Source organism: Alosa alosa, chromosome 13 (assembly GCF_017589495.1).
Source record: "Alosa alosa isolate M-15738 ecotype Scorff River chromosome 13, AALO_Geno_1.1, whole genome shotgun sequence".
Taxonomy (NCBI): Eukaryota; Metazoa; Chordata; class Actinopteri; order Clupeiformes; family Clupeidae; genus Alosa; species Alosa alosa.
This window is the reverse complement of record NC_063201.1, coordinates 19,124,314-19,196,402: the sequence shown is the minus strand read 5'-3', so window position 1 is coordinate 19,196,402 and position 72,089 is coordinate 19,124,314. Positions and strand designations below refer to the sequence as shown.

The 72,089-nt window shown below is 42.8% G+C and overlaps 1 long non-coding RNA gene across 1 annotated transcript; it reads left to right on the top strand.

Moving 5' to 3' along the window:
* The first annotated feature begins 46,212 nt into the window (after positions 1–46,212).
* LOC125306559 lies at positions 46,213–55,563 on the top strand. The gene is made up of 3 exons (XR_007195572.1): positions 46,213–46,455; positions 54,834–54,959; positions 55,428–55,563. It is a non-coding gene; the product is annotated as an uncharacterized LOC125306559 (long non-coding RNA).
* Positions 55,564–72,089: the final 16,526 nt, after the last annotated feature.

Below are 72,089 nucleotides of genomic sequence, written 5' to 3'. Positions count from 1 at the left end.
ATGTGAAATCTATGAACTAATCATGTTTTGGTACTTGTTGTCTAGCAGATACCAGTGAGAATTGAGTGTGGATAATGCAATTTAATGAGACAGTTAGAATCATATAGGCCTTTCAGCGTGATTTATTTTTGTGGAAAAAATGTGCTGGACTGGGCGGCGGTCATATTTTGTACCGCTCTGCGGTACATCTAGTTTATCTTTATAACAGACACACACACACATAGGCACTAACAATACTGCTAGCCACAGACAAAGATGAACATGTCAGGTTTTCCAGGGATGTCTCTGATAATGATTAATTTAGGTGGAGGTGTCTCTCTGCTGACCTTGATAGCATCTTCCCTTTCTGCTGATGTCTACTTGGTTGGGAGCGGGGGATTTGAGGGCTCCCTGTGCAGATGACGATTACTTTTTTTTTTTAAACACACTTTGTAAAATATAAAAATTAACGGTTACACATTTGAAATATTATGTTTGCAAAATAGTTTTTGAAGCTCTTGACATAGATCACGGTGCTATTGTTTATAGAGCTTGATTTATTGATTACTGGGTTTTGGCTCACAATACATATTGCACTATATTGAGACCATATAGGAGACAGCCAGAGAACATATTAATGAAAGCAAAATGACCCAGTAACAAAATAGTAAATAGTAACAATGACAGTTGCTTCCCAAATTCTTTCATTGTCTAGTATTGAGTTTGGGGAGTCTGAATGCAGAGATCCTTGTTGCTTTTGAGCCTTTAGAACTGTCCTGGTCCAAAGAACCCTGGGAAATGTAGTTAAGATATTATCATGACACGTTCCATGGCACGTAGCTTCCATAAATCGTCTAGGGTACCTGCAGGGTAGGTTTTATGCTACTAAATCAGTGTAATCCTCTATGGATTTTAAATATTTAGATGCATCCCCAAAGGCTTTTAACTAATAAGGCTTTATTTACCGCGACAGCGCCAACACACCTCAGATTTTCATTCTAAAGTAGGACACGGAGCAAAGGGAGTGGTTTTAGTGAAGGTTAATCACGCCTCTCTTTAGCTGTTCTAATAGAGTTTAACATCTCCGAATACTTTTAAATTGGCCTCAAGGGCATGGCTGAGAAATGGGAAGAGAAGCATCAAAGAGAGCTACATGCCATTAATTTAAACGGCCTCCACAGACAGTCTTCTAGATGCACATTTAGGAAATTCTCTGCACCATCTATCCTCTGAAGGACCAATCATTTAAGGAACAATTGCATACTATGTTGTGAAGGAGACACTCCTCTACCTCTACTCCTCTACCTCTTTATGAACCCCCGAGCCGCCGAGCAGCGAAGCGGCAGTCATATAGGTTTAGTCAGATTTTTTTTTTTCTTTTTCGCATGTCCAAATTTCCGTCAAGGATTCCCGGGACACTGTAAGACCAGGGTACACGAAACTTGGTGGGCATGTAACCCCACGTAGATAGCATGGAACAATTGTTTTTCGTTTTGATCTGTAGCCCCCCCCGCTGGACTGGACCCCCGGAAGGAGGGTAGGGCAGACACAGTTTTCTGTGAATATCTTGAGAACCGTAGGGCCTAGGATGACCAATTTTTTGCGTATGTTTGCCTCTAGGGGTCATGTAAACCCATTCCATATGCACACATGTGCATTCACAGTAATCCTACGTATGACACATACTCACACAGTAGACATAAATACGCATGCATGCACATGCACACACACAGGCACATAAACATGCAAACACACAAGCACATGCACATGCACGCACACCCACCCACACACACATAAACATGTACACGCACACATGCACACAATTCAAGAATTTCTCAGAATCATGAACAGGCAAGGTGGGGGTGGGGTTGTATAAAATGTATTTTACATGTGAAATCTATGAACTAATCATGTTTTGGTACTTGTTGTCTAGCAGATACCAGTGAGAATTGAGTGTGCATAATGCAATTCAGTGAGACGGTTAGAATCATATATGCCTTTCAGCGTGACTTATTTTTGTGAAAAAACATGGGGGCGGTCATATTTTGTACCACTCTGCGGTACATCTAGGTATTTGAAGTGACAGTCATGTTTTCTCCCCTTGTTGTTTGTACCATGTTCGCTGAAGCATTCTATTTATAATACAGCACAATCGAGTGCTGGAGAGGCCTCTTAAAATCCTGAAGGATTAGAGAGGGAAGGACCGGCACCCAAGGCCAAGTTCACATGGTGACTCATGTACCAGAACCACAGCTAGAGCCAGGATTGAGAGGGAGTGAGTGTTGCCGTGCAGCGGAGAAGCGGCACTGTCAGATGCATATGCACGCATATACACACACACACACACACACACTTTTACAAACAGACACAGGCTTACACACACATACAAACACACTAATTTACTTACATGTACAAACGATATGCACACAGACACATTCAGTCATGCTTGTATACACTCATGCTCTCGTATAGACACAGGTCCACACATACAACACTCATTCACTCCCACAAACATGCACAGGTACACACTCCCCACACACACACTTCCAGACACCAAAACATACACCCATACATACAAAAAATGAATGCTGGTACATTTTATTGCATGCAAACGTTGTATTGGTATTCAATGAACAGTCTTTTTCTTTATAAGGAAAAGGTCACCATTTCGTAGTGGCCGATCAAAACAACACTCCTTTTAAGAGGATTATTTGGTTCAGGAGTTCTTATGTCACAAAGGGCACCTCCATCGTTAACTACCCACAGACAACAAGCACTGCCCTGGGAATGCTCAAACCCTTGACCTCCAGTGTTAATGAAGTACTTAAAGGTAAACTATGCAGTATTGGCAATTTCCTTACAGTTTTCTCGGTTTTTGCTTCTTTTTCGCTGGCTGTCATGACGAATGTCTGAGAAACACCATCGCTACCTTTTTCTAGCCGGTGCCTGGCGTGTATGTGTATTTGAATGCAGTAAAGCAATTCGTTACACTCGGTATACTTCCTAAAACTGAGGCCGTCGGCCCACAGTTGCAAGGGTGGTTTTTCCGCTCACAGGCGCTAGGGGGAAGCGACACGGCCACCATTCAACCCGAAAAAAGTCATATAACCATTCCAATGACTCTGAAGCTGTTAAAGGAATACACCACCCCTAGGTGAAATTGGGTCACTCCCCGCAGTCCCTAGAGTTAGATGAGTGAGCCAAAGCGTTTTATAGCCGACCCAGCCATTGTCCTAATCTAGAAACGGCCCGGTTAGCTTTAGCGTAGTCGTTGTAATCCGGTGATATCAGATAGCATGTCATTGCAAAAGTGAATCAAATAACTCAAGATTTTTTATAATTATTTCTCGTAACCTGTACATTCACATCGAGTACAAATATCAATGCAAATTAACACGAAGGGATTTACTAGACCAATTTAGATTTGGAACTATTTTCGGGCATAGCACCGACAAAGCACCACTGCCAGGCGCAAAGACATCATGCAGCATCTGTAAACCCTCAACTTCCGTGACTACCAAGTTCTCTGCTACTAGGCTGACACTGACAGGTGGGCTTTCTCTAAGAGTTCTAATGGAAGAATATGGAAGATTGATAGCGAAGATGATGACCGACTACCAAGATCCAAGACCCTACCTTTTCAAACCGGAGTTCACTGAAGAGGAGTTCGCGAGCTTTGGATCTGGGAAGAGGGCGTTGCGACTAGTCAAGGTGAGTCGGATGAGAGGCGAGCAAACACGAACTGGTGGTGTGTGTGTGGAGTGTAATGCCAACCCATGCCGACTGAAATGGAGTGTTTATGCTGTGCAGAGTGGGATAAAATACTGCCATCGATGGTGGGCAGCTCGCTCAGGGCGTGACTTTTAATGTCACTGCTACCGGCGACTTCTCAGCAATGATCCATCCTGCAGTCCTCAGTTTTTTTCCCACACTCCACACTCACACCACCAGTTCGTGTTTGCTCTCATTCAGTGTTGTGCATGAACGAGTTCAAAAGAACGCGTTCATTGAACACGCTCATTTTTTCGTGAACGTTGAACTGAACGCAACACATTTTTTAATAAAGAACTTGAACGTGAATTAGTTCACATTATGTGTCATGAATGGCAGACATCACTGTAACTGCTTGCGATTCGCCGCGTGCATATCCTCTTAATAAAATCAGTGTGTAGGTTGTCTTCCTGAGGGGTTGTTGTGCGGCCCGCCGGCCAATTTTCAAAACCCAATGTGGCCCTTGAGCCAAAAAGTTTGCCCACCCCTGAGTTAGGGGCATCATTTTTTATGATTCCTGAAACCCCATTCTTGGACTTGTAACCAGAGGGTTGCCGGTTCAAGCCCCGACCAGTGGGCCGCGGCTGAGGTGCCCTTGAGCAAGGCACCTAACCCCTCACTGCTCCCCGAGCGCCGCCGTTGTAGCAGGCACCTCACTGCGCCGGGATTATTGTGTGCTTCACCTCACTGTGTGTGTTCACTGTGTGCTGTTTGTGTTTCACTAATTCACCGATTGGGTTAAATGCAGAGACCAAATTTCCCTCATGGGATCAAAAAAGTATATATACTTACTATACTTATACTATACATTCAATCGTGCATAGGGATTTTTCTTAACATGCAAAAATGAACGCATACAAAACGACGGTAGCGTCTATCACACTCTTGATGAGTGATTCAGTTACGTTGTTTAAGTAGCCTAATTGTTTAAAACTATTTTTGTTGTTGATAGCAACATGTCTAGGCCATCATAGGCTACATTTGCTTGTCATCTAGGCCCTATCAAACCCTTACGGGTAAAAAAACTGCATTGTGTGACAAAACTGCAGGTTTTTCAATATTTTTGTGCCCAAAATATTGCATTGTGCAGTACAATGTAGGCCTGCGTTGTCAGTCAGGGTCAACTTTTGGTCTTTTGTTATTTGCACAGCTTTATCAGAGCAACTGTAGCCTATGCCTATTGTAGGCCTATGTTATTGTTTACACTTTTTTGCACAGCTGTGTTAGAGCAGTCTGAAATCATTATAATTAAAGCTGGTTGAGTGAATACGAAACACTTAGCTCTTTCTGTTTAAAATATCGATATATATATATATATCATATATCGCCAATCAGCTCCAAAATATATTGGGATATCAGTTTTGGTCCATATCGCCCAGCCCTACTCCTTGTGCAGTTAAATATTTACAACCAGGTATGTGCGGTGTAGCATACTTTTTTTCTTATTTGCACAGCTCTATCTGTATGCCAATTGGTTTATTATATTGGCTTTTAACGGTAGTCTATGTTTTGTGTTACCTTTATTGTAAAGCTGTAGGCCTGTGTTGCCAATCAGGGTCGACCGAATATTGTTATTTGCACAGCCCTCAGAGCAACTGTATGCCTATTGGTATATGTTATTGTTTACACCTTTTTGCACAGCTCTGTTAGAGCAGTCTGAAATGAATATAATTAAAACCGGCTGTGTTGTCATAATTGTTGTGTTGAGTGAATATATGAAGCACTTCACTTTTTCTGTTTGAAATATCAATATCGTATCGATATCGTATATTGCCAATCAGCCCCAAAATATTGGGATATCAGTTTTGGTCCATATCGCCCAGCCCTAGAGCGGGGTAGGCATAGCAACGCCGCGTAGCGTAAGTTTACACCTTTTGAGGCAACGACGACCGCTGTGTTGTCATAATTGTTGCGGAGGAGGGCTGGAGGATCGAGAGAGAGAGAGAGAGACAGACCAATGACGAGAGTGAGAAAAAGCGCTGCAATTTAAAAAAAAAATTAGCCTGGCGGGCCATCCTATATCATTGAAATGTATAGTTTGGAATCGAACCATTTACCTCGCTTAATCCAAGGGGCAGGCAGAGAATTGTCTTTCAAACTGCCCAGGCATGCAATAGGCCAGCGCTATGACCATATCTGTATCCGGTCGGCAAAACGGCAAATACATCCTTCTTCGAAAGGAATTACTTAAGTGCATTGTGTTGCTCAACTTTCAAAGAAAAGCACAAGTCCAACTCCTCCAAAGCTGACAACAACGCCGATTCAAACAACCGCTCTTCATTAGCCATAGCCACCTTCCTTGTTGTTCACCGTCACAGGACTGTCGTTATCCTGTTAAGCCCGCCTTAAGACTCTCTAACAAAATAGAGCGCTGTGAGTGGATGAAGTCCACGGCGTCAGCCAATAGAAATCCCTATGGTTTGATACTAGACGTACAGGCTGAGCAAATTAATTTGCCGCCGCTAGGGTGCGTCTAGATTTCTAGGCTAAAAAAAAATGGCTAGTGGAAATGATGGCACGGAGACTGGTCTACCTTGTCTGTACTGCTGCAAGTTTCATCACCTGGTAAGAAAACGACAATTGCAGTGTCATGAGCAAATGTCTACAATGAGCAGCTTCAAAGAACGTATAGTGATTTCTAGCTCGTAGTGTGAAAAAAGTATTTATTTGAATATCTCACGAAAAAAGTAAAATGAACTGAACTTTGAACTAGTTCAGAATTAAAATTGTGAACTTTGAACGTGAACTGTTCACTTTGAGCATGTATGAACTGAACTTGAACTAGTTCAGAAAAGCTGTGAACTGGCACAACACTGCTCTCGTTCTCTCATCCGACTCGCCTTGACTAGTCGCAACGTCCTCTCTTCCCAGATACAAAGCTCGCAACTCCTCTTCAGTGAACTCAGGTTCGAAAAGATAGGGTCTTGGATCTTGGTCATCATCTTCGTCTATCGTGTAATCTTCCATATTCATCGCCATTAGAACTCTTAGAGAAAGCCCACCTGTCAGTGTCAGCCTAGTAGCATAGAACTTGGTAGTGCGCTGGTGGATTGCGGAAGTTGAGGGTTTACAGATGCTGCATGATGTCTTTGCGCCTGGCAGCGGTGCTTTGCGGTGCTATGCCGAAAATAGTTCAAATCTAAATTGGTCTAGTAAATCCCTTTGTGTTAATTTGCATTGATATTTGTACTTTCGATGTAAATGTACAGGATTCTGAGAAATAATTATAAAAATCTTGAGTTATTTGATTCACTTTTGCAACGACATGCTAGCTGATATCGCCGGATTACAGCGACTAGGCTAAGCTAAAGCTAACCGGGCCGTTTCTAGATTAGGACAATAGCTGGGTCGGCTATAAAACGCTTTGGCTCACTCATCCAACTCTAGGGACTGCGGGTAGTGACCCAATTTCACCTAGGAGTGGCGTATTCCTTTAAATTGAAGGTAAATTAAGCTAAAAAACTTGCATATTACGCTAAAAAACCTGCATAGTGTGCCTTTAAATGAGGCTGATGGACGATGTAGTATACAAACACTGAACGTGACAGAACCTTTGCATGTTTACAGTAATAGAGAAACTATGTGTCTGCCTTTGTACCTCCTGTGATTGTGGTTAGCATAAGCACAGTCGGAGCAACATGTTCTCGTCATGACAGGCTGTGGATGTTTGTCGGCTCAGTCTCTGTTCTCTCCCTCCCTTCCTCTTGGCCGCACAGCCTCCTCTTTCTAGTCCATTCCTCAGCATCCTCCTTTCCCCTGCCTGTGCACGTGCTCGTGCTACTGTAAGGGGGGGGCGCTACATCGGCTAGCATCAGCTGCTGAAGACTCACCAGTTAATGAGGTCTCTGAGGGCTGCTGCCCTTCCAACCTCCACTCTCACCATGTGCGCACACAATGCACATAAACACAACCGCTTACACACAAATGCACAAATGTGCGCACAAACACACACACACACACACACAAATGTACTGTACATTTGGTTCCCAGATAATTTACATTCATTGCCGCTCCAGAGAAGGTCCACTCACACACACACACAGAAGCACAGACACACACAGAAGCACACACACACACACACACACACACAGAAGCCCACACACACACAGAAGCACACACACACAGTGGGATTGGAGGGGAGAGGTCATGTAATGAGCGGGGCTAGAGGATGGAGAGAGTGCACATAGCAACAGCAGCCTGGGGATAGCTTTAACTACTCTGCTTATCCATCTGCATTCAGCCATCACTCTACTACTCCTAACGCCTCCTCACCTTCGCATTCTCAGCCATCCTGCAGCACACCTGTTGCTCTTTATTCAGAGCACATATGCTAAAGTAAATAAATTAGGGGTGTAAAGATTAACCGTATATCGGTATCCGTTTTCGATGTAAGAACGGCTACATCGATACACGTGAAGCCCGTTCGGAAAAAAACTGAAATGAACCGGTCGTTATATCGATTTACTTGTTATGAATGGGTGCACCTTTTCTGCTCGCTCAGACTCATTTACGTTCCAAGCAAGCGTTCATCCCACTTCCGGTTTTGAAACTATATCCCGGAATTGTGGGTAATGCAGTTGTTTTTGGTTACATTCATTTGCCCAAAGTTGTCAAATGACCTCATTACCCATACATCTATTGCAACTTAACCATGTGACAACTTGCACTGGGTTGCTTTTGTTTTTGAAATCCAGTGCCAAATTAAGCACTGATAGCATTCCTAAACAGCAACGATAGTCTGTAGAGTAGCCTTACCTTTGATGAAGGGATTTCCTTAATGTTAAATAATAATTTGGCCCTTGCTGCTAAAACAATGCATAAATTATTAGCCAATGATTTTGTTCATATTCACTCAGACTTGTGGCATTTTAGGTTTCTGCATTAGGTCTGTTGGAACAAAATAAGCCCAGCCTAATTGACAACCTTGAGCAAATTATAAAAAATCTTTCAGAATGCTTTCCATTCTTGAACTGCATCGAATTGCATCGAATCGCATCGCATCGAATTGTACTGAATCGTTTTTTATAAACATGTATCTTTTCTTGTATCGAATCGTATCGTCTTTTACATGAGAGATTCACACCCCTAAAATAAATGACTGACACAGACCGCATGGACTGTGATTGGTTACTCGCCATGTGTGTTGATAGTCGGTAGCCTGACGTAGCCATACTGAATTCTAGCTGATCCTGTTTGTGTCTCAGTGTGTTTGTGTTCATCCTGTTTGTGTCTCAGTGCGATTGCCGTACTTGCCAACTACTGGCGTGATGACAGCGCAAATTCACTGAATCCTGCCTCACAGATAAAGCATCTCCAACTCTGACGAACAAGTCATCAACCGATAAGGTATTTTGAGATCCAGTCTCCATCTGCGTGATGGCGACTAACAACCACGCACCTAAACAGTGGTGCTTATCCAAACAAGAGACTCTGAATTCTTTTGAGAACTGGAAGCAAAACTTACTTTACACATTCTCTTTGGACTCTCTTTGGCTAAGAAGAGTAGAACTGCCGTTCTCAGAGGATTCCGGAACGATGGTTAGCCCAGTGTTGTGCCAGTTCACAGTTTTTCTGAACTAGTTCAAGTTCAGTTCATACATGCTCAAAGTGAACAGTTCACGTTCAAAGTTTACAATTTTAATTCTGAACTAGTTCAAAGTTCAGTTCAGTTCAGTTCATTTGACTTTTTTCGTGAGATATTCAAATAAATACTTTTTTCACACTACGAGCTAGAAATCACTATACGTTCTTTGAAGCTGCTCATTGTAGACATTTGCTCATGACACTGCAATTGTCGGTTTCTTACCAGGTGATAAAACTTGCAGCAGTACAGACAAGGTAGACCAGTGCCATCTGTCAGTATTTTAAATTCTCAGCTTTCTCTCATCATTGGTCTGTCTCTCTCTCTCTCTCGCTCCTCCAGCCCTCCGGCTCTCGTCGTTGCCTGCTCGCTGGCCCGGTGTTGCTATGCCTACCCCGGCTCTGCTGCAATTCATCACGGTAAGCGTTGTGCGGAAGCCAGTATGCTATTCAACTATTCTCAGCCGGACACTTCGTTGCCCGCAATGCATTGCGCACACAATGTCAAAACCATTTCTGTCTGGTGATACATGATTTAAGCGGCACCAGCGAGAATACAGGAGGGAGGAACTTTCTCTTGTTGCGTTCCAAAAGAGAAAACAGATGTCACTCAGTTTTCAATGGAAAACAAATTCCAACGTTCATTTACAGTGATGTCTGCCATTCATGACACATAATGTGAACTAATTCACGTTCAAGTTCTTTATTAAAAAATGTGTTGCAATCAGTTCAACGTTCACGAAAAAATGAGCGTGTTCAATGAACGCGTTCTTTTGAACTCGTTCACGCACAACACTGGGTTAGCCAATTCCTGAAGCTCGCAGGTGAACTGCCCAACAGAAAGTGAGCCATTTAGAACTGATGCTAGGCCAGATTGTTAAATTTTGCCCTGTGATTTCACGTTAACACCATCGTCCGAAATTCCACATCGATAGATAGTATCTGGCAAGCCATTCGACTACATTATGGTTTTCAGACAACTGGCGCTCAGCTCATTGATTTTGTGGACATTCACTTAGAAACTGATGAGCGACCTGAAGATTTATATCAGTGCCTTATGGCATTTACAGAGAATAGCCTCCTCAAAGCTTGTGTATTGACGCACCATGGCGAAACTCTAGCTGAGGATGAAGAGCTGTCCCCATCCCTTGAGAACTTTATAGTTATGACATGGCTACGCTTATTCATATTGACTTACCCAAACTCATCAAACAACGCTATGGCACTGAATTACGCACACGTACATTGGCATCTATCAAACCGGAGATTTCCCAAGCTCTTGACTCTCTCCTTAGTGAAATTCGCACGGCTGACGATGCCAAAATCATGTGTGCGGCTGCCTCTAACCGTACATACAGTAGCTCATTGCCACGCAAGCCCCCATTCGGTGCGTCTCCTAGAGTGCCGATGAGAACGACCCCTCATGAGAAATCGTGCCTCTCTGCAAACAAGCAGGCCGCCAGAGCAACACACACTTCCTCAGCACGTGGAAGTACTTGCCCGAACAGGACCGTAAATTCATGTTGAAGGCAAGACAGATTGTCTCTGTGCTTGACGAAGATCCTGACGACACAGCCGCGTACCATGAGTACCCTGATAAGCCACTTCCTCAGGAGTGCCCTGAGCCGACACAGCCCCACACTGCTCGCGCTGTACAAGTTCGGCAATCTCCATACATCAACCCCTTTTACAAACACCACCATGCACGCATTATTCTTGACACTGGTGCTACGTGCAACATGATAAGACTGTCAGTGGCTCGCCGCCTTGATGTTCCCGAGCTCCCAGTCAGCTCACCAGGCCGACGGTTCCTCTCCCATGAAGGTGGTAGGAGAGACCCGCCTCACATTCTGTCGTGACACAAATAAATTTCACTTTGATGGCCTCGTGGTTGAAAACTTAGATGTGGATATACTAGCAGGCACCCCCTTTATGTCCTCAAATGACATTTCTGTGCGTCCTGCTAAAAGACTGGTCACCTTACATTCCCCTACGGCTCTGCTGACACCCAACTCACCAGGAACGCTGTCCGCCGCACCATACTGTTGCGTGCCCCTCCCACATCAACCACCATTTGAATTCGTAGAGATATGCCTCCCACCTGATGCTCCTTCCGATTCGGCATATGTCATGGATCCCCGCCTGGATTCACACAGTGTGCGCAAGTGTGAGATGTCACATGCCTGGCCTCACCCTGGAGTGATATCCAGCGTTGCAGGGAGGGTCCGCATCCCAAACCTCTCGAGTGTGCCTCATGTCTTGATGCGCCACCAGCACTTCGGCCAAGTGGACCCCCTCTCACCACCATCCACACCAGACTCTTACACCATCACGCCCATAGTCAGACACCTCCCAGTGCTGACTACAGGTGTTCCCAGGGCATCCAAGTGGATCCAGACAACATACTCCTTCCCGGCTTTAAAGATAGGTTTCATACTTTGCTGGACGAATATGATGAGGTTTTCAACCCTGCTATCTCTGGCTACATTGGCGCGGTAGGCCCATTAGAATCCAAAGTGAACATGGGTCCAGTTGAGCCACCTCAACGCAAAGGCCGCTTACCCTTGTATGGCAGAGACAAACTTACCGAGTTGCAACAGAAATTCGATGAACTGGAGAGTCTGGGGGTTTTCCGACGACCCAGAGGATGTAGGTGTGTCAGTGGAATATCTCAACCCGTCCTTCCTAGTCAGAAAACAGAGTGGCGGGTATCGTCTGGTGACTGCTTTTGCTGATGTTGGCCGATATTCAAAACCCCAGCCATCTTTAATGCCTGATGTGGACAGCACCATACGTCAGATTGCTCAGTGGAGACACCTGATGGCAACTGATTTAACAAACGCCTTCTACCAAATACCACTGTCACACAAATCCATGAAATACTGTGGCGTTGTCACTACCTTTCGAGGAGTCCGTGTCTATGCACGCTCGGCTATGGGCATGCCTGGATCAGAGACGGCTCTTGAAGAACTCATGTGCCGTGTGATCTACTTCAAGCAGGTGTGGTGGCAAAGCTCGCTGATGATTTGTATTGTGGCGGCGACTCTCCAGAGGAGCTGATGAATAACTGGTCCTCAGTCCTACATGCTCTGAGACGCTGCAACCTGCGCCTGTCGGCATCAAAGACTGTCATTAACCCTCACTCCACAAATGTACTGGGGTGGGTGTGGTCCCAGGGTAAGCTTCAACCAAGCTTCAACCATCGAGTGTCCACACTAGCTGCGTGTGAGCTTCGAAGACAGTAGGAGGCATGAAGTCTTTAATTGGAGCAGTTAAGGTAATGGCCCGTGTGATCCAACACTGCTCTGCCCTTCTCGCTCCCCTGGACAATGCCATCGCAGGGAAGACGTCACAGGAGTACATTACGTGGACTGAAGAAGTACACTGTGCCTTCAATAAAGTGAAGGAGTGCCTCTCCTCCAGCCGCCATTTCAGTCACTCTGCCACGTCCAGGCGATCAGCTACTGTATGGGCCTCATTCCTGAACCCAATTACATTTGCGATCCTATTCGTCCATCATGGATCAGTCTCCCCAATTAATAGGACTCCCATAATTTCGGGTGAACCTCTGAAGGACAAAGGGAAGTGCTTTTTCTTACTTGTTAGACAAGGGAAGTGCTTGTTTGGTAACGGCCTTGTTCTCATGGTGCGTGATCAGCTGGCCTGAGATCCGTTGCTTGTGTGTTTCCAGGTCCTTCCCCATCCAGAAGGAGTGACCGAGCCCCAATGATTGTGGATGCATCGTGAGCCCCAGATATCCAAGTAGGAAGGGAAGTGTTTCCCGGAAGTGACTCGCACTAGATGAACTCTCTCCCCCTGCTGGCGTGGCAGGACGTAGCGGTTAGACTGAGTGAAGTGGATGTTTTCTCTGTTATTGGACACTGACGCTCTGCTATTGGACACTGATGTATGGATTGAAGCTGTTTTAGACTGTGTAAATATTATCTGTGCAAAATAATCCGTTTTTAGGCATATTTATTGAATTGAATATTTTTATTGAAAGAACATTAGTAATAAAGACAACCATTGATACATCTGCCTCTGAAATTCTCATTGTGCTGGGGAAATCCAAATCAAATCTAGACTGTTCTAGTCTGGTTACATCTACATTCCTCTCCACGGCAAGCAGATTCCAAGTATCGATCCGACATGTGGCTGGCGCTGCCATTCTCCCATCTGACTTTGCCAGTCGTAACCCTCCTGACTGCACTGACATGGCGTGCCAAGTGTGCAGGTTTGTACAACGAACTTAGGACTCAGTCGTGCGTTTGCTGTCCAGTGATGATATCCTGGCTGGTCGCGCAAGACTTCCGTTCACGAGCAGGACAGCATGGGGGTCCCTACAGTCTGAATGCCCTGATCTGCGTCGCACCCATCTTTATCTTACTCAAGGGACACGACCGTCTAAGAAAATGACCAACATCAAAGACATCAAAAGATACCTTAACATAGCATCCATAGCCAGTGATGGCGTGCTCATGAAACGTGATGAGCCTCTCTCCCCATCAAGGGACTGCATAATTGTCCCTAGACAGGTCCTGGATGGCCTGGTGACTGCTTTACACTTACAGCTTAGTCATCCAACAGCGAATCAGCTCAGAAAGACAGTAGGGAGATACTTTTTTGCCCTTGACCTCGACAAGTCCGTCAGCCGGGTTACTGATGGCTGTCATTCCTGTGCGGCCCTTCGTCACACCCCCCAGGTCACTGTAGAACAGTCATCATCTGATCCCCCAACTGCTGTTGGCATCACCTTTGCCGCTGACATCATGAAACGAGCACGCCAATTAGTGCTAGTGGTACGTGAGTGTGTGACATCCTTTACAGTGGCCATGCTCGTGGAAGATAAGGGTAGCCAGACACTGCGGGATGGACTTATCAGGCTGTGTGGAATTACGCCCCCTAGATGGTCCATTTGCTGTGATCCGGAAGGATCCAGCCCCTGCCTTTAAGGCCTTGGTCACTGACTCACTCCTTGCCCAGCACATAATTTCACTAGAGCTGGGGCGAGCAAAGAACCTTAATAAAAACCCTGTCGCAGAGAAGGCAGTGCAGGAGCTAGAGGAGGAATTGCTCCGGCAGCAGCCACGAGGTGGCCCCATATCAGTGAGACTCTTGGCCATAGCAACTGCTTGCTTGAACTCCAGACTCCGTTCATGTGGCATGTATGCTCGGGAAATGTGGACACAGAGAGACCAGTTCACCTGCACTCAGATGCCCCTAGCTGATGAGGAGCTTATACGCCGACAACATGATGTGCGGAGCAAGAATCATGCATACAGTGAGAAATCTAAGGCCCCTCATGGGAAGACCTTGGTTCCCTCTTCAGTCGAGGTTGGCGATCTTGTCTACCTACACATAGACTGCAACAAAGCATGCAGGTGCAACCGTTATCTCGTTGTTTCAGTCGAGGGTCCCCGTCGCCTGCCCTGATGCCTATCGGTCCACCAGCTATGATGACGCATCTAATGACGACAGTCCTAGGTCCCTGACTACGCCCCAGGTGAAACCCCCCTTGCCGCCTGCTATTCCCCCTGAAATAGCACCACCCATGTGAGCCCCGTTGGGCCCTGCCTTGTGTGTCAACCCACTGACTCCAGTGCCCCATCGTATGATTTGCCGGAGCCCCCGGGAAGTCATGTGCTAACCCTAGCAGTGCGCCCTCCCCCATGCTTTGCGCCATGCCGCGCCGCCTGCCATCTCATCTCAGTGACTATGTTGTGGACCTGTGATGGACTCGTTGCATATCCTTTTTCAAAATGTCTTATGACGCTATACTGTGTGTTTGTGATTCTATTCTTAACGTATTCACATGTGTTATTGTTAAAGCCTTATCGGCGCATGCACCGTATCCTGTCTCTGCCACTGTTCATCCTGTTTGTGTCTCAGTCGTACTTGCCTGCTCCGCAGTAAAGTTATCTTCAACTACTTATACACTCTCGGTTGTGAGTTATTCCTAACTACTGGCGGTGAGGTGTAGGAAGAAAACACACGATCCATCCTTCTTCTCCACAAATGCCTTAACATTGTTTTCTGGTCTTTTGTAAAAGTTATTGTGCCGTCAATAACTCCTACAACACTCGAAATCTAAGAAATACTAGGCTATATCCCTTCCGTTTTTAAAAATAATTCTGTTGAACACTGATATGCTACAAACATGTTATAAACAGCTGTGGAAGGCTGTCGCAAATCCCTCAAACAGGTGGTCAATCAGAGATTTCAAACAAACGAGGGAACAACATGTCACAATGCAACAGCGCTGTTTTCCCTTGATGAAAGTGAAACCATGAGTTTTCCCACATCTCAACTTTGGCCAAAGTTTTCAGAAATAATCGTTTTCAGTGATAAAACCTCATTAAATAATATGCATTTTCCATATGGGGTCTTAAAAGCCATGTCTCCTTCTAGCCACAGCGTTTTTGTTTCAAACATAGGCCTAATCTAAGCGTGCTCAGATGATGTGATAGACCAGGCACTGTTGCTCACCTGTACATCATCGTAAAGCCCGATTTGATTGGTCCGCCCGATCTAGGGTGAGTATAGTTACTCCACAATGGAGCAATGCCAGACCGAACTTCCCGACCTCAAATGTTGTGGTCTGCCAATAGACCTGCCCCAATAGGTGGCATTGGACCATTAAACCACACAATGATCCAAAACATACAGCTAAACAAAGCAAGAAATGGTTAACCGAGAACAATACCAACATTTTAGAGTGGCCCAGCCATCAATCTGTCAAAAATGTGAGGCCAGAGTGATGGCAAATAATTGCTCTTGACTCAAAACCCAGATTGCTATTAAAAAGGTGCAGTCTAGAATCATTGTGGAGACATGAAGAGACTTGGTAGGTATTATAAGAACCATTTTGAGAGCAGTGAATGCAAATGAAGATGTTTCCATTGATTATTTAAAAAGGGAATGAATAATTTTGGACACGTAATTTTTCATAAAAAGATGAAAATGCTTCCAGTTGCACCAAACTTTAAACCTAGTTTAATAGGTAATCAGGTTTACATTTAAATCCTTTTAATCTTGGTTTAAATGTTTACATAAACCTGGATTAATTTTAAGAGTTAAAGTTTAGAGTTGCTCAACTGCTTTAAATTCAGTTAGGGATTCATTTCAAACCTGCTGCTGAGGTGTTTACATTGCTGAAATGGCTGAATATATCAGATAGATTGAAGAAAATCGAGTGCCACAAAGGAAAATAAGAGACCGTCTCAACCCTATGTAGTTTCATGATGAGGAATTTTCAAGGAGGTACCGATTCAACAAGGAATCTGTAATAAGATTAAATTTAAAAATCATTTAAGCATGGCAGTGACCTGATTCTTTCAACTAGGTTTAATGGATAAACCTTGATTTAATCCAGGTTAAGACGTAATCCTTGCTGGTACAACCCACCGGTCAAGGTTTTAATCACAGGTTAATGTTTTAATTGTGGATTTGTTAAACCATGCTTAAAATGAAGAAGTGCAACATCAAATTACTGTACATTTAAACCTAGATCTACAAATCCTTGATTAGGCCTAAATCAAGATGAAATCAAGATTAATCCTTGTTGGTGCAACCTACCCTTAATGTGCATTAAGAAGCCTCAGCTGATAATTCCGTTCTATCCACAGATACTTTACCATAAAGACAATGGTAGGACTATTCCAGCTAATTATATTAGCATGGTCATTTGTTAGAATAGCAACCATGAACCTCTCGCTGACAACGATAGGGCAACACAAGATAGTATCACCTGACACTTACAACATAGAGGTTTAAAGCAGATAAGAGGTGGTGTCCTCTCTCTGACTGGATGGCATGTTTAAAATGTTTGTTGCTTAACCAAACTCAGCTCAACAACCCTCATGTGCGCACTGCATTTTAGACCACTGCTATTATGCATAGGTGTGAATGGGTTTAGACAAGATGATGTAGCCTAGGATATGTGGGGCCAAATGAAACAATGTTGTAAAAGTAATTGCATATCTCTGTGTTAGGACTTGGTGGCAATGTTACGCATGGCACCAAATGTAGACTTTTGGGAGTGATCATGACACAACATTGTGGTAACGTTATCCACGGTTCCAACTGGCTATCAGGCGACCAAGTCACAACATTGTGGCAACTTGACGCATGGCATCAAATGAAGACTTATGATCATAGCATTCTGATAACGTTATCCATGATATCCAGGCCTACCAGCTTACTATGTCACTGCCACGTTACTTGTGGTACCAAATGACGACATTCTCTGCACAACATTGCTGTGACGCCGCAAGGACATGGCCAGAAGTTAACGTCGTGGTGACCAGATGACAACGTTGCTGCAACATTATGTGTTGGCTGGGAGGAGACACAGAACTAAAAAAGACAACGACAACGCTCAAAAGCATTGACATAGACTGTGTAAAAAGCTACATGGACGTTTTCATAAAAAACAATCATGCTTCCATTCATATCTGATAATTGCTGCTGGAAAGGGGTTAAGCGCTGTGCTGCACAACTGACCAATTATGATAAAAACAAGTTTGAGCCGCAGGTGTCATGATTATACTTAATGACAGCAGACCATGGGCGCCAGGGTCTGCCAGCTCCATATTTTCCCTCCACAGTCTTGTTTTTTGTACAGGATTGTATAAACAATTTGATAAACAAATCCAATATTTGAAGTTCTGGTAAAGGAACAGTGACAGTGAGTGCAGGGAATAAGGGGTCTGTCTCTGGTGGTCAAGGTCAAAGAGGGCAGTGAATAGGGGGTCTGTCTCTGACAGTCAAGGTCAAGATGATGCAAGGGGCTAAGATTTGGGTGAAGTGGAATACTATGTGGAAATATATCAAAATGAAAAATGTCATGTCTCCCTTTTTAGGATGTTTACTCAGACTACACACACAAACGAGAAACGCAGCCACACACACACACCTGCACATGCACTCAGACATAGATCATTATAAACACACCTGGAAAGAAGCTTATTGGTAGCTATGATGCATTTTGATTTGTTGTCCTTGATTTGGAAATGACCAAAGAGACATGTGGATCTACACACATAAAAGGGTCATTTATTAATTGGAAACATCCACTTAGGGCTCCCCAGCCAAGAGAAGAGCTCATATCCACTGACTGCATAATGCAGTTTAACCAATAGGCTCGGCAGTCTATTATTGTGTTGTTGTTCAATCATCTAAACACTTGGGTGTTGACATTCATGATGAAGTGATTGTTGTGAAACATTGGGAGAGCTGGACCATACAGTTTGAAACATCCCATACATTTTGTGTTTTGCAACATACGCAACATTTTTAGTTGTTTGCATTAACTATGGTTTTTCTGTCCCCAGGACCCCAGGTTGCTGGCTAGTATGTAATTTTAGTGTGTGTGTGTGTGTGTGTGTGTGTGTGAGAGTGAGAGAGAGAGAGAGAGAGAGAGAGAAAATGTGTATGACTGTTCCCTCTGCTAAAAAACAAACAAACAAACAAACTAAAACAGTGGCGACAGCCTGAAGGCAGTATGAATCCTGGTATTGAAACCCAGAAAGTTGAAGGCCTCTTCTAAGGACCGTAATGTCATCTCAACAAGTACGTCTGAGTGATGCTCTGCATTGAGACTGGAAAACAAACTAACAGCATTGACAGAATCAGAGTGATTTGAATCTTCTGAATGCAGATCATTCCTGGCCCTGTGGGAATGTGGGATCATTTGCTTTGGCTTTGCTGAGAGAGAAATTATGAATAATCCTAGGTAGCCATGACTCATATCTGGTATGTTTGGCTGTTTTTTTGGAATTACTAAGCAACTGTGGTGTCATGGTGACTTATACATCAATGATGTCATGTGGAAATATAATAATACAACTGTGAAGTAATAGGATTAGGTAAGATCAGAGGGTCCTGGTGTCCACATACAGAAAAAAATAGAAGGTGCTGTCTAATGGCTTATTATTGTAATACATGTACAAATTTAGTCACCAGTTGCTTTCACCAGTCCCTCCACAAGAAATGGATTCTGTGCATACTGTACGTCAGGTGAACACACAGTAACAGTTGAAATATCCTCTCATAAATGATAGTTGTGTCACATTATCTAAAGATAGTTTGTGTCAAATGGCTGAACAGTGTCATGTACCCATCATCTGTAATTTTCAAAATGCCTTGATGCTATGACATTTTATAAGTGTCAAATATGTGCTGTTCACCACTCAGTGTTCTTCTCATAACAATTGCCTACCTATAATGATAGACATTTCATGACAATATCATATCCCCTGGACGTCAACTGCTATGATGGAAAATGAAGGCATATCATCTACCATGTCTTTATGATAAAATGATGTTCTTCTTTTCATGTAGGGTTTAAGTAAAGCATAACCTCAATGGGTGATGTGCACAAGGTAGTTTACAATTCCTGCCACACTTTTTACCTGTAGAGAAGAAGAAACAAATCAAGGTTGGTATTGTACTACAGCAACACTCTCATCTTCTCTTGGACTGACTGCTCATGGATTACTTTTGGATGTATTGTGATAGAAACCAGACATAATGGAGGAAAGCACAGTGCATCCGATAGTGCCTCTCATCTCTCATCCATCTAGAGTGCAGACAGACGTAAGGAATTCCACCTGTGACGCTATCTAAGCAGAATGCGACGCTAGCTAAGCAGAATGTACTACCTGAGGAGAGATTTCACAGCAACTTCCATATCATAAAATGTAATTCTTTCTTTGGGGAATCACACCAGATAAAGCAGCCCGAGGAGTCGAATGAGAAGTCATCAGGTCATTCACTCTCGCTCTGTCTCTCCGCCTCCTGCTCCTGCTTCCTCTTCCTCCTCCTCCTTATTTCCCCTCTCCTCCTCTCTCTTTCATCTCCATTTCTCTCTCTGGCTCTGGGGCCGCCGCCTTGCTAAGTAGCAGCGCAGGCATGTCCCCTTGAATGACAAACGCTGGTTTGAAATGGCTAACTCCATCAAGGAGCCTGAAAGAGGGGCCGTGGAGGAGGGATAAATTAAAGACATGCCTGGAGGGAGGGAAGGGAAGAAGGGGGAGGAAACGAGTGAACAGAAAGAGCCACTGAAGCAGGGAGATGAGAAGGGCAAAGAGAGAGAGAGAGAGGGGCTGAAGAGAGAGAAAAAGAGGATGGGGATAGACACCAACTTGTTGCGGAAGCTCAGTAGAGGTTATTATTCTGGAGATGGAGCCACTGGCTGATAGGAGTCAGGCCACCTTGGAAACCCATCTGTCTGCAGGCTTCAGGAAGCTGTCACAAGTAACGCTCACATAAGTCTCATAGACTGGCCTCTGTGTAAGGCCGGCACAGGGAATGCAGATAACACAGTGAAATGGAAATTGAAAAGGTAAACTGCGACAGAGTTTTGATTTTTTTTTAACAAAATGATCATAATCACACATGTTGCTGGACATGTTATGGGGGTAGGGGGATCTTTAAATGAAGAACACAGGGTATTTGCACTCATTTTGATTAAACAATATAATCATAGCAAAAGAGACAAACGAGCCATTCATAGGAATTTTGTGGATACATCATGTTTCTGTTCAATGCATGCTTCTACAGCTTTGAAAGGAGAAATTAGCTTCAGGTGTGTCCTCATCAAAAATAGTAATATGATTGTACCAAATGTGGGGAGCATGTCCCACTCTGTAGTTAATTACGCTTATTACACACCCTTCATAATGCTGAAGAATGCTCCATTCACTTGAATGGGCCTTCCCAACGTTCAGTGGTCTGATATTTCTCGATAACAGACCGTTTGTATAACAGGCCGCTGTCAAGGAAAATGGGTTTTGTGCTTCTAATTCACGTCTTTCATTCATTCAAAAGTGAAAGCAGACGGTTGATCAGCTGTGTTCTAAAGAATGTTTGATTCAAGTTCAGCGTGTGTTATTTTTTTCTCAGCAAAAGCCACAATGAAATGGTAACAAATAGGCTGTGTAGACTAAAGATATTGTGGGGAGTTTATTGTTTTCTTTTGGCAAATACCCGTGTAATAAGCAGGATAATGTATAGAACGCCGGTCATTATGTTCTATACATTATCCCTTAGCCTACTTAATGACTGCGTTGTGATGACAGTACTTAGACCCCATTTCTACTGAACCTGGAAGTGGCCACAGAGGGATGATTGTTTTCTATAATATAGAAAAAAGGATTCTATTCTAATTCTGTGCATGCTTTTCTTTCTTTATATAACAAATATTTTCTGACCTCCCTTTCCTGCAACTTATTATACTAACAAGACCACTGTCAAAGACCTTTCACTGAAACCAAACCGACATTGCACATTGTTTTGAGGTTATCCCCAAACCAAATAATATCCTTAAAATATCTCCATTATGATGTTATTATCACAATAATAATATTATCATAATATCTATAGAAATCCTGAACAAAATAATCGTAGTACTATAAATCAATTCATTTGTACATTTATTTATTGTGCATTTTGTCACACTCCAAATGCAAATGTTTTGAAGTAGAGAGTCTGTTACTGTTGTATTTAAGTAGGTATGTACACACAAAGCAGTCATAATCATGGCCTTGTCCTTACTTAACTTCTTACGAAAACAAACAACTCACTCAGCATCAGAAAAGAAGAGATTTAAAGTCGTCTTTCCAAACTTCAATCAATAGACTGGCAAAAAGAGAGACAGTAAATGGCTGAAAGAAGACGACAAAAGCGGATTTTCAGATGAGTACAAAAGATTCTCTTGATCACTGAAATTTCAAGGGCGACTATTTTCCCCCTTTCTCACAAAAAACTTTTCAGATAAGACCCCAAACCCTCCTTTTTTTTTGTATAGAGGAGAGGCGGAGGAGCACCAAGAGGAAGAGGAGGAGGGGAGGCGAGGATGTGGGGTTTTTGGGGAGGAATGCAATATTTTCCCCAACATCACACCCCCAGTCAGACAATGCATGTGGGGCCTGGCCGTATAAATTCAATTTTCATTACCCAGCTCTAATAAATGCAGCACAGGTCCACGGAGGCCTCGGCGAGGGAAACGGAAGTGAATCTGATACATGAATAAAGGATGTCCCAGGGGAGGGCAGAACTCCTCCTTTCTGAAGATTGACTTCTCCAAGATGGGACACATCCGCCACAGAAAACGGCGTCAGAAATAGAAACAGGCAGTCGGGCTTTCTGCACCCCCACCACCACCATCTGCACCCCCTACGCTCCTCACTCTACAGTACTGCAGAGTTCTCAACAATAACAACAATAATACATATTCTATGCACTGGAACTGCATGCTATCAAAAGCCCCCAGAGGTCAGCACTTCTGGTGTATAGTTTGAACGCTGGGGGGGGGGGGGGGAGATAATTAATTCCTAGATGCGGGGAACTCTCGCTCCTTTCACCTCGTGTGAACAGCCTCGGCGGCATCATGTGTGTCTGGCCTCTGCCATCGACAACCACCAGCCCAGTCGCTGTGGCAACGGCGGTTCTTTTTTTCAGGTGGACACGGCTTGCATCTGTACTTCGCTATCTCTAAATGTGGCCAAGGAGCGCTAATGGGTTCTCTCTGTCCGTACCTTTGAAACATGGAACATGTGCTCGGGCAGGAGGACAGGGTTCAAAGGGGAGACATTCACAGTGGCTCTTTGAGTGGATATGAGACTTGGTTATAACAATATGCACTGCTGCTGTTATGCTAATGCTGTCATTCAACAGCGTCCAGCGTAATGCTAATGGCTCCTCTCCGATTAGAGATGGCTGTTTTTCCTCTGCAAATGCTGTTTAGGGCTACGTAGATTGGAGCAGTTTTTCCCATTGTGAGGTCTAGTTGAGGGAGAGGCCTGGGAATAAGCCTTTTCATTTACCAACGGCCAGCGCGGCCTCACAGGACACTATTAACTAGATCAGTGAGCCTTCTCCGCCCGCCAGGCTCTGTGGACAGATGGGTGTCACGTCTGTGGCTGGCTTTGGCAATTTTTTGCATGGCTGCCGTGTCATTTCTCGGCATGACACTTCATGCTGGCACCCGGTCTGTACTTTGACCTTCAGGCCCAACGGATTTACAACTGTCTGTCATGTGTGTGTGTGTGTGTGTGTGTGTGTGTGGGTTTGGATGAGAGATTGTGTTTGTGTTAGTGTGCGAGTGATTATTTGTGTGTATGTGTCTGTGTTTGCACATCAGTGTCTGTATGAGTGTGTGTCTGTGTGTGTACAGAATGTGTGTGTGTGTGTGTGTCTGTGTGTATGTGTATGTCTGTATCTGTATGTCAGTGAGAGCTTGTGTGTATGTATGTGTGTGTGTGCTTGTGAGTTCATGCTGTGTGTGTGTGTGTGTGTGTGTTTGCGTGTGGGGTGTTACGGCTGGTGAGTGTGGGGTTGCCAGTCAGACCAACTGCAGATTACACTACATTACAGGCGAACAACTGACCCGTCTCTGAGGGCAACACGTTCGTTCAGCTCGCTGTGCTCAATATGCCCAAGCTGGCACTGGCACATGGTTCCCCCAGGAGCTAATGAAAAGCTCGCTCCGATAACTTTACATGTTCATTCATGAACGCTCAGAGCCCAACACGAGGATTTACTCAATGAAATGTTACATTCCTAATTCCAGGTTTGTTTTGTCTGGCTGTCAATGTGCTTTGTCACAGAACCACTGACACATCTGAAAGGAAACATGTCATCCAGAAAGAAGGAATATATTCTGTCTTACACTGGTAATAAATCCATTTGAGTCTCATCTCACTAGACGAAGAAATAAAACTGAACCATTCAGATGTAACGTGACAGAGAATTCATTCAAATGAATGTCAGCAACTTGGAATGTAAGTTCCCATTCTTCTGCTAATTGATAGTCTGTCAAGATGTTCTCCAATTTCTGGCAAGGAATGTTAAACTCCAATAATCCTCGGTATTACAGAGCACAAATCATTACAAATGAAACTTATTAAATGAATACAAATTAAAATGTATTAAACCACTGATGAAATAGATATTAAATAAAATATTAAAAAGATCAGATTCTCCTTCCTCATCCTCCTCCTCCTCATCACAGCTATCATCCCCCGTGTCATCTCTCCCCTTGTCTATCTCCTGAAAGTGTGTGTCTTGTTCCTCGTCTCCCCGCGCTGCCCTCTCTTGTATTCATGAGGCGTGATTCGGAGGTGTGGATGATTGAAACGTGTACGAGGGGCCTGGGGTTGTACATCAGCTTGCGCGGTGCGGCATGCTGACAGGATGGTGTCAGAACCAGTGGGTCTGACCACTCGAGGCTGAGTCCGTCAGCGCCCATCCAGCGCTCTCCGTTTTTATGTTCAGAGGGGTGAAAAAAAAAGAAAATATGATTACAGATAACACAACACCTCCAGGTACAAGGGATGACATTTCTATCGCACCACAGTGGGCTGATTTTTTTATGGAATGAGGGATACGCTTGGCATGTGAGAGAGAGAGGGGAGAGAAACAGAGAGAGAGAATGAAAGAGAGAGAGAGAGAGAGAGATGGAGGGAGACAGAAGGAGAGGGAAGAGGAGTGGTAGAGTGAAAGACAGAGGGGGAGGACACGTGTCACATATCCTGAAAGACAGCTCCTCCTGGGGGAACTGACAGTGCGCCCCCCTTCCCCCTCGATGTGTTGGGTTAGGGTTTAAATGAACAGATGAGTAATTGAAAGCAACGCTTGGGTTCTCAGCTGTAAATGAAATGGAGACCGCAGCCTCACACCTCTCCCATTAACTCTTACCATGGCGCTCTGTGCTTATAGGAATGCACAGAGGTTAGAACAAGCTGTTTTAAAACAATACTGACATTACGTTTTACCAGTTGATGGAAAATGGTTCAAGCTGGCTGTGCAGGAGATCAATACTTGTCAGAGTGAATAGTCATGACAATCTACCGATGATTCAGAATAATCTGTTGTTCCATTATTAACACCAGCATGTTCTAAAGGTATTGACAACTGCGTTTTGAGTTCTACTGTTTGCAGGATGCATCTATGTTTCCAAAGGAGCAACCACCCTATCACATCCTTAGGTTTTGCCAGTGCTACATGGATGTAAAACAGATTACATACCTGTACCTGAATCATGAAATGTTACTGAGCATCAGATTACATAGAGTCCTCAAGTACAATGTTCCTTAGTAAGACAAATATAAAACATATTAGGGATTCTAAAATGATCTGAGATGTCACGAAAGGCGACTACTGATCATTGGAATAGTATTGTTATTGAATATCTTTAGGTGTATGCAGCAGATCTCTTGATGAACTGTGATGGAAAAGGGCATAGACATGTTTTGCCATGTTAATATCAACTCCCTAGTAGAGGTTAGTGCAAATAGCAACAAGGATACAATACATAACAAAGAAAAACATTTACACAAGCATAGCCTCTGCAGTCACGAGGGCATGGTAAACATGATGCAAGATTTTCTGCTCTCTCTCTCTCCCTTGCTCTGTCTCTCTCTCTCTGTCTCTCCCTTTCTCTCTGTCCCTCCCTCCCTTGCTGTCTCTTTCTGTTTCTCGGTCTTCACATGACAGTCTATGGACCCATTCTGGTCAGGAGAGCTTGGAAGTTGACAGATCCTCCTCTCTCTCTCTTTCTCTCTCTTTCTCTCTCTTTCTCTCCCTGTGTAAGCCCCTCATGACTGGATCTTGTTAGGGTGATGACAGTGTGTTTTCCTTCTCTGTGTGCTTCTGCCTCTGACAGCCTCCATGCTCTGGGCCAAACAAACATGCAAGATAGCGCATATCAAAATCCCCTCTATCTATCCCCCTCTCTCCCTGTCTCCTCCACCCACACACAATATCAGTGTCCATCCCAAAGAGCCACAACAACCTGACTGCCTTTGGCCACTAGACAGAGTGTCAAAACAGGATTTTGTTTTTATATCTAAAAAAAGAAATCTGTAGCAGGAGGACAGGATCCTGCATATAATACACATACTGTATACAATCATCGACCAAGATTCATGATTAAAAATATGGGTTCCATTCTGACATGATGACATTTAAGACAGTGACAGGGCATAGTGTTCAAACAACAGTACTGACTGTACTGTAAAAGTAATCAGAGAAAGAGAGAGAGAGAGAAAAAAATGAAAGTTAATAGGAGGGGAAAAAATAAATAAAAGCTTCAGCTTACCTCAGTTCCGATTATGTTTTATTTGATTCTGTTTTTGAAGCAAGCACAAGCTAACCTTACCGGGGAATGTCATCATGATACATAATTAGTGAAAGCCATTTATGGCCCCCCTTTATGTGAAAGCCCCAGCCCCCATCCAGACACACCCACACACTAACACATGCATAGCAACAAGTTTAACCAACCGGACCTCCTTCCAGAGTCCCCCAGCCCTTTCACCATTGATTCACACATCTTTTCTCCCATAGAGTTACGCAAAGCAACTTCCAATGCAAACTGAAGTGCACCAGTCCAGTGATCAGTGAAAGCACTTTTTAACTGTACGATAATGATGTGTGCACTCCAAACACAGTGAGTGGGGTCAGATGGGATCAACAGAGGTGTAGCATTGGACGTGGCACTTGCATGTCTGTTGTTATTTCCTGTAAGGTTAGCTCAATTATCTGGCAACCTGCAGCTTATTACTGGGAGCTATAGAACACTGATGAGGGACTGCTGCTCCGACACACCGTCAGCTCAGGGGTGTGTGTGTGTGTGTTTGTGTGTGTGTGTCTGTGTGTGTTTGTGTGTGTGTGTCTGTGTGTGTTTGTGTGTGGCACTGCAAGCAGAATACAGGTAATGATCTACTGCTCTGCAGAGGCGGTGAGAGGAGAGGGATGATGTGTGTGTGTGTGTGTGTGTGTGTGTGTGTGTGTGTGTTTGTGTGTGTTTGTGTGTGTGTGTGTGTGTGCGCTCCATATTTAGTAACATATTGTCATGCCAGTGTTAAAAACAAAGAAGAGGAACAAAAGACAACTCCACTTCAGAATTACTCAGGGAGCAGGCACACTTGTTTTTGTATGTTGCATGGCAATTGGAAGGGGAAAAAAAGAATGAAAATAACAGAAACGAAAAGAAATATCTTTTGGCACAGAACTGATGCTTTCCTTCCCGCAGCCGGTCTCAATGTTTCTGTGAGGGAGAGCTCAGCTCAGCTGGAAAAAAGAGAAGAAAAAAGTCTTAAGTAGTCTACAGAACATTCACATGGAGTTTAAGGGCATACTCACACTATGCCATCCGTACCGCCCGAGTACGTTTGACCACCAAAGTCCAGTTTGTTTTACCAGTGTGATCACTCTGTACTGTACCCGGGCACGGTACGCTTATCGGTGCTCAGGTTCGCTTATCCACGCCTGGGTTTGCTTGAGGAGGTGGACTCGGGCGCGGTACGTTTATCCATGCCTGGGTTTGCTTGAGGAGGTGGACTCGGGCGCGGTACGGTTGGGTTTCTGATCGCGCCTATGCAAAGATTCTAGAGCACAGTAGTTCAACAGTGTCTGGGTACAGTTTGATAGTATGCAGTGTGAGTGCGGACCAAGAACAGGAGAGAACCGTACTCCGGCACGGTAGTGAACCGTGCCCAGTGTGAGTACGCTCTAAGACTAATGGAGGTAATACATTTTAGAAGAATGTTGCTTGGCAACCACATAACTCATACCATGTGCTCTGATGGGGATGATCACGATAATTTGCCGAATGATGATTCTTCAAAAATGACCAATTCCAGTGCTCCAATGGGAATATGCCCGAACACCAATACTCATTTCACATTGTCCATCGGTTTAAGATCCTAAATGGACCTCAGCTTGTATTGAAGATGCAGTGCCAATGTCTCTTCACTAGTTCGCCCAACAGATTGCTTGATTAGGAGGCTGAGAATTTAAGCATGTTTGGCCTGGTAGCTAGCTGGCCGTGGTCTGGGATGGCAATAGCGGAGATCATGTGGAGGACACCCCCTATGGATGAGAGGTAATATAAGCGTTATAGTTATAGTGAAATGGAGGAGAAGGGGAAGAGGCGGGAGAGCTGAGGCGGGTGATGTAGTGGGCAGGTAAGGAGGGTTTAAATTTCCTACAAACGGAAGTGGGGTGAGTGATGGCTGTCAATCAACCCTATGGGCTCCTCCCAAACATAATTTGGGAACTGAAAGGCTGTAATCTCTTAGCAGCAGATACAGTTCTGAACATCAAGCACCAAGTCACATGACTCTACACAACAAATTATAAGACAGACCAATTAAGCCCTTTCTATGAATAAGTCTTAAAACATGAGTCAATATATTATTTTATCTGTCGCAATTGTATATTATTTTTAAATATATTATTGTATCTGTCGCAATTTGCATTAAGATGTAGAGAAGTAGGACCTCATGTTGTCTTATGCTTTTCAGAAGAACAGAGATACTTTTCAAGCTCCCTTTCACAGTTCCCACTGCACAGAAGAAACAGCTGCATGAGAATCAGTGTCAGTGTGGATTTCAGATTCCCAGTTTGCAAATCGACATCGCAACTCGCATAGCCTAAAGCAAAGGCACTTAACCTGAATTGGTGGTGCTGGAAATAACCCTTTCCATCAATCATTGAAAGCAAAGCGCTGCTAATACACTCACCAGTGAAAGTGAGGGGAAAGTGGGGGTCAGGGCTCATGAAAACATTATTGTACGGACGAAAAGCAGTCAAATGATCCGCTGTTAAATGAATGGATGACACTCTGTCGCCAGCTCCTTTGGAGCGACAAAGAGAGTGACTAATCAAAGTTTCATTAGCACGGCTCTGCAGTGACGGCGGGTCAGACACAACGCTGCCGTTGCTCTCTCTCTTTGTGTGGGGGTCGTTATGCTGAGCATTGTTCATTTCCCCTCCCCCTTATCAGGTATTCCACTACAAACACTTGCCAAAACATGCCCACCCACTTTTTGGTATCGTAGCATGCCATGCAGCTAGAGAGCTTGTGTTCCATATGCGTGTAAATTAAGTAATTCATAATACTGTGTGGATTTGGGAATGACTGATACGTTCCTTGTGGAACATTCCAGTTTATGGATATTACTGTGGCGTGCATTTTTTGCGTTGACGATCACAATCACATTTCTTTTGCTACCGATCACTGTGGTTGTCTCTGGTGTTCCGTGCATTGCCTACCCTCTCCTTCTGTCTTGTGCCCATCCTCTCCTTCGGTCTTGTGCCCACCTAAGCCTCTTATCTGCATATCTTTCATCCTCTATTAGTGTCTGAATCTGTCTCCGTATAGGCTCACTACTATATTAATGCTTGTGTCTGTAAGGCAGCTGATAGCACCATGGAGGTATATAGACCAGGGAGAGAAGTAGCCTACAGCCCCTATTCTGGCCACATTTTCTCAAATTTACATTTCTCAATTACATGCCACATTACTGTACATCTTTTGAGTCCACCAGTAATGTGGCTTGTTGAAAATGTAGAGCAAAAAAGTTATTGTGTGCACATCCCACCTTCTGGCTAACCTGACTCTCGCCAGATGAATTTCGTTCCGTCTAGCTCCACTTATCCATCTGGGATTGATCCATTGGGGTGGTGCTTCAGAAGGCTGGGCCTTATTAAAAAACCCTTGCATAAGATTGGATAAGCCACTTGTCCGTCATCTATTGACGTGCTACTTCAACCACTCACACGCCAACCCGTGATGCTCAGAACAGTCTCACAGTCGCTTCTACGCTACGTCACATCTATGAAACTCCTGCCCTGATTGGCTCATACAATCTCGTGCTGAAATCACTCTCAACGGAACTGATCCCAGATGGATGTGAGTGGAGCTAGGCGGAGCTAGGCAGAACGAAATTCATCTGGCGAGAGTCAGGTTACCTTCTGGCAGGTGTAGGACAAAAAAACCTTACTTAAATGAAAAGATACAATGTCCGCAACACTGCTTTTGACTACCATATATTTAATATACAAAAGGCAACGTTTCGACCCTGCTGGGTCTTCTTCAGGCAAATGAAGAAGCCTAAAGAAGACCTAGCAGAGTATAATTGATAAAACCAACATAGTTTCTATACACAGGCAACTCACATAGTGATGTGTAGCCTATCAGTGTTGTAAAATATATATCTGTGTTGCAATGCATTAGGTAAATGAATAAATGCAGGTCTAGTCACCCTTCCCTCCAATGCGGTACTCATTGGTTGTCTGCCTGGCCTCGCTGTGGTGTGATATTCGTGGCGTGAAAGTTTATGATGGCTGCTTCAAGGCACGCTGAAGTGGTAATGACTGGATAAACCAGTGAGCAGCAAAACAGACTGAATAAAATATGGGGGCTGTAAAATAGATCACCCTTAAGTGAGAGAGATGTTTATGAGCCTGTGCCGCCGATGCTACCGCTGCCACTGCTGTAACTGCGTGCTCGATGGCTCCCAGATGGATTGTGCCATGCCTCGCTGGTGCGGCGCAACGCCTGTTTACATGCGACGCGCTTAACCGCGAGAGGCTCCATCAGGACAGGAATTACAGCGTGGGCGCAGCCTCTTATGATGGATTAGCACGCCAATGCAGCAGAAAGGAGCCATGCTTTACATGACATTTATCACACGCAAAAGCAGCCTCTCATCAGCATGTGCAAGGCCAATAGATTGTCAATGTATAAAAGTCTTTATTTTCTGGTTGTTTACAAGTAGAAACATGGACTGTGTTATCTTGTAAGATTAATGGTGGAAGGAGATTGCCTTCCCTATTTCTCCCTCTAACACTTGGAGGCGCAATGTCAATACTTAATACTTCTAAGTTGATGTAAAAAGCCATATGCTTCTTCTGATTGGAAGGTTACACTGGATAGCTTTGTGAGAGTTTAACCTATAAATGCTCATAAACATTTCTAGCACAATGTATCATCTTTCATCTCTTGCTTATGTAATTCCCAGGCAGAAGAAACCGATTTGTCAAATAGATATTCATGCATTAATATTTGATTTGCATATGAATCCTTTTTGCCTTAACAGTATCTCTGAGAGAATCATGGTAACACTTTACATGACGGGTGAGTTCATAACACAGCTGAATGTAGGCTAGTTTACAAAAACGGCAATGCTGCTTTGCGATTGTTGGACTTTTATTTTGACAAGTTGTTGTCATTCTGTCTTCCACATTCATTAGAGGTTTGGTATGAATGTTGAGTAATGTCTCATAAAACAGTCATGAATGCTTTATGTGCAGTTTATGACAGCTGCTATGAATGTGTTATGAACTCACCTGTCAAGTAAAGTGTTACCAGAATCATATATCTGTGTACACCAAAACAAAAAATAATGTTCTCAATTTATCTGGTACATGGCACCATTTCTTTTCCCCAGATGTCTTAAGCAGGGGGCATTCAGACTGACTGATTCAGACTGAATTCAGGCTTTTTTCACCTCTAGGTCAAATGATGATTAGAAAGTAAGGTTGTGTGCTGATTGTCCAAAATCTTTCTCCATTTTGTTTTCACTTCACTTCCCTTTTAGAAACCAGAAGAATACCTGCTGCATTAGCAAAACAAATGTGCAATATGACACATGAATAGAACCACCTCAGCTGGATGTTCAGGTCTTTTTACACTGTACTTCCACGCGCTCACTCTAATATCACCACGATTCATTAAGTATTAATGTGGCCCATTGGTCCTATGGTCACACATAGAGAACCCATCAGGGAGTGCCTTTGTTTCCGTGAGGAAAGAGCAGCAACGCTTTACCAAGCTTTCCATTTCATTAGACCTCACCTTGGCACCGTTGCACTTTCCATATCAATTGCAAAGTCTCCTTTTTGAATTTCAAGATAGAGAAATCAATCCACCCAAGGCAGGTTAGCCGAGTACAGTTTCTGAAATATTTATGTGTTCTCTGTCACAGTCATTACAAAGACTCCCTCAGCATGTTGCCCTGTCCGTGCTCTATTGAGTAATGCATTATTTTACACATGTTTATTTGCCTCATACATGGCAGCATCAGCACTGCAAACTCACGCTGAATGCCTATCACAGCTTAAAATATGCAGATTGTCTTCCTCCTTGAGGAAATCCTCAACAAACACATCCATATTTTCATGAGCTAGAGGTTGAAAAGGATTAGATAGAGGAAACATTTTTACCAATAAAATGGATGAGCTGGTGGTCTTCCTGCACTGGCACACATTCATCTGAGAGGAACACGGGGGCTTCTGTTGCACACTTGTGTTTAACAGTCCGACATCAATGACTTTAATAACCTGCTACACCCAATTACACATTGTTAGCAATGTGTGTGAAATGTGCACTTTTGACATTGATCTGTGTGGTATACTACCATGAAACTGCTGTGTAATGCAGTATTGCATGCAAAAAAATGTAGGAAAAAGAACATTAGTACATCTTAACATTACTGTAGAACTGATTTCCAGTTGTGTCTCACAAGTGTGGTCTGTGAAAATGCAATATTTTACTGTAAAAATCTTGCTCTTGGCCACGATTGAACTCAGAAGCATGAAAAGAACAATTAATCTATAAAAATGAATAAATCAGGTCAGAACAAAATTTTGAAGCAGGAAAAGAGCATAGACGATAATTATGCTATTTAAATTCATAAATGAGGTGAGAAGGCAGAACTTTTTAATTTCTTTGCAAAGGTGACAAGCCAAGCACTCAAATGTGTAACAATATAAACTGATGCACAATGGCTATCAAGCTGTATGTGCGATTAGCACAGTACAGGTGTAAAAAGAGCATTAAAGGGCAGCAAGGGCATTTGCATCCAGGATATTGCTAGGATGGTATCCATGATTTTTCTAGATCCAGGATGTTGCTAGGATGGTATCAAAATCTTAAGTTGGGGAAATTTCACCAGAAAGGATTGAAGCAGAGCAACGTAATCTGGGATTTTTGATTTCATCATGATGGGTTTTCCTACAGTAGATCCCACCACATACATCTTCATAGAATGTATTAATCAAATAACAAATACATGTGCGTGCAGGGAACTCACTTGTGCTTCAACTGCTCCATAAGTGGAGATCATTGTTCTCAGAAGAAGTCTGGAAGATCTGAACAGTAATTTTTTGTACTTGGTGCAAACATTTCATCTGTGTCTTCATCAGAATTAAATGTGTGCATTGGCAGAATGGTGGCACTAGGGTTAAGGTTAGGGGCCTTGAAGTTCGACGGTCACAGCACTGCCTTTAAGTTGATGGTGGGGGAAATCAGGTCATTTTTAACTCCAAAATCGTTTTCCTTAGGGTCAACCCGTGTTGGGGTAAGCAAAAAAAAAGACAAAAATTGATTTGATCAAACCGGAGATCTGCCCTGGCTGCAGCATTTCGTGGTGCTCCCAATGGGGGCAAGCTATTTAAAGTGCATATGTCAGGCAAGATACAGTAGTAGTGAGTAGTGATTGTTCTTGAAAAATCAACTTTAAATACAATAGAACAATATTTACAGCTATTTTTATAACTGAATTTATGAACATTCCAGGAAACATTCCAGACACAATGATGACCTCATAAGAGGGAGTCCAGCAAACATGGGATAAGGGATCACACAGTAGGTTTTTTTTACACTGTTGAGGCCAAAAAACATGACTTCATTCCAGTATGTCATGCTAGAGTGTACTATACCTGCCTGACATAAAAAATATTCCGATACCTTTTTTCTTTACTGGCAGCCATTATTGATCTTAAAATGTGATGAAGAGGATATGGGTAAGTAGCAATGCTTGAAAATGCCAGTTGTGTCACTTGCCATCACATATAGGCCATTAAATAGCCTAAACTAAGTAGAATCAGTAAGAAACTCATTAGTCTGTGTTAGCCAACCATGGGTATATATGCTTTTCTTTAGAGACCTGACTATAACCATCAATGTGCTACCACACATTTGCTCTTTATACATCTGCTTATCAACTAATGTTAGCTATAGACAGACTATTAATTTGCTTACTGATTCTACTTAACTTGAAAGCCTATGTGATGGCAAATGACACAACTGCCATTTTGAAGCCATGATACATACTAATAGTGATCCGATCCTACTCACACCCCTAATCAATTTCTCACTGATGATTTGATGGCCATGATTTACCTAAATTTTGTAGCCTATTCGTCTTTACTTTGTCCCTGCCAGTCAGGCTCATGCTTATGAACCACTGGTATGTCATAGAGAACGTTTTTGGCCTTATCAGTGTAAAAGACAATGTAGTTAAAACCAGAGCCATATAAAGGTAGAGTTGCGACAATGGGTGTTCAAAATTCGTTAAGGTCACGTGGTTCATGTAAACTTCAAATAGTTCCCGGAAGTGATTGACAATGGATTAGAATGCATTAAATAGGCTACTGTTCAATGTTAGACAGAGCCATGATTTTGGTTAATTGACAGTCAATAAATGCATTGATATACAATATTTATAACACAGTGTAATTATTGTGTAAACTATGTAGTTATCCTACCATTACAACAATATTAAATTAAATTCCAGACCTTATATCTTAGCCTGCTATATAAGGTGACGCTTTTTTCACTTTTACGATGTGTCACTTTAATATTAATTTCTGTACAAAAAGAAGAGATTCTTTAGAAAACGCGAATTGCACCCACCCCATAAGTGTATCTAAATTATCGCTATATAAAATAAATGACCTCGTACAGTGACTCTAAAAGCTGTAAACAGTGTTTTGAGACTGCGTGTAGCCTACAAAAGCGCATGGAGCTCCTGTGAAATTTTGATTGCAACGAGAAACTGTAACACAGTTAACATTAAGTCTAACATAACTTGTTTGAGCTTTCTACTCAAGGTTTCCTCTGGTAGTCACTGATCTGAGCTAATGAGCCTAATTAATTATTAGCAAAGCCTATATCGCCAAGGGCAGAATAAAAAAAAGTTTAAACGCTTTTTAACATCTCCAGTGTAATGGTGGGCATTCTAAGTTAACCGTAGCATTAGACCTACCTATTTAGTAAACCCATGGTAATGCGAGTGATCATAATAAAATATAAAACGTGACATGTAAGTCCTTCGATAAATAACCAGGATATGAATTCATAAACATGAACAGCATTTTGTCATCGTTTGTCATTCACCGTGCTGTGAACAGCAGATGCTAGGCTAAAGAGCTTGAGATTCAGACAGGTGAGCACCTGGAAATGGTGTGCATTGTGTCAGAAAATAGCAATTTGATCAGTGATCATGCATCATCAGCGCAAGCTTGGTTTGAAACTTTCTGGGGATGGGGATTTTACACGATCCTTCATCACTGGGCTAGCCATCACTGGGCTAGTGTGCCCTGCTGTGTTAATATGACCCATTGATGCTAACAACAGCTGCAAACCCTCAAATCTAGGTTCTCTCATGCATAGGCTAGCTTTTGCCAATGAAAATGAATGCAAAATAAAAAAAACAGTCCCTGTTTGAACTGAAGAAACGTTTCATGCTACCAACAATGTTAACAAACTCAGTTTCACTGCTGCAAGTAGGCCTACAAAGTTGGCTGTAAATATGCTTTGCCATATTTAACTAACCAGCTAGCTTTGTGATAACAAAATCTTACCTTTATGTGTTTAGTCCACTGAAAGTTATCCATATCAAACGATTAAATCCACAGTTATGGAGGAATTGTTTTGGGGCTTTATCCCACTTTTGCTGCCCTTTTAAAATTAAACCAAATTTTAAATCCATAGCCTAAATGAGCATTGCATAACGCTACAACTATGTTGACATGATGGTAAAGCTAAATGCCCAAGACACGCCACGCCATAAAGTTGTAGGCTACAAACGCAAAAACTTAATGACAGCTCGTTTGTGGTGTTGGCTCAGTGCTGCCTAGTTGAAATGGTATAGGCAAGGTTTATCTTATATTAGGTTATTATGTGTGGCACATTTATTGGGCTTTAGCCCTTTAATTTATTTGATAAGGAACTGATAAAAACTGAGCAGCAGAAAAGCTGTCATAGTCGATACATAAATAGTTTATTATTATAATTAGGTTATTAATACTATTACTTTACTACTATTACTGTTGTTACTGTTATTATTATTATCGGATGAGCCAATAATGTAAATCTGAGTCTGAAATGTTGGCTACAAACAGTCTGTAACTGCACTGCTGCTATTATAAATTGTTAACTTTGGAACTATTTGAGGCTTCCATTAGCCGCCATTGTTGAAAACAAATGGAACATTAGCGGGCCAATGGAGTTGTCGCAACTCCCACCTTTTATATGGCTCTGGTTAAAACCTATTTCTCCCTATAGACCCTTTTTTCAATAAAAACAAAAACAATGCTTGAAGCGTTCTATTTGAATTTAATCTACTTCCTCTGCATTAAGATAACATATGGAATGTTAAAGGAGTCTTGTGGGGCAACTATGATGCTGATAATGGAACTCTCTTGAAAGGGTCCATATGCTCAACTTTGCTGGACTCCCTCTTATGAGGTCATCACTGTGTCTGGAATGTTCATAAATTCAGTTATGGACCCTTTCAAGAGAGTTCCATTATCAGCATCATAGTTGGCCCCACAAGACTTCCTTTTTAACATTCCATATGTTATCTTAATGTAGAGGAAGTAGATTGGGGCCCAAATAGAACGTTCAAGCATTGTTTTTGTTTTTATTGATTAAAGGGTCTATTGTATTTAAAGTTGATTTTTCAAGAAAAATCACTACTCACTACTATCTTGCTTCATGTCCCTTCATTTGTCAAAAATGTTTTTTTAACCTGACATACGACTTTAAGCGCCGCTTTTGAACCTCTCTCGGTTTGATTGAATTAATTTTTGTCTGGTTTTTTACTTACCCCAACATGGGGTGACCCTAAGGAAAACGATTTTGGAGTTAAAAATGGCTAGATTTCCCCTTTAAAACACCATCGAGCTGGGCGTTGTCGATGCCAATGAATTCTCAGCTGCACAATTCATAGTGGCTTTTTCATGGCAACTGCCGATGGAACTAGATGTACCGCATAGCGGTACAAAATATGACCGCCGCTCAGTCCTGTACATCCGTTCCGCGAAAATAAATCACACTTCAATTTGTCTCCATATTTTACTCCATCTCCCACTCTTGAAACTTTTTCTTGTATGCTTTGTTTGGCATGCCTGAGTGTGTAAAAGCGGCTGCACAGAAAGTAGCCAACTGGTGCTGAAAAGGTGAATAGATTGTAGAATAGCCAAAGAAGATGTAGCATTGTTATAAAACCTTTAAAATCTCTAAACAATCACAAGTAGGGCAGTTCATCACAGTTCATCCATTGCAACTGGATTGATGAAAGGTCACTTGCACCTGTAGGCTACATTGTATTTGGGAAAAGCAAAAGGTATCAGCATAATATTATTTATTTATTTATAAACAAAACATCTCTGTCAGTTCCATGCCGTTTTCAACAGCTATCAAAAACAAAGGTAATTTTGGATGGATGGATTTTTGTGAATGTTTCTTCTTCTACATAAGATTTTAGTCATCTTTAGTTCATGTAATAACTTTATTGTCAATGCACAAATTAAGTAACAGTAGTCTGAAACGTTATTGTTAATGCACAAATTAAGTAACAGTAGTCTGAAACTAAATGCTGTTTTACATCTAACCAGTGGTGCAAATAACTGACATGATGAAATGCTTCGCTAGACTGTTCATACACATTTTAACGGGCCAAAGTTGAAGAGCCGTTGTCCGTTATTGTTCGTGCAAATATAGGCTGATTCATGTTCCCTTGCATTGTGTAACTGAGGTCCATGGCTAGTCTGGCTTTCACCAGACCAAGCTCAATCTTTTAAGAAATCAAAAAAATAAATAGCGGGCAGATCAGGCTGGGTTCACCAAAACAAAACTGTAACTAACAAACTAGATCCTAATAGAAAGCTGTTAGCTTCCCTAAGCTACAGGTAGGCTTATAAGGTAGGCCTATTTACAACATAAATTGTCAATAGGCTGTGCTGGCGACACAAATAAAATCTCCTTTGGAAACCAATGGCTTACGCCTTACAGTATCAAGCAGACTTAAACTGCCATATCGTGGCGAAAATTTGTAATAAAATTCACACAGCTCCATGAGTCAAGGAAAGCACGAATGAAGTAGCCACTTCTAAATGGGACCCACTACCCAGTAGCTTAAGGTGTGTTGCTAAAGCAGCAATAATGAAATGAAGGTGTCAATGTTTGGATACTTCACACACACGTGCTTTTTAATTTCACAGACTGCAACTACCAAGCTGGAACCAAAGCACATCGATTCCCCTCTTACACCCTGCACGTACTTAAAACAAAATAAACAGGCGTCTCAGTCTCACGCATGTATAGGCAAAACTGTATCAGACCGGGTGTAACGTTGGTAAATCTTCCATTGCACAGAATGATTTTTGTAGCACGTGCAACAAATGACAGTCGAAAGATACAATTACAGTGCTGCTATCAATTTGCTTGGTATAACCGCATTTATAGTTTTCTACAAATGCAATCAATCAAATTGGCCTCCATCACTCAACCAACGCTAATGGTACATTACCTAGGTCCTTATTGATATTATAAGATTAACGTACCTGCAGTTAAAACCAAGCATGTCCGATAAACATCCTCAGATTTATTTCGGCTTCAAGAAGAAATGGGAATTACATTTCATGTGAACATCATCCTATCCTTATTAGACGTTCTCTGCGGTAAACTACAGTCCTTGTAGGAAGCGTCCATTGTTTTTCCAACCCACTTTTAACTTCCAACAAAATTACGTCTCACTGCTAGCCTGGCTAGCGCCACATGGGAACACCCAGGCTATCTCACTGCAACGATGTGCCATCTAGTGGACAAACGACTACTTATCGCCAATACTGGAAATGCAGCCATGATGATGATGAATATTTATTTTGGCTTTCTTTTAATCCTACTGAATTTGTAATTATGTATCGGCCGTTCTAATACCGATAGTATGTGGGTGCCTGTGTGTGTGTGCATGTGTATATGTGTGCACCGCCATCTACAGGCCAATGAGTGTACAGTCACTAAATGTACACATACGAAAATTGGCATACCCCCAGAGAATGCCAGGTCAATCATACACATAAAATGTGGTGCAGTTCTGAACATCTTAACTCAGGGGTTCTCAAAGTTTTAATTGGTGAGGGCCAATTCAGGAACCCAACATTGAACTGAGGGCCGCCAAAGGGGCCGCCAAAGGGGGAGATGCAACCTGGTCATCATTTTAATGACCAGGTTGCATCTCTACAGTTTATATGTATTGCATTAAACACATTTTAATTCATAACTGAGGCTAAACCTGGCAAAACTTGTGGAAAAAATTGCAATGCACACACAATCCCTGGGGTTCTCTACCCTCTAACAGATAAATTTGGGATATAACAGTTCTGGTTGTAGTCCATTTCAAGTACAAACTTATTTAGAACAAACAGTCTCAGTGTGCCTTGCTTCTTATCAGCATAGGCCTTATTCAGGGCCAATTCCAGCTACCAAAGCACCACAGGAAAACCTGACGGCCACGAAACACCACTAAATGGAGATTCATTCTTTTCAAAGCACACAGTACAGTTGTACAGTTTTAACAGTTTTACAGATGTTATCAGAGGTTATCGCGGGCCGCCAGAAATGTTTCCGTGGGCCGCCATTGGCTCCCGGGCCGCACTTTGAGAACCTATGTCTTAACTGAAGATAGGGGTGATTAAAGCAGAATAATATTGCATTTTCATTTTTTACCGGTGGGGGGTGCAAATCACAAATAAGTGATTATGGGCCGGATTGATGTGGGCCCTTGAGACCAACATACCATAAAAGATTCTTCATCCTCAGTGCCACGGTTTAGGTAGTTATTTAGGAAAAACTGCTTTTTTTGCGGTTCGGGGGGCCCAGCACGGGGAGGGGGGGGGGGGACTAAAACAAAATTTTTCCGCAAAAGTCTAGTGGGGGCTACATACCCACCAAATTTCATGTGCCCCGTGGTTCAGTGTCCCAGGTAGGACCAAAAATTCAGGAAGTAGATGACAAAAAAAAAAAAAAAAAAAAAACTTTGACAATCCCTATATGACCGCTTCGCTAGCTTCGCTAGCGGCGGTCATAATAAATGGTTACAACCTCAAATTATAAATGTATTAAATAATATCATTATATTGATGTTTTAAACACTTTCATTTTGTAAAACACCATTTCTTTTCTGTACATAAATGTTGATAAGGCATCTGCTGATACCTTGCTGACTATACTTAGTACAGCCATTGGGTACAATGACATGAGCTGAGAATAGATTGTAAACCTTTTTGGATGGGATGGTGGTGGGGACAAGAATCTTCAAAAGTTGGAGAATCACCGTGGAGTAGCCATTTCCCCCGCCTCCATTACTGTGACTGAACATGAGTAGAAGTGGAGCACGCTGTGTTTTATTGGCTGACTGGCTGACCCTGTCCTCCACAAATCATGGTGTGGAAATGGGGAGGCTTGTCAGGGGGTTTAGAAAAGCCACACGTAAAGCAAACCTCCATCACGGGAGCGGGAAAGTACCTTTTAAGATCTGACAAAGCCCTTGCTAATGGTGGTGATTCATCCTGGGCTTTCAAAATGTCACATCCGTGTGTCGTTCATTTGCATAACCTCCACAGCAGCCCCTCATTGATTTAGCTGGAGACTCCGAGGGCGCTTGCCGTGTTGACACAGCCGACTCCATCAGTGCGCGGGCAAGGTCCCTAATCCACTCTGCCTCAGTCTCCTCAGATGCACTGGGCTCCTCCGCTCCACTTGGAGGAAAGAGTGTAGCGGTGTGCACCTGCACTCGAGAGCCTGTTACAACGCACACACACTCGCACAATCACACACACACACACTCAAACACATGTGAGCGTGCACACACACTCCACGCCACAGTGTAAACATCAATATGTTATTTTTGTGAAGTGGCTAAGTGCTGTGGAGAAATTATTTAACCTCAGAAATCAATTCCCATCCAGGAGATGTTTCCATCTTGTCTCTATTGACATGTATGATAATGGAATTAACCGCTGATTAGCAATATAAGGTTATCTGTTTCCCCTCTCTGAGGGCAAATGTCAGACATGTACAGACATGTAAAACAAAGGATCATTCAACCAGGTTTTTATGATGAGTGAGAGATCACCAAAATAGAGAATTGCATTATAAGACTTGCCTTGTAGATACGATTGTGTGTGTGTGTATGTGCATGTGTGTGTGTGTGTGTGTGTGTGTGTTGGGGGGTGAGTGAAATGAGTTTGTTATTACATTCTGAATGTGGTATGATAACAGAGAGCTTTCTGTAAGCCAAAGACACATCTGAGGGAAGGTCACTGTTTCTGCCAGAGTCACCAGTGATGGTCAGGTACCGTCCTTGTGTGTGCCTTGGCTGGAAGTTCACACTATGAGTTAATGTGATGTAGCCACTCACAGTTGGCCGGCTACTTTTCACCGGTTTCACCTGCAAGCTGAAGCAATACTATAGCACTACCGCTGTGCCCACCTCACACTGACGGTGAGCAATGTTTTATTCAGACAGCTATTGCTTCCTGGCTCTACTTTGCCAGACTCAAGTGTGTTACGTGAGATTTACAGCATATATATATATATATATATATATATATATATATATATATATATATATATATATATATATATATATATATATATATATATATATATATATATATATATGCGTGTGTGTGAGTGTGTGTGTGTCTGTATATGTGTTTGTATGACTGTGTGTGTGTGTGTGTGTGTGTGTGTGAGTGTATTGGGGCCCCTTTTTTTCTCTCGCAGTGAGCAGCCTGTTCTTGTGAACTCAGGGCAGTTGAATCGATCAGCACTCCAGCATGAGGCAGGCGATGGGAGCGTGCGGCAGCTCGGCGTGATTCATAGGGGGGCTATATGAGCGATGATGGAAATCAATGGCGAATAATAAATGAGAAACAACTGAGCAGATTATGGAGGTTATTAAGGCCTTTCTGGAGAGCTGGAGAAATGCTGGCATCATCCCCGCAAGCATAAGGGAACACATTATGAATAATTATGGAAAATAAAACCTCTACCCTTGTGTGGATTGGATGAGCATATTCCAATACATTGTAAAATGCCAAATTCACCCACTCACCCATGCATATGTGTATGTTTTGTGTGTGTGTGTGTGTGTGTGTGTGTGTGTGTTGAGAGACTGGTGGGGGGGAGTATACGTTTAAAATGTAAACATAAGCAAGGAGAAGTAGGCATTTTAGTTATGCAAATGTATGTCTGTTAATTGTGATTTGAGATGATATTTCAAATGAAATAATCAGCATCTTTTCTGGAATGCATCAATATCCAGCTCGAAGGTATGAACGTGGCAGTGTAGCTCCAACTGTATACACAGGCAAAACTAGGCGGCCTCGTGACAAGTCGATAGAAAAATGAACAAGTGAGAAACTTTAATTTGCACAATGATGAGCACCCGTATAGTGCCAACACTCAAACAAAGACTGTCAGAAAATGCACAGAAAATGGGGAACGTCACATTTCTTTATCTGCACAACACACAGGAGTTGTCCAACAGAAAAGAAGATTAATTAAAATTGTTATTGATTATCCTGTGCCTGGAGAGAAATTGTACACAAAACAAAATGAGCAGTACACTACCTTCCAGTAGCTTTTAGCTGCTTAGTTGGGGGAGAAAATGACATAGTAATAAAAAAAGCAATCTGCGCGAGAGCAATGAGCAACAGGTGAGAGGCGAGATAGCAGGAGAGCTTCATCAGAATTAGTCAGAACTCATTTTAATAATAAGGCACTAGGTGTTGGAAGCTACTGTTTCAGGACTTCCATTAAATGACTGTTTGGACAGAAATGGAACGACTTTGTTGGTGCTCACCATGCATGTTAATTGAAAGGGGAAAAAAGTGACCAGTCAGTCTTAACAATAGTGGAGTGTTACTCGACCCCCAAGGTAGAGGTGCAACCTCTTGTTTGCTAATGCATGTTTTTGAATGTATCTTACTGGAAAACAAAGACAAAAAAAAATCTTTTTGGCCATTATTTTTACTTTTCAATTATTTAAAGGGGAGGAGTCAACGTAATCTATTCATGTCCTGTAGTTTGTTACATGGTGGCCAATTGCAGCACACAACATGGCTACTGTATATGGATAACACAAGGTTCTCTTTAATCAGGAACACAGCACGGCTAAACGGATAGTTTAGCAGGTTCTCTTCAATCAGGTAAACAACATGGTTATAGGGATAGTTTAGCACGGCACTAGGTTCTCTTCAATCAGGAACACAACATGGCTAACGGGATAGTTTAGCACAGCGCGAGGTTCTCTTCAATCAGGAACACAACATACTGTAACTAACAGGATAGTTTAGCACGGCACTAGGTTCTCTGCAATCAGGAACACAGTTTAGTCTCGACAGTTATGAGAATGTTATAACATTACATTACATTACATTTGTCTGACGCTTTTCAGCCAAAGCCACTTACAGTACAACATGGTAAACAGTTTAAAGCTTTTAAAACAAGTCTCCCAACAATTCTAGAGCCATTTAAAACAAATTTAAAAGGTAGAGTACAAAAAAAAAGTGCATCAGTGAGTGCTGTTTATAATACAAGTAATGGGGAGTGAACACATCCACATTAAGGATTAAGGTGCACAGGGCAGGTTTGGGGTGAGTTAGTGGGGACGGAATGGCATTTGTGGTGATCATGATTAATTTTAACTTCAGCCATCCATCTTCACCACTTGTACATTGTGGCTAAATTTGATTGAGCGCGTTTAAAATACCTTGTGATGGCCTCGGTTAGTTCTCATTGATGAGCTGCAGCTTGAAGGCAGACAGGCCTTCAGAGTGTCGGACAAGAAAGAACTCAAGCAGACTGGGCTCGGCTGTCAGGCCCGTTTCTGCTGCTCAGGGTCATTTTGGACACAGCGGCGACTGAAACGGACTTGGCCCTCTCATGTCACCATCATGTCAACCTGCCCATAATTAGAAAGGACGTACCCACAGACTGCTGCCGGATAGGAAGGAGCATCCTGCCCATATCTATGCACCTCCTCTGACTTGCTGTTTAGAATGCCATTTGTTCCATTTGAGTACACAGAACTTTAACAGTGCAACACAGACCAAAAAGTACACAATGTGTAAATGATTCAACTCCCCCAAACATTTATTTTGGCTTCTTTAGGAGGGCCAGAACTTTAAATAGGGGTCAAGCCCCCTGTAATTCTCACCATGGTTGCACAGGACCTGCCATAGTGGTGTCTATACCGTAATGAGCAAATAAGTTCGGCCAGGTGAGATTAAATGGCCGCTCAGCATTAACCTCTGGACTTGGGCACCAATTTAAACCTGCCAGTGGTGCCATCTGCTTGGCTCTCTAACAAGCAAAGCAACACAAACAAACAAGATACATCACTGGTGACGCAAAAGTGACACCATCCAATCATGAAACCCAGCCCCAGGCTTTGTAACTAGGCCTTCACTTTATGAATATACAGATGCTGGTTACATGACAAATAAGACTCTTGACTGGCCCCTATTCATTCCTGTGGTTTAAGGGATAGCATACTGAAGCTGATTTATATTGAGTTTTGCATTGTGATTATTAAGATGGATAATGTCTGAGTTTTGATTTGGGGATAGAAAAGATGCAGTGGCTTCCACCTTTCGTTAGATTTAGACTTCATTCACACGTACATGCTAGTAACAGCAATTGTGGACATTTGAACCCCGCACTGGCAAAACCCAACTGTAGGCTAAGCCTTCAATCAGCTCCCTTTCAACACAGGCAGTCCCATTTGCTATTTGGGCTGCGGACATTTCTCCTGGGGTGTAGGAAAGGCAAAGCTGGGAAAGTGTGTATGAGTGTGTTTTTGTGTGTGTGTGTGTGTGTGTGTGTGTGTGTGGTGGATGTATGGGGGTGTGCTTTCCTCAAGGTTGTGTCATACAGTAATATAGCAGAGAGAATAAAAGAAGATTTGATGGAGTGGCGGGTGGGGGTCAGGAGTGAGGGTGCCGGGGTGGGGGGTGGGAGGAATGGGTTTGAGGCACACAGCTGTCTGCACTCAGGCCCAGGCGCCTGGATGCCGGGACGGAGTGGGGGATCGGAGCGGACATGAGGTCTTCCCGTACAGAGGGCTCCATCTGTTCCCCCCTCTCAAGGCTGATGGGCAGGGGACCGGTGCCAGAAGCTCTCTCTCCCTCTCTCACACACACACACACACAAAACACCCTCGCTCGCTATCTCTTCCTTTCTGTCTTACACACAGAGACATGCTCCCAGGCATACAAGCACACATGCCCACACACGCACCCCCTCCAAACACATGCTCTCCCTCTGTCACAGATCTCCTCACCCACCCACATATACACACATCTGCACACACTTCAACTGAGGACAAGGTTTGACATTATGGCCAACAATAGAAGGGGAAAATTGAGGAAATTAAGCAAACAGCAGGGCTCACTGGTGGCAACACACACACTCTCTCTCTCTCTCTGTCACACACACACACACAGAGCTAGACACTTGAACAGGCGGTTATGGAGGCTGACATGGAGAGGCAATGCAGTAGCTCTGTCCTCCTTGTTTCCCATCTGCTTCGCTCTGCTTCTTGGGCTAATGATGAGGCTATTCCCTTGGCTGTGTTTGCTAGCCAAATTACTGTCTTACCATGGAGTTACAGGAAAATACAAAGTTATCATACAAAGAATGTTTTTTTCTATTGCTTAAAAATCTTGTTTTGGGGGTTTACTCAAAGTCAAAAGCGCATTCTAGAAATTATTTGCTGACTTAAAATGAACCCTGACAGTTCATGTTTTTGCTTTAACAGAAATAAGGTATATCAGTCAGTGTGTATTAATTTGTATTAAACTTTATCCATAATATCCACATACACATTGTCACTGAAAATGATTATGATTTAAAAAATGCCCTCTGAGGTGTCTTCATTTGAAAACACCAGGTCTGTGTGGACAGGGAAAGGGGAAAGTTCCAGAAACAATGATGCATTGTTGCCACAACAACAAACACTTCTAAAAGCTAATTTATACACTATGGAGGGAATTGAGAGAGACTCGGATAACAATACCAGTCTCTATTACACACGAATCAAGAGACAGGCGAATATAAACGCTGCTCAACAATAGTCCAGACGTCTGTGCAATGTATGGATGACTTCGGTCAAATTGGGAAGAAATGGACAGATGAACGAGGGAGGCTCTGGGATTATGACTTCACGGCAAGTTAAAACTGAAGATGCACAGTCGGTAAGCTCCAATATCCAAAGTGGGTGATTATAACGGGGTTTTCACTATTTAACAATGTAGTCTCATGGATAAGGTAATGTCGGGAAATATGTGTGACACTGTAATGGAAAACATGAAGCTGTATATTAAGCAGTATATTAAGCACCAAATTTGATACTGTAATGTTAGTTTGTAACGTTCTGTGTAGCCTACATGTATTTAGAACTAGGCCTACTGCCGACGTCAAAGCAATATGCTGTTTCACCTTTTAGTGGCGCTCAACCTTAATACAGCCCTCCGGAGCACGTAGCTGGAAAGGTGCTTAAGCCATGGCAGAATGTGCGCAAGAGTTGTATATATAAGAAACGCCCATATTTTGGGGTTGCTCCTTCTAAAAGGCGTAACTCCCTCTATCACACATTAATGACAGATTTACGCCAAGGGGAGAATTCGCGCAGAGGGAAATGCGCGTAGTTACGCGCTGTTTTTGACTTACACACCCTTACGCACATGGAAGAATTCCCCCCTATATATCTAAGTACACATAGGTATAAATGGAGCCATCCATCCATACTCTTTCATTTTGTCTGTCTTCTGCATGTTTTCTGAAAGCTTATGGATACGGACAAAACGGATGTTTGAAATGGACATCTATGTTTGTAGGAAAAAAGAGCTTGAGGTTAGGGTATACAGGTTGGGGATGCAGAAGGTGTGGATGTAGAAAACTATACTGGCTGGAGTGCACCGAGTGTGGATGGAGAGTGTTTTTGCACATCTCCATTTTCAGATTTACCCGACTTAGTGTGTATGCAGTCAAAGAAATAGAAAGAGCAAGAAAAGAGAAAGATGCAGCTACTGTATAGGGTAAACGCTCCCTGCTGTTCTCCCCTGCCCGTGTGAGGGAGAGTGGACCGTGCCTTGCCTCCAGGGCACAGCTACATTAACCTCAAATGTAACTGGCTGCTGGGAGATCCATGAGGTCTGCAGGCCAGAACATCTTACAGTCCCTTCAGGGACACAGTAATTTAATTATCCACCCCCATCCCACCCTAACTCACCACTGCCTTCATGCGTGACGTACAGATCTGCAACTCATTTGTTCGAACAGGGAGGTTATCCTAATAAAACACCCGTCAGAGTAGAAGCTTTGTGAGCTGCACTTTTTTCCCCCCTTTACTGTCCTCTGCTGCCTCAGATGGACACGTCTCTCTCTCTCTTTCTCTATCTCAACTCCTTGCTCATGCATCTCCGTGCATTATCATTAGGCGCGAAGCTCGGATTAATATTTCATCAGGAGGGTGGCACTGGCAGGGGCCGAGGCTGGAGGCTGATATCTTTATTCGTACCACTTTAAATTACAGCCTGAAAATGACAGAAAAAAAATCTGCCATTGTTTTTGTTTTTTCCAGTTATCTGTTTGTGATTGGTCAGCTGTCAAAAAACACTGTGACAGGGCATTTCTCAACTTTAAAAACAGCTCTGAGCTGCAGAAAAAGCAATTCGCGTTTTGAAAGAGTCCGAGGACTTTTTTGAAAACACGGTCTACTCATAGGATTATAATTTAAATCGGACGCTGGCAACTGCGAAAAAGACGCCTAGTATGAACATGCCCTAATGTGTCAAAGAGGGGTTTTTTGTAACCTTAACACCACACAAAAATTCAAAGTGTTATACAACTTCTGTAACCAACAACTATTTGATTTTATTATTATTATTATTATTATTATTATTATTATTATAACTATTTGTTAAGATAAAAATGTATTAATAAAAAATAAAGTGAAGCTTTTACCAAGTCCTTTCGAACAAGTCATACCACTCGGCCTCCATCTTGGTAATGCTTCCAGGCAGTTATTTCAGACTACCTCAGGCCCCTATTCAAATGAATGGAGAAGCATATATAACTCCAAATAGGGAGGTCATATTGACATAAAGGGCTATATTTTGGTGATCTAAAATGCATGGTCACTGGCAAATAGCTTAAACAAATTTCGGGGTTTGTCAAGTCCACGTTGGGGGTGGTTTTGTTATCAAACATCGGCGCCTGGCACAAAAAGGTTGGTCTTATGTTTCTTAATCAATGTGTTTTAGGCGTAACATCCTTTAAAATGACATCTGTCATTCCCTTTAACAGCAAGCAGCGCAACTTCAAACATAGCATCAGTATTTTGATAGTTAGCAGCACATTTCAGTCCCTCCAGGATTTCGCGAGGATTTTTTGAGATTGTTGCGATCTAAAATGCCTGATTTCGCGACAACTTTTGTAAAAAATTGCGATGGAAGTTGCGGTGTTTTTAGCTGTTTGTTGCGAAGAAATTGCGAGAGGAAGTGAAAATTGCACAAATAGTTGCGATTTTTTTTTTTTTTTATTATTTTTTAATTGAGGGTAATTAAGGTTAAAGTCCCAGTATTAAGGTAAGACCAAATTACACGGATTATCTTGATGCTTTTTAAAAAGGATAAATAAAGGTAAATAGTAAGGGTTACAGAAAATCAAAGTAGGCCTACTTTATTTGTGTAAATACTTTGACTGGGGTAATTCACAAAGCAGTAAGCCTATAACCTTTCGTAGAACTGTCCAAAAAAGACAGCCCCCTAAAGAGATGGCATAATATCATATGTTTCAATACATTCATATATGTTGTAATTCATATTAAGTTCATATCTTTTTAATAATTCATATTCTGTGACTTGCATAATTACTGATAGCCAACTAAGTATCTAGTAATTTCATATTGATTTAAACTATTAGACTACACTTTTCTTTAATGTTATTACATTGGTGGTGTGTAAGTCTAATTGACTGCCTGCCACTTTAAGGACGTGAGAGTAGCGTAATAACATATCTAAGTGGATTGGAACACTTGCATCTCACTGTGTTCGGCTACGACTGGAAATAACTTTTTGCATAGTGCCTTACGATATGTGGATAGAATTCGGGATGTTTTCTATGTCATTAGTTAAACTAAATGTTAAAAAACTAGATGTACCGCATAGCGGTACAAAATATGACCTGTACATCCATTCCGCGAAAATAAATCATATTAATGAATTTGTCTCTATCTTCTACTCCATCCCCCACTCTTGAAACTTTTGTGTATGCTTGATTGGAATGTGTGTTTGCGGGCCGCACACAAAGTAGCCTACATTGCGCTGCAAAGGTGAATAGATTTGTAGTACTTGCCAAAAATTTGTAGCATTGTTATAAAACCTTTAAAATATCTAAACAATCACAAGTAGGGCAGTTCATCACAGTCCATCCATTGCAACTGGACTGATGAAAGGTACACCTGTAGGCTACATTGTATTTGGGAAAAGCAGAAGGTAGCAGCATAATGTATTTATTTATTTATTTATTATTAAACAAAACAATTCCTGTCAGTTCCATGCAGTTTTCAACAGCTATCAAGAAGAGAGGTCATGTCATGGATTTTTTGTCTACATATGCATAAGTTTAGTCATCTAGTTCATATGATATTCAGCTTTATTGTCAATGTATACATTAAATAGTCTAAAACAAAATGCCGTTTTACCCAGTGGTGCAAATAACTGACATGTCCAAAAGGGCCTTCATGAAATGCGTTGCTAGACTGTTCATACACATTTTAACGGGTCAACTTGAAGAGCTACTGTCCGTTATTGTTTGTGCAAATAATATGCTGATTCATGTTCCCTTGCATTTTGCAACTGGTCCATGGTTAGTCTGGCTTTCGCCATACCAAGCTCAATATTTTAAGAAATCAAAAAGGAATCGCCGGCAGATCAGGCTGAGTTCACCCAGCCTAGTCCATGGTAGGCACCCGATAGAAATATTGTTTAATTTTGCGATTGAGATATCCACGCACCTGCGACGTGTTCGCCCCCGGGTTCAGAGCTATTCTAAATGCAAAAATGCATAGAGGGAGTTATGACAAAACCGTGACTGTTAACAAACTATAAGCTATATAAGGTAGGCCCTATGCTAGGCCTATTACACAACATAAATTGTCACTAGGCTATGCTTGCGACCCAAATAAAATCTTCTTTGGGAACCAATGGCATACAGTATCAAGCGGACTTAAGCTGCCACCTCTTGGCGAAAAGTGAATAGTTTTGCATATCAGTAGTAATACATTTCACGCAGCTGTGTGAATCACGGAAAGTGACACTTCTAAATGGAACCCAACCCACTGTACAGTAGCTCAAGGTCTGTGGCTAAAGCAGCCATAATGAAAGCGTTATCATTGTTTGGATACTTCACACACACGTGTTTTTTAATCGCATAGACTACTACTACCAAGCTGGAATCAAAGCACATCGACTCCCCTCTCACACTCTAAACACGACTTCGAACAAACAAAAAACGTCTCAGTCTCACGGTATAGCCATATAGCTTAAAACTGTATTGGACCGGTGTTCCTGTTAGTAGCCTAGGTTATGGTCATAAGCAAATGAGATGACAGTCGAAAGATGCATTTAGTGCTGTTATCAATTTTCTTGGTAGCCTATAACCGCATTTATGGTTTTCTACAAACGCATCAATAGCCTAATCAAATTGGCCTCCATCACTCAACCAATGCAAACGGTAACATTATTTTACCTACTCTCGGCTATTGATATAACTTAAGATTAACGTAGCCTACCTGCAGTAAAAACCAAGCATGTCCAATAAACATTCTCAGATTTATTTTGGCTTCAAGAAGAAATGGGAATTACATGACATGCAGAAATCATCCTACCCTTATTAGACGTTCTTTGTGGTAAACTACAGTCTTGTCCTTGTAGGAAGCATAGTGTCTTTCCAACCCACTTTAGATTAACTTCCAACAAAATTACGTCTCACTGCAACGATGCGCCATCTGGTGGACAAACGACTACGTGAAGCCAATACTGGAAATGCAGCCAAATTATTATGATGAATATTTGGTTTTCCTTTAATCCTACTGAATTTGTAATTATGTATCGGCCGTTGTAATTGCCGATATTGATGGTATGTGCGTGCCTGTGTGTGTGTGTGCATGTGTATATGTGTGCACCACCATCTACAGGCCAATGAGTGTACAGTCACTAAATGTACACATAACATTTTTTTAGACCCCCCCATGGATGAAATTCTACGAAACTTGGCCTACCCCCAGAGAATGTCAGATTAATCATACACATAAAACTTAAGTGAAACTGAAGAGAGGGGCGATTAAAGCAGAATGATATTGCATTTTCATTTTTTACCGGGGGGGTGCAAATCACAAATGAGTGATTATGGGCTAGGTTGATGTGGGACCTAGAGACCAACATACCATAAAAATGTCTTCATCCTCAGTGCCACGGTTCAGGTAGTTATTTAGGAAAAACTGCATTTTTTGGGTTTCGGGGGGCCCATCGCGGGGAGGGAGTGGCCCCCGGGGACCAAATGAAATTTTTCCGTAAAAGTCTAGTGGGGCTACATACCCACCAAATTTCATGTGCCCCGGTGGTTCGGTGTCCTGGGTATCGTTGACCAAAAATTCAGGAAGTAGATGACGGGGAAAAAAAAAAAAAAAAACCTTTGACAATCCCTATATGACCGCTTCGCTAGCGGCGGTCATAATAACTCGTATGAAATCATTCTTGGATCATAGAAGAGGTAAATGTCTTACAATGTTATTAATTTATATGATTTTGGTAGCACTGCACTACACAAACTGAGCCCACAAGCTAGCAAACATGACACGAGCTAAAAGGACATCTCCAGGTGTAAACGTTTGCCAATGAGTTGCATATTGTAGCCTACTTAAATGTCAGTAAACCAAGTAGGCCTTAATTAACTTACCATATGTGTTTGCCACACATTCACCTTCTAATCTAATCACTGTCTCTCTGTAATAGCATAGGTTTGCTTACATCTCCTCACTGAAGTTCAAATTGTTGCTGACATAAGCTACCTAAATGTCGGGTACAGCACATTTCTACACAATTGACATCTCGCCTTTACCTTCCGCAACTTCTGTGTGCACTTCATTCCATTTTGACGTGCTCACTGGATTTTGGCTCCAAGTGGGAGGGGTAGGGCGTGTGATAAAACTTGTTATTGGGCCAGTGTAGTGCCAGTATAGAAATTAAGCCAATGGCCGCTGTCTGTCCTTGTTGCCCATGTTTTAAAATAACAATAACTAATAGTAATTTAAAGGCGCTCTAAGCGATGCTGGGTAACGTCACTTCTGTTGACGTTCAAACAAAACAGAAAGCAAGCTAGTTACTTCCTCCCCCTCCTTCCTGTGCAATTAAAACTCTCCTAAACGCGCTGTGCATCTCGTCGGTGATTTGCTGGAACAGTTTGTTATGTTTTAATGGGCAAGGTTTGCCCAAGTTGTTTTGTGGCCGTTTTTGGAGCCTGGGTTGTCCGCAGAGATCACGTGTACTTAGGACACAGGCAGCTAGCGGATGGTGAGATGATGTTTGCTGTAAGTGACAAAAAATGTTTTAGCCTAAAAAACGTATGACATCACTTAGAGCACCTGTAATTTGATTGGCCCAAAAGGTAGGCCAGGAAAATGCCCTCTGCCATATGAATATGTCCAGCCCTGTGAATAAGTAAACAGAAGGCAAAATGTCAATCATACAGTTTCCAACAATGGATTGGTTACTGACATTACAGGGCAGGAAAACCTGTTTGGCTGATTAGAACGCCGATGAGGCAATGACAGTCCAGCCTCAACGGGACTCGGACATCAGCTCGGACAACTCCATAGGAAACAACAGGGGGCAGGCATAAAATGACAAATTAATGTCATTAACTCAAAAAACCCCAACGGATAACCATGGTCAAACGTTTTGCATTGGGGACGTGTAATACTGATAGCCGGTACCCCGAGAGGCTAGAAAACGGGGTATATTTTCATCAAAAGTAGCCTACAGGACGTCTCTTGCGTTTGCAACAGCTCGACGTAATGTAGGCAACTAAGCCAACAACGTGGGCACAGGTTCCCTGTTAAATCCCAAGATGAAAATGCTCATTAACCAACTACTATATTCTTACTACATCAAATATTAACGTAACCTAACATATCTTAGTATCAATCTTCCACTAGCTAGCTAGCTAGCATTAACGTCAGTAGGATTTGCACGGCTACTCGCCACAACTGCTTGTCACCTTGTATGTATTCTAAAGTTTTGAATACACCCCTCCATAGCATAATTAAGTCCCTTTTGATAGCTTCTGGAGGAAAGTAAATCCTTTTATCGACCAAAATGTCCTCAAAGCCTGCTTTCATATACTGTCAGCTGCCATTGTCCACAATGTATTTCTAATCAAGTCTGGATTGTTTGTCCGAGTTTTCACACGGTAACAATGGGGGGCGGGGCTTAGCGACAGGTCAATTGGCTTTTTTTTTGCCCTCCTGTAATTCCTTGCTTAGCTACCACAGAGAAATTTCAAGGTAGTACAGGTGAAAGGAAATGCATCATCAAATACTTTTTAATGTATTATTCATGAGATCAAGTCTAATCAAGCAAATTAAACAGCTTAAACTAAGTGTTGGACATCAGTGTCTTATCAGGTGGGACTTCGGTACTAACGCTTCTTGCTCACTTTGAATGGGCAACGTCATGCGTTGAATTGTGGGTCTGTTGCAACACTTTAATCTCATTACTTGTGGCAGAGTTGAGAACATTTAAACTTTACAAGGACCAGCACAAGAATCAGCCAATCAGATCGCATGTATACACATATACTGTACACACACCCTGTCTCTCTTGGTCTCTCTCTCTCACACACTAATCTTCACTGGGGAGTTGACTTAATGTCCTGGCTTGGGGCTGTCTCAAAACATACAGTAATAGATTTCGCTCCCTTTCTTTTCTGTACTGCTAATGTCAACATGAAATCTGAACGCTGCGTTTAAGTGCTCTCCAGGTGTTCTTGAATCCGCTGCAGAACATGCACAAGCCGAGAGCAGACTGAAATTATTAAAATTAATGGAGAAGTGTAGTGCCTATCTCTTTAAAGTGTCTGATTTCTGACATCCTATGAACATGTCTGTGAATGTTCAAAGATGATATGATTTAACCTGCCACTGTTTGAAATATCAAAGGGGGCCATAAACCAACTCTGCAAATGTCACCACAGGGGTTTTTAAACACACTTTTGATACACGTCTTTTTTAAACTGCAAAGATGACAGATTCAAAGGCAGTTTTAAAACCTGCTGTAGGCCTTGTGTGCATGTTTTTCCTTTGAGATAGTTACTTTGTCAATATTGAATATAGTCTCTTTTAGTCTAAGCTGTGTTCTGCTGCGTGTGTCACCAAAGACTTTTTTCCGAAACTGTTTCATTACCATGATCGTTTTCAGAGATTTTCCTGGCAAGTTTTTTATCCCCACTTTGAAGTCGCATCCAATGGTCTTTTAACGTGTGGTGGTGCCTTTCATCTCTTTCTTTTCAGTATACATCTTCATCACTGGGCTGGCATCAACTCATCTTGATGGAACAGGGTTCCTTGAGGCAGTACATGCTACACTACATCTTCTCCCAGCACTTCCCCTGTTAGAAGCTACTGCTGATAATGGAGGTCAGACATACATAGGGGGCCTAAAACGTACCTGTCCTGTAAAGCTCCACACTCAACTGGTTCCTGTCGTTTTAACTCATAATATGCCATGAACATGGGTTTGATAACCAGGGGGAACACTCTTGCTAATGGATTTCTGTGGGAGAAAAATAACCATGGGAAGTAACAAAACCTATACTAGTAAAAGAGAATTTCTTGAGAACCTACTTGTATAAAACATTTCAAGGTTCTTAGAACATATGTCTCATGAGGATAGAGGGTTGGATAAGCAGGATACACACACTGTAGTATGCTTGGTCCTCTGGGACCAAGCATACTACAGTACCTTTGCATTAAACATGAATAAAAGTCTTAAACCTATTCAGAGAATTTCTTGTCAGAACTATTATTATCCTTTCACAAGGACAAGCTGGAGAGGCCTGTTTGGTAAAAGTTTTGTTGCAACCTCCCTTTATATGTCGTTAACAGGGATGTCCATCACAGCCCCATTAAACCTTAGCAGATGTTGATCAGAGAGATAGGCGGGGTGGAGGGAGCAGAAGGCTGATAAGGTGAAAGTAAGTAGTTGGTCCACTTTACAGAGAGCATCTTATTCTATATTACATTCCCAGTTTACCATATGGTAACTTGTCTGCCAGTATGGGAGAATGCTTATGTAGTGTTTGCGAGACAGAACTACAGAGTTTGGGAGATAGTACTGAAGACGAGGGAGACAGATGGACTTAACCTGAGGGACTTAAACTGAAGTGTCACTTTAGGGGCTGATTGACTCTAAACTGTGGAGAAAGAACAGCAGTGGAGAGCAAGAAATGCAAGAAATATCTTTTCTTTTCTGCCTTTCCCAAGTATTCCTGTATAATGTTAGACAGCTGATCACTTTGGGTTGCTTGAGCAAACGGAAATGCATATTTGGATGAGAGCCTGATAGGAGTGTACAGTTTTGCAGAGTCTGCTACTCATGAGATGCTGGTATGGGGAGCTGTCTTTACCGTTTAGAAGCAGTGAAAAAGAGGGCGACAGGCTCTCCCCTGGGATGACTTCTGGGAGTGCCCGTGTTTTGAGAAACACTGGGGTCCTGAATGTGAGCGGAGAGATGCATGCTGCTGCCGCCGCCGCACGCTCAGTGTGTGACTTCACCTTCATTTACAGGCCCTGCCACTGAAGAGATTTCAGTCACATTGAGCTCTTGAAGAGGGTTATTCGCCCCAGGCATTGTCGATTACTTTTGCATACAGTCCCACTTGGTTAACTTTCTCCTCCTGATCACAACTTAATCCTTGGTCCTGCGAAATGATGCGAAATTTACCTTACCCAGAACCCCATCCCTGCCATCGTGATGTAGAAGTGCTTCATTAGCCTTGTCCAAAACGTGTATCTATATGTTACTAATCACCATTATCGCCACTTTGTGTTTCACTGAGTCATACACAGCAAAAAGCTCATTAACTCATCATGAAGAGTAGCACTAGGTGGAAAATATGAGCTTGTACTGACAGCATGAAAAGTGCAGAAGTGAGTCCATTGAAGGGGTACGGCAGTGGAGAGGTCTCAAGTTGTTTTGGGAGCAGTTAAACAGAGGATGAGAGAGAGAGAGAAAGAGAGAGAGAGATGAGAGGCATGAAGGCAGAGTGGAAGAGAAGTGTGAGATTAATTACTCTTACCATGGAATTTCTGCAGAGTCAGTGGGACCACTGGGGAAAGCAGAGGTGAGACAGATTTCAGACCCAACTGACGTGACATTTAAGAGTCTGTAACAAGCCTAAAACATCCCCCTTTCTCTTCCCCTCTCTGTGCTCCTTCATTATCTCTTAGTGACTGACTTACACTTTCTCTCACCCCACACACAAACATACCCACAGAATTTTTCACACACACACACACACACAGACTCTCTCTCTCTCTCTCCTTCACGTAATCATAGGGACACACACCACACACACACACACACAGACTCTCTCTCTCTCCTTCACGTAATCATAGACACACACACACACACACACACACACACACACAGACTCTCTCTCTCCTTCATGTAATCATAGGGACACACACACACACACACTTTCACACACACAGACTCTCTCTCTCTCTCCTTCACGTAATCATAGGGACACACACACACACACACTCGTGTACAACAGCATGAGCGTACGTCCCGTCTTGGGCTTTTCTTCCCTCTTTCCGTGCTTGTAAGTCCCATTCTCTTCCTTCCTTCCGTGGTTCTAATTAATCTTTCTTGTGTTCCCCTTCCGACTCCCTCATCCGGCGTCCGGTGCTGTCTCGTTGTCCCTCTCATCCTCATTCTCTCTGGCTGCACGTCTCGTCTGGTCTCGTCGAGGCTGGAGAGCGTCTAATGGAACTTAATTAAGCTGATTGCATTGCCCCTCTCGCCGCCGCGTCTCTGGTGCCTTGGCAAGTGATCAGGATGTGAAGGACCTCTGATAAAATGGGGGAGTGATTGTTATGCACACAATGTCAAATGTTAGCATGGCATCACAACCGTCTAATCATCTTATCAATCGCACTAACGAGCAGTTGCCACGGTAATTGGTGCTGTTCCATCTTTCCCCCTCTATAGAGAGGAAGAGAAAAAGAAAGAGAGAGAAAAGGAAGGAAATGAGAGAATGTTTCTGCTGTTCCTCTTTGTGTTTATCATGAACAGGAGGAGGCTATGATGGCAGAGGAGACATGGAGTGAGGAGTCAGGAACTGGTCAGGAAAGAGCGAGAGAGCTGTAGTTGTTCTGACAGGTTTCCAGAAGGTTCTGATGATCATTGGGAGTTTCGAGTAGAAATGATAACAGGGTTTTTTTGCCATGAAGCTTTCACTTTGGCTTCTTCGCGAGCATACATCGGTTTTCTCTGCACTGCTACCTTCAGCTTGTTAACCCTCAGCGGCTCCTCAGCGGCTCCTTCCCCAGACATGTAATTCCTTACATGTTTCCTTGGCACTTTTCTCATCTCACTTTACCTCATTTTTTTCTATTTTTTTTTTACCTCTCTGTCTCCACTCCATACACACAATCTGTGCTAATTTCAAAACAGAGGCTATTCGCTTAGCTCAATATCCATAGCAACAACAAAAAAAAGGAAAGCAAGAAAATGTAATCTGTCTGTCTGCTGGGGAGGAGTTTCTTGGGTGCCCCTGGCCAGTGGGTGGCTCTTGCATGTGACACTGAGATAGAGTTCCCTTGGGGCAACACAGCGAGGCTCTGCTCAGAGAAAGATACATGTGTACACACACACAAACACATATACACACACACACACACACTCCCCTGCTGTGCCTTCCCTATCCTTTACCTTCGAGGCTCTAAATGAACCTGATCATTAACAAAAGTCTACACTGTTTTTCCCCCTTAAGCCGCTTATTTAAAATGGCTCTTAACTGAACTCATCCTGGATGCATGGAGATAATTACACAATTAGACTAGCAAAATCGAGTAGAAGGCCCTTGCCCATTCAAGTGTGCACACACTTGCACAAACACACACAGACGAACACACAAACATAACACACACCCACACGTTCGCACCAATACACATTACTACAAAGGAAACATCCCTGGCATTACAAGTTGTTATATTGTAGTACTGTTTTGTTGGATTTTTATAATCAAATTATAAAAATCCAACAAAACATTTTTTTTTTCTTATACGTGTATATATGTGTGTGTATCTTTTTGTTATATATCTATCTATCCTGAGTGAGTGATAGAGAGAGGGAGAGAGAAGGAGAGAGTGCATGACGGTGTGAATGACTGAGTGTGTGTGTCTGTGTGTGTGTGTGAGAGAGAGAGAAAGGAGGAGAGAGAGAGAGAGAGAGAGAGAGAGTTTGAATGGTGCTGCAATGGCTGGGCCATGCTCCCTGGCTCAATTTGACATTCTGCTCCACTTCCCAGGGCAGGCTGCCCCTCCTGGCCTCTGGTGCCGTGGACGCTTCGCTTAGGCCAAGAGAGACTCTCTGGCCTCACGAGCAGATGACCTTCATTTTGCACACCTCTGGAAATAGAACGAAACACTTTTTTCATAAGATTCATACCATGAATATTTCATCATCCAAGTGGATACTGCCTGTGTGTGTGTGTGTGTGTGTGTGTGTGTGTGTGTTTGTGTGTGTGCGCATAATTTTTGTGTTTATCCGGCTTTATCTTTCACACATCTCCATTTTATTCACCTTACCCGAAACACAATTTCAAAATCAGAGTTGGATCGAATTGGCTCCAGGGGGATATATTTGGTCTAGCAGTGGCAGGAAATATATGGCTGCTTCTGTCTCAACATGCCGTTTCTCAGAGGCGGAAAAGTACAACTCACTCATTGCACCAGTGCGCCATTTCACAAATGTTTCCGCCCAGGCAGTGTCTCTCAGAACATTAGAACAGCTTATTTTATTCCTAAAAGAAATAAATAAATAAAGAAGAGAGTCAGTAGAAGAGCCTTTTTGCTCTCATGTTCAGTCGTACTTCTTCATAACAAAGTTTTCCCCAAAGTAGAGAAGAACACTCCTCATTCCCATACCTTCTCCCCAGGGAGACCACTCCAGATGTACCGGTACTGGGAGTGTGGCATGCTCCTGCCGCTCCTGTTTTGTATACCAAGCTTCTCTGGACACTCCACCATTAATCTGAAAACAGGCGATTTCCCGGGCGACTCCCTCCACCCTCTCCCACCCCCCATCGCTCCCCCTAACTTCCAGCACGGTTGATGTGCAAGCTTGAAGAAGCCCCTCTGAAGTTTCCCCTAGGCTAAAGAGGAGGCAACAAAGGGGCCCTCCCTGTGCCATCACCGCTGCAAAGCACCCTGGGATTGGAATTTCCTGTTCGCTGGAGTGACTTGAAAGCGTCGCTGAGTGCCTTCAAATAGCACGGGCTCACTCGGAGCCGATTGCTATAATGTCAAATGCAGATTGCCTTAGCAGGGCTAATATAAGCAGCCTCCTGCAGATATAAAACAGAGTTATGATGTGTTGCGTGGTGTGTTTCCAGGAAAATCTCTCGATGTGAGTTGGGATGTTAATGATGTAATTTTGGCACAGCCCAGTAATCATTAAAAAAAGGGCTGCCAGTTTATTAGTTGAATCACAGGTAAATCAGTCCCCGATTCTCTAACATGTGCTAATGCAAGTGTGTAGCCTGTGATTGCACAAATTCCCACTGAATGCCAGCATGACCCCCTGCTCTGTCCTCGCTCAAACATTCTGTCTAATGCATCAATTCAAGAAAACCTAAACTGAATTGATACACACACACACACACACACACACACACACACACACACACACACACACACACTCACAGGCATCTACATTAATCTCATGTTCTGTGTATCTTTATCAAAGGTCAAATATATGGAGTTGTCCTTGGCCATTTAATCCATTAATGACCCACAGGCAGTTAAATTTAATGGTTACCCAGAGAGGACTGAGTGAGCTTCTGCCTTCTCCTAAAGTCATCATAGCTCTCTGAGTCTGTTTAAACAGCAGTTTAGCATATAAGCACGACGCATGCAGGCAGAGCAGTGGGCATGTGTGCTCTGCAGGTTGTGAGAGGAAATGTATGGGTGTCGAGGCTGGACTGGAGGAGAGAGCAGCAGCAGCCAGAAGAGGGCTCTGCACAACACCAAACGAATGCCCGCACAGCAGGGAGGCAGCGTGTTTCCTCAACAGCCCCCACCACCACCATTACCAGCTACAAACACCACCACCATAACATCAGCAGCAGCATCGCAGAAACTAAAATCATCCTAATTAATTTGGTTGACATCATTTTGGCATGTGCTATGGGTGCAATTGCTAAATTGGTGATGCTGGTTTTATGGCTGTGATGAAAGTAACAAACAATACACTGCTTAGCACTCAAGTAGCCTATTAATTAGGAGCATTTTGTTCTCTACATTCATCACAAGCATATAACCAACAGTATCAATTAGTAAACTGCATCTGTTCATCAAAATGATGATCACATCTACTCAACTGATACATGTCCTTTCTCTCATCAAACATATAATGTAAGTCCTCCACAAATCCAGCGGCAGCAGAATATTAGCATCCTGTGCAAGGTAGCTAAGACACAATGAATATTTCAGCACGTCAGTGTTTATGCGATGCCTCTGAGACCCTGGGAGAAGGCGGTGGTGGTGTGGATGCAGTGGGTTGATGTATAAGTGAAGACCCGCCTGAGGTGAGGTAGGAGAAGGCCGCACCACACCACAGCGCAACCTGACACCTCTTCCCTACCCACTGCTCGTTTGCACTCGCCTTGCCAACTCTCCATTCAGGCCCAGTAGCTAAAGGAATCAAACATTGAGCAGAGAGCGCACTGCAAAGTTCTCCACCCTCCTCCGCAGGCAAAGATTGACTCTATTACACTGTTTTTCACACAAACACACACACACACACACACACACACACACACACACACACACACACACTTATTCTATCTCTATCAGCCACTCTGGTTTTGTCCTTCTCTTGTTCTACAGCTATTACAATGGAGTAGAGGGACGTTAGTTTAGCTATAATAATTTATGGCCGCCGTGTGAGTTAGAGGTTAAGACTAGCGCTGATCACTGTTACTTGGTTGGGGATTTATGATTCCCTGTGTCTAGATTATCAAGTTAATCAGCTTGATGAATTGAGCCTTTGGGATCTAGATCCTCGGCAGCCATACATGTGTGCCTTGGACAGGCTGTACAGGCTGCTATAGGAGTTAAGAAAACGGAACAGAGAGCAAAATGTCTGTTCCTTTTCAAAACTAAAACGTCTATTTCGTTTTTACTCGGCACATGCTATTTAGTTTGTCTTCCAAATTGATAGGCCTAATAGGTATTTCATATTTCCATTCTGAATTGGGTAAATGAAAATAACATGCCCTCACTTACCTCACTTCTTCATTTTCTCACAATTATGACAAATAACCTTATTATACAGGAATAGAAAACAATCAATATAGCCACTATTTTAAGGCTATAATGATTGAGGGAGGGATCGAGGACATACAGCAGAGCTAGGGAAAAGGTTGAAGGTATAGTCATGGCCATACGCACCACTGAGATATATTTTTTTCAAGGTGTAGAAAATAATAAATAGTTGCTATGAAATCAAAATAAAAAAAACAGTGAAGAGCCTATATCAGTGTAACGTCAAGAAGACTATCTCATCTTATCATTGGTGTCGTCGGTCATTGCTTTACCATAGTGCAGTGATCTTGTATTGTTGCTATAAAGGTTTCTTCTCAGTAGCAAACACTGTTTAACCCAGGGGCGGGCAAACTTTTTGGCTCAAGGGCCACATTGGGTTTTGAAAAATTCAAGGGTTATCGACGACACACATATAAAAAAAAAATACATTTTTTATAGCCTATAATTTAGTATGAAAAGTATTTGTTTTAAAATGTGAATTGCTTAAAAATACTGCCAATTTTTTTGCTGTTTAACAAATGTATAAATTGTGCACTGTCGCTTTAAGACAGTCACTTTAATTCACGTTTATTTGTCAATGATCTTCTGCCTGCTCCTATGTGGGAACTACTGTTGCCTTCATGAATTCCTTTTAAAAGTTTCTTATAAGAAGGACATACCACTTATCAACAATGACTAGCCAGAACCTGCGGCTCTCTCTCCCTCTCGTGAGTGCAGACGCGTTCCCAATTAAATGGATTGCATAATGTTCACGTTTAGGGTTGCCACCTGTCCAGGATTTTCCTGATTGTCCAGGATTTTCATGGTCTGTCCAGGAAAATAAAAATAAAAATCCTGAACACTGAATGTCCGGGATTTTTGTACATGATCCGCAAAATGTGTATTTCAGTTTAATTGAAGCGTGCCTACGTCCATAAACGTATGCACAGCCTTATTGGCTCTACAAAAATGACGTAGCATAACATGGGTGGTGGTGGTGGTGGGGGCACGCACCGTGGAGGTTCATTAGAAATGGTAAGGTGGAGATGGAGAGTGTGTGGGACAAGGAGAGACAGAGAAAGGAAAGTTTATTCCACATAAGCAAAAAAGCAGAACTTAATTATGTATTCTCCTTTTTTCTCAATACTGCCCCCAGCTGTCCACAACTAAAAACTGTTGAAAATATAACAAAATAATAAAGGTCTGCTATTAAATAAAGCAATTAACTAAACAAATAACTAGAAATTGTCATTCTTACTAATTTTAGCTATACAATTGTCGCTTAGAATGACGGTTTTTATCTTGGGTTAGATGTGCGAAAGGCGCCGTTGCTTACAAACAAAAAGGTCGATTGGATGCTCAAAATGTCCAGGATTTTTGTCAGACACAGGTGGCAACCCTATTCACGTTAGATCTGCTGCAAAGGAGATAACTAAGAGTTAACTTAGTTTAACATGATGTTATCTCTATTTAACATGATGTTTTGACATTGACATTGTAAACGTTCTCTAAGGAGAGTGAAAAGCAGTTTGCAGTAAAGCTAACCAACTATCGCAGGAAAAAAAATAGCGAGCAGCCTGATAACCAAATGAAATGCTCGGCGGGCCGGATGAAAGTGCTTGGCGGGCCGGATTCGGCCCGCGGGCCGCAGTTTGCCCACCCCTGGTTTAACCCTATCATTCCCAGACCTGCTGAGCAGAATGGGGTTTGGCTTCCTTGCATGTGTGACACCAGGCAGGGTTGCCGTTGTCCAGTAATTGCTGGACATTGGCCGGAAAAAAATGAAAAGTCCGACAAAATTAAATCTCTGGTCAAATTGTCCGATTGAAATTGGCTAATAATCCAGTCCCCCTAACACAATCTGAATTTGAGAATAAACCTAAAATGTAGGCCTATACTAAAGCAAGAATATGTCCTTTGGCTATGTTTGAAAGGAACAGGCTCTACCATTTGAAAGTCATTAGATAACACGCATATGCTGTATTTCAAAACAATGAACGAATGAGTGAGACGGTTGAAACATGACCAGGCCCAGGCAGACTAGCCTTAAAAGTTTTTTTCAGAGGCCAGACGCGATGCATGATGGTAAATCGGTAAGAGGAGTTCACTTGCTATCGTATCAAAGAGGAATGGGTAGATAGTTGTAGATGCAGAGCTGCCTGCAGAATGTATGATTACATGAGATGTACATTGAAATATAATTTTCTCACTGTTTGTCACAACAACTTGCAGCTAGAACCATTGGAAAGCTCAGGTTGTCTCGTTGCATGACATGGTGTAATTTCTAAAGCAAATTTGATGTGAGTTTACAGTCCCAAATAGCCTAAAAGACAGTTCAAAGCTTTTGGGAAGGGAACAGAACAGGACAGTCCTATTCATTGTTGGAGAGTATCTAGTTTATTTAGAGATGAATTTTAAAAGACAGCATCAAATCAAAAAGCAAATTTTGGGAAGGGAACAGAACAGGACAAGATTAGGAGACTGAGAGAAACAAGAATGAGATGGAGATGAGCATTGTTGGAGAGTATCTAGTTTATCAAAGCTACAGTATCTCCACACTTCATTGGTAGCTGAGCATTTGAGCATTATGAAAACATTATCCAAGACGATTTATTATACAGCTGCAGCCATCTTGAATTTGCCAGGAAAACGGTTTAAAGTAAGAATGAAATAATAAACTCCACGATATGACTTTGGAATTTTTTTTGTCCTGGAATCCATGCATTTCCACTTTATTTTTTGTCATATGAAGGGACTTATTTTCCCTTAATGACCGGGCGGAGGAACAAGACCCCTTGCCCGAAATAATAAACTCTTTGGCATATAAGGGTCGGAACAAGACCCTCTGCTCGTTGGGGGGTCTCGCCCTGTCGGGACTTATTTTCCCAGTAATGACCGGCGTTCTATACATTATCCCTTACGTAACAGGATGGACCGATGTGGGCATGAGGTGTAATAATGGGACCAGTGCTGTGGGAGAGCCAGTAGGCCTACACTCAAACAGGAAGTGCCTAGGCCATTAGGGAAGACAGCCCTTTATAATGGTGCCAACAATGGCCCCTGGACCAACAATGGTCTCCTTTGTGTTCTGTGGGTAAGGTGGATGGTGTGCAGTGCAGTGGCGATTGCTGCTCTTTGGAACAGGGGAAGCTCTGATAAAAATTGTCAATTATTAAATTAATATAATTAAGGTGCTATATTGTTCTTTGAGGGCAAAAATTACCCTAAAACACAGAATAGGCCAAACAGTATGCTATAGAGCTGGCATGGCAGACATGGCATAATGTACATGTAGCCTACACCGTTATAGCGCGCTACCTAACTTAACCTAAATACACAACTGAAACAAAGGCAAGTCACAAACTTTGTAACTCCACATTACGGTTTTATTATAGTGGATGAAATCCACTATCTTGAAATCTCCTGGCTTCTTCTTCTTCTTATAACCTTTTCTTTTTACCTTTTCAAGAATGAATGCGACTCTAACCGCTTAACGTACAGACATGTTGTAACAACCGTTCTGAAGGTCTGGAGTGGGGCAAGAGAGTTGTTATTTCAGATTTTTTTAAAAAATTATACTTTTTGAGAAATAGGGGATTTTTTCCCCCATAGACTTGAATGGCTGTGATGTCATAATGGCCTAAAGGCAGCTGCGCTCGTTAAGCTCCCAGAGTAGTTCCCGGGCTAATCAGAACACTGGCACAGGTGTCACCTGTGAATCCAACTGTCTCAGCTTCTAATGCATACAATGTGGTGCTCCCCAAAACTACACATCCTGTTTAAGTGTTTCCCGTGTGTCAAAATAAAAGTCACAGCCATATCTCATGCTTTGCGCATTATATCCCCAAAACGGCTTGACGCATATGCTTAAAATTTGGTACAAGTGTTTGTATGGACTCAAAGATGAAGTGAGTTGATGTTGGAGGTCAAAGGTCAAGGCCATGAATACTCTGAGCGTGATATCTCAAGAATGCCTTGACATACATGCCTGAAATTTGATATGAGTGTTTATATGGACTCAAAGATAAAGTGAATTGATGTTGGAGGTCAAAGGTCAAATGTCAAGGTCAAAAACAACTTGAGTGTTATATCTCAAGAACGCCTTGACACACAAGGTTTTTTGGTACGAGGGTTTGTATGAACTCAAAGATTAAGTGATTCAATGTTTTTTTTTCAGGAATCTCCCCACCAACATTAAGCCAGCAGCTTTCTATCCACTATTGTAATTCCTCTGGCATTACATTTCTAGTTTACATTGTGCTATTTACAAAGACAAATAGAAACCGACTGTATTGCTCCCAAATTATGAGAATTTTAGCTGCAACTTGCCTTGCCTCTTGACTTCACCTGCCAACACTAACGTTAACGCATCCCTTGAACTTGAACCACTTCCTGTCAGATCGCGACATATGCTGTCAATCAAAAAGAGTCCAGCCTCTATGACGGTTCCTCCAATCATCATACAGAAGCTAGACGTCCGGGCCATCCCACTGTCCCATTCACTCCCAGAGACGCCGGGCTTCCGTGGAAATGACGATTTTGTGGCGCTTGTCCAATAAACGTGTAGCTTTTCTGCACTGAGATCAGCCCACTCTGTAGTGCCATTGAAAGTCCAGTGAAGCCAAGCGTCTATGGGTTTTTTGCATGTTTTTTTGATGGATCGTGTCGTCACAGCAATGTATTACGGGTGCGAAATCACGGTAAATGACCGGCAAAACCTTATTGCTGAACAAACTAGCCATGAAAATGAACATGTTTTCAGCATGTTCTAGTTAGAATAGTAGGCTAGAAGCTAATGTAATAGTGTTATTTGATATGTGATTTTCCGTGATATTTTAGAGGAGGCTGAGCTTCCCCTGTAGTCTTAGAGCAATCGCCTCTAGTGCAGTGGTTTGTTAGCTGCGTTGTTGTACTATGTGTGTGCTGTTGATGTGTGACTTTAGTTATTGGTTGATGATGTAGTGATGTCAAGTAATAGAGCAAGTTCACAACAATAGTCTCTGTTACAGTAACTTTGGATGTTTTGTGTTTGCTCGGAGTTAACTTTAAGTAGATGCGGTAGCCAAATGTATCAGTCTGTGTTTGAGTTGATGTATTGTTGTGTTTGACTCTTGATTTTGTTTGTGTCTTTTGAGAATACTTTGCTTAAGTCCCAGTCAGGGCATCTGACCTGTGCTGAGACTCTGCTCGCCGTCTAACTCTCCCAGGTGGCTCAGGGGTATTTCACAAAGGTAGAATTAAGAAATCCAAGATAAGTAAAATCCAAGATAAGTGATAAAGCAAGGCTTGACCTAGCTTTGTCTGGTCATCCTAGCTCAACATGTTTCACTAACGCCAATCCAGGATGAGTAGGAGCGACTAGGACAAGCCAGGTGTAAGTAATTCAGGATACATGCGCATTCTTGTTTCTCCTCCAAAGAACTCACGGTTGGAATAAAAAAGAAAATAGTCATTCACACAAATAACCGCTTTTGATATAGACTAACAGTGAAGTAAAGTTTTACTTTACTTTACTCTAAGTTTTCCTTTTTTGAATGGGGAAACATGGCTATTTCTGTAAAATAGCGAGAATAGGCCTGGTAGACCAACTGAATGCAAATTTACGTATGCACCCACGTGTCCTTGTCTCGGCATGCAACGTCATTAAGAAAGCGTTTCCCACTGCAAAAATGCATATAAATGACTATATATGGTTTTATATTGTCTTTATAACCGAATTAGTTGAAAACGCCCTCCATTTCCAATCAACTACAGTAGGCTATTCATCAAACATCTATCAACAAAAGAAGCAAACGAGTAGCCTATACAGTATGTCAATAATTATAAGGCTATCACAATTAAAATGATAACCATATGGTATTAGGCAGACAATTTGTTTTGCAAGCAAATACTGCACTTGTAGCAAATAGTATATTAAACGGAATAAAGCTCTTAAAAAAATCACATTGAGGTCTGATTTGAATGATAGCTGGCTGAGAACGCTGCACCTCAGGAAACCTAGAAAATGCTTTTCTTATGTAGGAGAGAGCGTGTTGCTGAAGGAATGAATAAAAGAACACGTGTGTGCCAGGGCCGTCGAGGTGCTGCCATCATCATAGGGACTCCAGTCGTCGATATTTGTCAGCTCTGCACAGGTGCTGACTTATACATGCCTTATTAGACATAACCCACATGGTGTCCTTGACAGGTATATCATGCTGCACCATAGCTGAGGTTGAGAAAGAAACACATGCACCAATGAGCTCCCCGTACCCAATCCCTGAGTGGCTAATTCAAAGCAATCAGTCACTGCCTAAATTAGCCAAGAGCCTGTTTATTGTATCATCAACATTATCCTGCAATCATAATCAAAATGTTGATTTGGTGAGCAATACAGATGATTGTTTTAGAGCCTATAGCGACACCATTGCAGTGCCTAGTGCGGCCTGCACGATAACTAATCACACATCGAGTGCATTTCATTCCTGATCCTGATCCATCCTGATTTTGTTTTGCTTTGGGTGGGCGGTTAGCGTGTCTGCCGTCGTGCTTATCATGAAATCACAATGCTGTGTTTCCTCCACACAACTCCGCTGCATGCCAAATTGTGTGTGACTCCCAGGTGAGCTAGACCACAGACGCTGTGTGTGTGTGTGTGTGTGTGGCGTGGCGTGGAAAGCCCTGTGAGACACAGGAGAGGCTTCCTCTTTAACTTCCCACTGCACAGAGGAGTTAACGGATCAAGAGGGGTGAACAGGGGGAGGGAGTGAGGGAGAGAGAGTGGGAGTTATAGAGGGAGAGAGTGGGGGAGAGGGAGTGAGAGATAGAGTAGGAGAGGAGAGTGTATCGAGACCTCACAGTCCCTAATTGGTTTCTCATTCCGAAGCATCCCTCGCTCGCCCGCCCTAAGCACTGTGCTAGCTGGCAAGCCAAGGAAGAGAGCAAAGTGTGTGGATTTAACGTGAGTGTGTGTGTGTGTGTGTGCGTGTGTGTGCGTTTGTGTGTGTGAAGAGTGTGTAGTGGAGGAAGGGTGATGGGAGTACTGGGTGATGGAGCTTGCAGGGTGAGGGTGGGCGGTGGGGGACCCCACTTGAATCAATAATTTATAAGGCGTCTCCTTATTAGGGTTCTTCTGAGGGAGCCCTGTGTGCTTGAGCCAGGCTCTGTGTCGGATGAGAGGCGTCTTGGAGGGCAGTGTATCGAGAACGGCTCCTCCGCCACCGCTGCCGTTTGTAACACCCACACCATCTCACTCTCTCTCTCTTTCTCTCTCTCTCTCTCTTTCCGTTTCCCCTTTTCTTCACTTCTCTGACATTTTTTTCTTCATCTCTCTCTCTCACACACACTCTTCTCTCTTTTCCTCTCTCTGTCTCTGTCTCTTTCTCTCTCCTTCTCCCTCTTTCTGTTTCCCCTTCTCTCCACGCTCTTTTGTTTTCTATCTCTCACACACTCTTCTCTCTTTCCCTATCTCTCTCTCTCTCTCTCTCTCTCTCATACACACACATACACAGATCATACACATATGCACATCCACACATCCCTCCCTTTTTTCATTCATGATCACTCAGAGTTGCCGGGTCCCAGATCCATTCCTCTGAGCATAACAATGAGGCTGGCGCTAAAAAACTTGGCTTTTAAAGATTGGGGCGCATTAAATAAAGTATGCAGCTTCTGCATTACCATTTCTCAAAAAACTGAGACTGAGAGAGAGAGAGAAAAAAGAAGAAGAATCAGCCTTATGTTTCCACCATGCACTGTTCCATTGGGAAAAGGCACAAAAAAAACAAAACATTTTTTCTGTCTCCACTGCATATAATTATTCTTCTTGGTTTATAACAAAAATAGTCAAGTATACTTAGCTGTTCTCGCTGCAGAACCAGCAGGATGAAGCTGAGGCTCTGGGCGGAATCATTCCATTATCGTGTACATAGCAAAACGCAGCAAAGCACTGGGGTGAAGCACAGGCACACTCTTAGCGCACTTACTCTAATGATTTGGAATGGGAAGACTATCCAGTCTGGTCAACATCCTACTGTGATTCTGCGCTGCTACTGAAGTACTGAACTTGCCAAGTGCAGTGTGGCCTTTTGGATAACTCTCTTCTTGAAGCCTTTTATATAATATAAAATATAACCTGTGACATAGCCTTGTCATGAAAACATAATGACAGATGCCAAAACTTGTCTTTATAGAATATATTGATATTCATTGACGGGAAGGAGTTATGTGGCCATCATCCTTAATTCCTGTGACAGCTCATAGCATCTTGACAGCCACAGGGTTTTATTGCAGGCCATGGCAATTAACTATAATGGTCACTGAACACTCTAATATTAGTGTACACTGGCTGTCTTGACAGTTTAAGACAAGCCAACTGTCTTGGCCTGTTTATAACATGTTTAACGCATGGTTATGCCCAGTTGTATGATGTACTGTAGGGTCATGGGAAGTGCCATGTCATGTCATGTGTGGGTTGGAGGTCTGTGGTTCAGAGACCAGGCTGTATCAGAGAGGACTACAGGCCAGGCTGGACTGCATGGAGCTTCAGTGAGCCAGGGCGACACCCAGACAGGTGATGGTTGGGGCTCCTCTCTTGATCTCTCTCTGCCTCCCTCTGTCTCCCTCTTTCCTGAAGGGTCAGACTTCAGGTCTCCCCTTTTCTCTCTCTCTCTCTCTCTCTCTCTCTCTCTCTCTCTCTCTCTCTCTCTCTCTCTCTCTCTCCTTCCTCAGGCTTGGGCTCATTAGAGTGCAGCTGCAGCGCATTAGGGCAGATGAATTACTCATCGTCCATGTGATGAGATCTAATAATGTCAAACGTGCTCGTTGGCGGCTGCCCGTGTTTTATCATCCCCTCCCTCAAGTTCCCCTTCGCTTCTCATCTGGCTTGTGACGGATGGGCACATGTGAGGCGAGCAACGATCCGATGAACTCTGGAACGCCGCTTGGAAGTCGGAGTCTCATTTCAATGCGTTCGCCAGACACAAAAAAAAAAATGTTAAAAAATCCCATCTTTTTGGACCCTGCTGGAAGTAAACGCAACCATTCTACAGTGCAAATGAAATTACATTACAGATATAGCCTTTGGTCCTGCAAAAAGTGAACAGAACAAAGATATCTCTCTCTCTCTCTCTCTCTCTCTCTCTCTCTCTCTCCCCATAATGATAAATGAACAGCACAGCATAGTACTCACACAAGTTGCTAAAGTTCCCATTCATCTCCGTGCTGCTGTGTGTTCATAAAGGAGACTGTGAAAGGTCAGGATTCACTTGTTCTTGCTCTCGCTGAACGTCCGAAAAAGAAAGATTCTCTCGCAGGTGGGGAGAGTCCAGTGGCGGCCTCTTGTATCCCTCAGTAAAGAAAAAGTTGCTGTGAGGCTCAGCATGGACCCCTGTGCTATAAATCAATTGCCGAATTTTGAGGCTGAATTTGCATTTGCAGCAAGTGTGTGTGTGTGTGTGGGTGGGTGGAGGAGCGAGGAACCAGTCCATAACACACACAATAGCTCCATATTTCTCACCTGCTGCTTGGAAGCATAATCTCACCATGTTATTTTCCAACCAGACACAAAAGCCTGCATTTGTCTCCGTGGTTACTGAGTCTCTTATCTCATTAGCTGAGATCATCATGGTCTCTTCAAAGGGAGCTTGTGGTGAGGGGTGGATGCAAAGAGGACAGTCTGCGTGTGTGTGCGTGTGCGCGCATGTGTGTGTGTGTGTGTGTGTGTGTGTGTGTGTGTGTGTGTGTGTGTGTGTGTGTGTGTGTGTGCATATGTGTAAAAAGATAAACATGCCAACAGAAGAACAAAAATGGCACAAAAATTTCTAACAGTCAGCATTGAGTCTCCAGCTGATTCCACTGAGTATAGGTTGGGGGAACTGTTATATTTTCGCTGGACAGGATCATTTTGTCCGGTAATTTACTTTACTTCCAAACTGAAGGACTCGCAGACCAAAAGAAATAGCAGACCAAAACAGCTGCGCACAAATCATGCACTCAGACATCACCTAACAATCTCAGATTGATTGTCCTGAATAGGCATAACAGGGGCATCTGCTGTCATAGCAGTGAATATCCTCCTTCTTCCCTCCCACCTCAGTCTCTGAAATTGCTGATGTGTTCCTATTGGTATTGCTCTATGTAATGTTGTTGCAGTTAGGAGCATGGCCCTATGTATGAACTCCAATAATTACACCCCCTTTATTTGCATTTCGTAAGAATTCAGTCCACATTAACCTCATGAAACAGCACCTCTGC